This window comes from Cetorhinus maximus, chromosome 25, assembly GCF_964194155.1.
Source record: "Cetorhinus maximus chromosome 25, sCetMax3.hap1.1, whole genome shotgun sequence".
In the NCBI taxonomy this organism is placed as follows: Eukaryota; Metazoa; Chordata; class Chondrichthyes; order Lamniformes; family Cetorhinidae; genus Cetorhinus; species Cetorhinus maximus.
The window spans coordinates 13,143,788-13,215,876 of record NC_135903.1 but is presented as its reverse complement, the minus strand read 5'-3'; the positions used below and the strand labels follow the sequence as shown (position 1 = coordinate 13,215,876).

At 48.2% G+C, this 72,089-nt stretch overlaps 1 protein-coding gene across 1 annotated transcript; it reads right to left on the bottom strand.

Annotated features, from left to right (window-relative positions):
* Window positions 1–12,365: 12,365 nt before the first annotated feature.
* LOC144667912 (uncharacterized) lies at window positions 12,366–55,357 on the bottom strand. The gene is made up of 15 exons (XM_078529511.1): window positions 55,208–55,357; window positions 47,039–47,811; window positions 41,500–41,651; window positions 37,982–38,102; window positions 29,820–30,195; window positions 28,676–29,187; window positions 27,725–27,811; window positions 26,091–26,219; window positions 23,950–24,039; window positions 23,670–23,747; window positions 22,651–22,731; window positions 21,471–21,639; window positions 18,500–18,568; window positions 15,814–15,840; window positions 12,366–12,573 (listed from the first exon to the last, which is right to left on the bottom strand). Exons 2-15 carry the CDS (start codon window positions 47,673–47,675, stop codon window positions 12,432–12,434), a joined length of 2,670 nt encoding a protein of 889 aa, XP_078385637.1. The 5' UTR covers window positions 47,676–47,811; window positions 55,208–55,357; the 3' UTR covers window positions 12,366–12,431.
* Window positions 55,358–72,089: the final 16,732 nt, after the last annotated feature.

Below are 72,089 nucleotides of genomic sequence, written 5' to 3'. Positions count from 1 at the left end.
GTCAGGGTGTTTCGAACTGTACCCCGGTGAGAGCCTGTGTGTTTGTGGAACTGTACCCCAGTGAGGGTCACTGCATGCATGGAACAGTACCACAGTGAAAGTCAAAGTGTGTGGAACGGTACCACTGTTAGAGTCAGTGTGTGTGGAAATGCACACCAGCGAGAGTCAATGTGTGTGTACCTGTACCCCATTGACAGTCACTGCGTGTGGAATTGTACCCCAGTGAGAGTCAGTGTGTGTGGAACTGTACCCCAGTGAGAGTCAGTGTGTGTGTAACTGTACCCCAGTGAGAGTCAGTGTGTGTGGAACTGTACGCCGTTGAGAGTCAGTGTGTGTGGAACTGTACCCCAGTGAGAGTCCGTGTGTGTGTAACTGTACCACAGTTCGAGGCAGTGTGAGTGGGACCCGTACCCCAGTGAGAGTCAGTGTGTGTGAGAATGTACCCGAGTGAGGTTCAGTGTGTGTGGAACTGTACCCCAGTGAGAGTCAGTATGTGTGGAACTGTACCCCAGTGAGAGTCAGTGTGTGTGGAACTGTACCCCAGTGAGAGTCAGTGTGTGTGGAACTGTACCCCAGTGAGAGTCAGTGTGTGTGGAACTGTACCCCAGTGAGAGTCAGTGTGTGTGGAACTGTACCCCAATGTGAGTCAGTGTATTTGGAACTGTATCCCAGTGAGAGTCAGTGTGTGTGGAACTGTTCTCCAGTGAGAGTCTGTGTCTTTGTACGACTGTACCCCAGTGAGAGTCAGTGTGTGTGGAACTGTACCCCAGTGAGAGTCAGTGTGTGTGGAACTGTACCCCAGTGAGGGTGAGTGTGTGTGGAACTGTACCCCAGTGAGAGTCAGTGTGTGTGGAACTGTACCCCAGTGAGAGTCAGTGTGTGTGGAACTGTACCCCAGTGAGGGTCAGTGTGTGTGGAACTGTTCGCCAGTGAGAGTCAGTGTGTGTGGAACTGAACCCCAGTGAGAGTCAGTGTGTGTGGAACTGTACCCCAGTGAGAGTCAGTGTTTGTGGAACTGTTACCCAGTGAGAGTCAGTGAGTTTAGGGAACTATACGCCAATGAGAGTCAGTGTGTGTGGAAAAGTACCAAAGTGAGACTCATTGTGTGTGGAATTGTACCCCAGTGAGAGTCATTGTGCGTGGAATTGTCACCAGTGAGAGTCAGTGTGTGTGGAACTGTACCCCAGTGAGAGTCAATGCGTGTGGAACTGTACTCCAGTGAGAATCAGTGTGTGTGGGACCTGTACACCAATGAGAGCCAGTGTGTTTAGGCAACTGCACGCCATTGAGAGTCAGTGTGTGTGGAACTGTATCCCAGAGAGAGTCAGTTTTTGTGGAAATATACCCCAGTGGGAGTCAGTGTGTGTTGAACTGTTTCCCAGAGAGGGTCAGTGTGTGTGGAAATGTCCCCAAGTGGGAGTTAGTGTGTGTGGAAATATACCCCAGTGAGAGTCAGTGTGTGCGGACCTGTACCCCAGTGAGAATCAGCTTGATGGCCCCCAGTTCCCGAGATTTGAAGATTTTCAGTGAATTAGTCGACCTTGTTAAAGGATCATTTTCAACTCAAGCCCTCAGTCACTATGCAGAGGTTCAGGTTAAATTCACGGAATAGAGCCCCGGGAGAGACCATTGCTACCTACGCGGCGAAATTAAAACAACTAACGGAATATTGTGATTTCGGTGAGACTCGGAATGCCATGCTGATTTAGTGTGTGGTGTGCAGGAAGACACTATTCAGCGAAGACTGCTGGCTGAAGTGAATCTTGATTCTAAGAATGCGTTAGAAATAAGGCTGGCGATGGAAAGCGCTGTGAGGGATTCACAAGCGATTCAAGGCGCGCGAAATGGACCATTAATACAGACAAAGGGTTATAGCCAATATACACACCTGCCCTTCGGCGTTTCCTCAGCCTGTGCCATTTTTCAGAGGACGATGGGGAGCTTACTACAGGGACTGCCCCAGGTTGTGTTCTACCTGGACCATGTACCGATAACTGGATTCACAGAAAAGGAACACTTGGCTAACCTCGCGGAAGTCCTGAAATGATTTTTAGAAGCAGGACTGCGCCTGAAGAAGGAAAGATGCAATTTTCAAGCAAATGAAGTCATTTATTTGGGCCACCGGGTAGATGCCCAAGGGTTACACCCTGTTGAAGAGAAGGTTAAAGCAATCAGAGAGGTACCTGCGCTGAAGAACGTCTCTGAATTTAAAGCATTTTTAGGGATGACAGATAATTATGGGCACTTTCTACCAAATTTATCCACAGTTCTAGCCCCTCTACATTCACTGCTAAAGAAAAACCAGCGTTGGTTTTAATGAAGAAGTCTTCATGAAAGTAAAACAGCTCTTGCACTCTTCCAATTTGTTAGTGCACTATGACCAGAAGAAGTAATTGGTGCTAAACCTGCAATACGCCCCCTATGGAGTGGGAGTGGTACTTCCTCACAAAATGGACGACAGCACAGAGGGGCCAATAGGCTATGTAGCCAGGACACTTACCACAGCTGATAAAGGATATTCTCAGATCAAAGAGGTCTGTCGATTACTTTTGATGTAAAAAAATTTCACCAATACGCGCACGGGCGATATTTCACGATTGTATCGGCCCACAAACGGCTTTTGGGTCTGTTTAGTGAGGAAAAGGCTTTACCTCCCATAGACTCTGCACAAATTCAAAGATGGGTCCTAATTTTGGCAGCATATGAATACACCTTTGTAGATAGACCAGGAATTCAAATTGCAAATGCTGATGCCCTAAGTCACCAAGAGAATGATGAACGTGTCCTAATCCCACAGGAGTTTGTATCAGTGATGAATTTCCTGGATTCCTCCCCCGTCTGTTCCAGGCAGATAAGAAACTGGAAGATTTGTGATCCAGTCCCTGTCTCGAGTGAGAGACCAAGTGTTAAATGTTTGGCGCCAGAAACCAGTCTCTGATGAACTGAAGCCATTTTTCAGCCAAAGTCACAGGATGAGCAGACAAGATGGTCCATTATGGGGTGCACGGGTAGTAGTTCCTGCACAAGGAAGGGAACCACTTTTAGTAGAGCTACACAGAGCCCATCCAGGAATCTCCCAATGAAGACATTGGAACGAAGTTATCTTTGGTGGCCGGGGATGAAGGTGATATTGAAAATGTGGTAAAACACCATGTGATATGTCAACAGTTACAGGAGTTGCCGGCGGCAACCCCATTACACCCATGGGAGTGGCCTGGTAGACCCTGGGTGCGATTACACATTAATACGTTGGCCCTTTCCTTGGAACCATGTTTCTACTGATTGTAGATGCTCATTCCAAGTGGTTCAACATTCATGAGGTAAAGTGGTCAATATCAGGTGCTACTATAGAAAAACTACGCCAAAGCTTCACCATCCAGGGATTGCCAGAGGTAATCGTCTCAGATAATGGCCCTGCATTTATAAACACTGAGTTCCAACAGTTTACCAGTCTCAGCCGTATCCACCATGTGAAGACTGCACCTTACCATCCATCAAACAGACTGACTCAAAGGGCAGGACAAACTTTTAAGGCAGGAGTGAAAAAGTTAACAGATGAATTGCTGGAAACTAACTTGTTTGTTTCCTATTTCACTCAGAACGACCCCTGCCCCATCCTCACACTACCACAGGAGCAGCACCTGCAGAATTACTGATGAGGGACCATCTTCGAACAAGACTGAGCCTGATACTTCCCAAATTGGAGGGGAAGGTGGAGAAAAGTCAAGGGAACCAAACAGCGACTCATGATTTGCATAGTCCTGAGTGACAATTTACTGTTGGAGAAGCAGTATATGTAAGGAATTTCGGTGGAGGACCGACATGGGTTACCTGGTGAAGTGAGTTCTATGACCAGACCATCGTTGTACCACGTGGAGGTGGAGAGCCAGATCACCCGTAAACATGTGGATCATTTAAGAAAAAGGGAGGCACCCCAACAAAATGATGTTCCACCTGTAACCATTGCTGAACCTGTGGTTCCTGGTGAAGTTGCTCAACCAAGGACAGACATGCCCAATGTCTCTGTCGGAGTGGAAGACACTGAGCTGTCTGTGTCTAATGAAGTACCCGATGTTAATGCGGCTCCAGAGAATGTGTTTCCTACAAAAGAATCTGAAGTCATGGAGCTACAACATTCCACACGGATCAGGAAACCACCTGAGAGACTGAACTCGTAATTTCATGATCTGTGTAAATATTGTAATGTCATGAGATAAATACAAAATGTACAGAAAAGTTAAAGGGGGAGGAATGTAGTAATTATACTTTGGATAAAATGCAGGTCTATAGTTTTAAGAATAATCCTGTGTTGTAAGATCACATGATCTGTGTAAACCAATGAGTTAGCAGCGCGGGGAACCTCTGGTCGAGAGTTCTCCTTTAGTTATGGAATTTGATGCACACGTGTAGTCACTGCTGCTGTCTTATAAATAAAGTTCATTGTTTCCACCAAGAAAAGTTGCCTGGAAAATCTATAACACAAGCCAATGATAATAAATGAAATCCATTTCATTATTTCCCATGTTAAATTGCTTTGAGCTCTTTACACTATAACTGATGTGAACCAAGGTGTGGAGACTGTCTCCCTCCTGTGGCCACTGTGTGTCTAAGCAGCATGTTGCCTCTTGCACAGGAGGTCATTCAGCTGCTTTCGAATGTGTTCTGCTGTTCATTTCGATCCTGCCTGATTTTGGCATTGTGGAATTGTCGCTGGACTAATAATCCAGAAACCCAGGGTTTGAATTCCGCTACAGCAGATGGTGGAATTTGAATTCAATTAAAATATGGAATTAAAATAAAAGCAAAATACTGCAGATGCTGGAATAATGACAGAAAATGCAGCAACAGAATTGTACTCAAACACAACCTGTAACCTCATGGCCTAGCATATCCCCCACTCTACCATTACCATCAAACCAGGGGATCAACCCTGGTTCAATGAAGAGTGCAGGAGGGCATGCCAGGAGCAGCACCAGGCATACCTAAAAATGAGGTGTCAACCTGGTGAAGCAATAACACAGGACTACTCGTGTGCCAAACAGCATAAGCAGCAAGTGATAGACAGAGCTAAGCGATCCCACAACCAATGGATCAGATCTAAGCTCTGCAGTCCTGCCACATCCAGTTGTGAATGGTGGTGGACAATTAAACAACTCACTGGAGGAGAAGGCTTCACAAATACCCCCATCCTCAATGATGGAGGAGCCCAGCACATCAGTGCAAAAGATAAGGCTGAAGCATTCGCAACAATTTTCAGCTAGAAGTGCTGAGTGGATGATCCATCTCAGCCTCCTCCAGAGATCCCCAGCATCACAGATGCCAGTCTTCAGCTAATTCAATTCACTCCCCATGATATCAAGTAACGGCTGAAGGCACTGGATACTGCAAAGGCTATGGGCCCTGACAATATTCCAGCAATAGCACTGAAGACTTGTGCTCCAGAACTTGCCGCGCCCCTAGCCAAGCTGTTCCAGTGCAGCTACAACACTGGCATCTACCTGGCTATGTGGAAAATTGCCCAGGTATGTCCTGTACACAAAAAGCAGGACAAATCCAACTCGGCCAATTACCGCCCCATCAGTCTACTCTCGATCATCAGTAAAGTGATGGAAGGGGTCATCAACAGTGCTATCAAGCAGCACTTGCTTAGCAATAGCCTGCTAACTAATGCCCAGTTTGGGTTCCGCCAGGGCCACTCAGCTCCTGACCTCATTACAGCCTTGGTTCAAACATGGGTAAAGTAGCTGAACTCCAGTGGTGAGGTGAGAGTGACTGCCCTTGACATTGAGGCAGCATTTGACCGAGTGTGGCATCAAGGAGCCCTAGCAAAACTGGAGTCAATGGGAATCGGGGAAAACTCTCCACTGGTTGGAGTCATACCTAGCACAAAGGAAGATGGTTGTGGTTGTTGGAGGTCAGTCATCTCAGCTCCAGGACATCACTGCAGGAGTTCCTCAGGGTAGTGTCCTCAGCCCAACCATCTTCAGCTGCTTCATCAATGACCTCCCTTCCATCATAAGGTCAGAAGTGGGGATGTTCGCTGATGATTGCACAATGTTCAGCACCATTCATAACACCTCAGATACTGAAGCAGTCCATGTCCAAATGCAGCAAGACCTGGACAATATCCATGCTTGGGCTGACAAGGGGCAAGTGATATTTAATCCACACAAGTGCCAGGCAATGACCATCTCCAACAAGAGAGAATATAACCACTGCCTCTTGACATTCAATGGCATTACCATCACTGAATTTCCCACTATCAACATCCTGGGAGTTACTATTGACCAGAAACTGAACTGGACCAGCTATATAAATACTGTGGCTACATGAGCAGGTCAGAGGCTAGGAATCATGTGATGAGTAACTCACATCCTGACTCCCCAAAGCCTGTCCACCATCTACAAGGTACAAGTCAGCAGTGTGATGGAATACTCCCCACTTGCCTGGATGAGTGCAGCTCCGGCAACACTCAAGAAACTTGACACCATTCAGGACAAAGCAGCCCGCTTGATTGGCACCACATCCACAATCATTCACTCCCCCCAACACTGACGCACAGTAGCAGCAGTGTGTACCATCTACAAGATGCACTGCAGCAACTCAGCAAGGCTTCTTAGACAGCACCTTCCAAACACACGACTACTACCATCTAGAAGGACAAGGGCAGCAGACACATGGGAACATCACCACCTGGAAGTTCCCCTCCAAACCACTCACCGTCCTGATTTGGAAATATATCGGCCGTTCCTTCACTGTCACTGGGTCAAAATCCTGGAACTCCCTCCCTAACTGCACTGTGGGTGTACCTACACCACATGGACTGCAGCGGTTCAAGAAGGCAGCTCACCACCACCTTCTCAAGGGCAACTGGGGATGGGCAATAAATACTGGCCCAGCCAGCGAAGCCCACATCCTGTGAATGAATAAAAAAACCCTTTACCATCGATATCCCTCAATATATTTCGGTATCCTTTACCCAATAAAAATCTTTCAATCTCAGTTTTGAAATTTTCAATTGACCTCCAGCTTGAACTATTCTTTGGGGGAGAGAGTTCCAGATTTCCACTTCCCTTTGTGTGAAGATGTGCTTCCTGACATCTCCCCTGAACTTGAACTTTAAGCTCCTGCCCCCTTGTGCTGAACTCTCGCCCCCCACCAAAGGAAAGAGTTTCTCTCTATCGACCCTGTCGAGCCCTTTACTCACCTTAAACAGATCAATTCGGTCACCCTGTAATCCCTGTATTGAAGGGAATTCAAGCTCAGCCTACGCATCATGTGCAAATACTTTAACCTCCTTCACCTGCATGAACAGGCCCAGGATCAGGTTAAAGTGGGTATCGAAACACAGACTGTTCATGGTTCCTGGCAGCAAAAATCTTTCCTTCAAAATAACATGAAGATATTTTGTGGCGTTAATTATTTTTGAGATGAGACTAATGAGAGAGAGGAGGCGGCAAACAAGACCGGGTAATCGAGCCAGTCCCATTATTCCAATTATCCAAATTCCTTCATTTGCTGCATCTGATTTCAGCCCCACGTGTTAACCAATCCCCCCAATGACAGGCTGATCTATGTCTCAGTGAGCTGCTGTCGACATTATTCCAATATCCTTTCCTACATCTCCCAGGTGCTGATCTCACCATCGTAACCGAAACTGAATAACCACCAGCAATCCCTTGTGTAAAGACACAAGGTCCACCCCTGGATCCCTCCGTTGGCTGTTCTCACATCTCCCCCCCCAGATAACTAGAGAAATTAGAGAAGGAATCACTGGACTGGGATATGCGGGTGGGGCGAGAGTGATGTTCAGGGTAGGGCACAGTCACACGGTGTATTCGGGTTTTGGGGTCTTTGCTGATACAGATGGGGCCAATTCTCTGTGTTCAGTGCCTTGTATTCGGGCTGAGGTCAATGATGGGGTCACCTGGTGCCTGCGGCTCTGTTTCTTGCCTCTCAGTCTGAAAGTCATTTGTTCCAGTCCCTGTTCCAGAGACGGGGAGAATGGGATAAATCGGGATTATTAAAAGAGAGGTCGGAGCTACTGGGATGCAGGATTGAACCCGGGATGCAGGATAGAGCCCGGGATGCAGGATAGAGCCCGGGATGCGGGATAGATCCCGGGATGCAGGATTGAGCCTGGGATGCAGGATAGAGCCCGGGATGCGGGATTGAGCCCGGGATGCAGGATTGAGCCCGGGATGCGGGATAGAGCCCGGGATGCGGGATTGAGCCCGGGATGCGGGATTGAGCCCGGGATGCGGGATTGAGTCCGGGATGCGGGATAGATCCCGGGATGCGGGATTGAGCCTGGGATGCGGGATTGAGCCCGGGATGCGGGATAGAGCCCGGGATGCAGGATAGAGCCCGGGATGCAGGATTGAGCCCGGGATGCGGGATTGAGCCCGGAATGCAGGATAGAGCCCGGGATACAGGATAGAGCCCGGGATGCAGGATAGAGCCCGGGATGCAGGATTGAGCCCGGGATGCAGGATTGAGCCCGGGATGCGGGATTGAGCCCGGGATGCGGGATAGAGCCCGGGATGCGGGATAGAGCCCGGGATGCGGGATTGAGCCCGGGATGCGGGATTGAGCCGGGGATGCAGGATAGATCCCGGGATGCAGGATAGAGCCCGGGATGCAGGATAGATCCCGGGATGCAGGATAGAGCCCGAGATGCAGGATAGAGCCCGGGATGCAGGATTGATCCCGGGATGCAGGATAGAGCCCCGGATGCAGGATAGATCCCGGGATGCAGGATTGAGCCCGGGATGTGGGATTGAGCCCGGGATACGGGATTGAGCCCGGGATGCAGGTTTGAGCCCCAGATGCAGGATTGAGCCCGGGATGCAGGATAGATCCCGGGATGCGGGATTGAGCCCTGGATGCGGGATTGAGCCTGGGATGCGGGATTGAGCCCGGGATGCAGGATAGAGCCTGGGATGCAGGATAGATCCCGGGATGCAGGATAGAGCCCGGGATGCAGGATAGATCCCGGGATGCAGGATAGAGCCCGAGATGCAGGATTGAGCCCGGGATGCAGGATAGAGCCCCGGATGCAGGATAGAGCCCGAGATGCAGGATTGAGCCCGGGATGCAGGATAGAGCCTGGGATGCAGGATAGAGCCCCGGATGCGGGATTGATGCCGGGATACAGGATAGAGCCCGGGATGCGGGATTGATGCCGGGATGCGGGATAGAGCCCGGGTTGCAGGAAACTGCATCAACTGTGAGAGTGTGAATTTTAAAAAAAACTGCTTTCCAGTGTTTGATCTCAGACTGAACTCTTTATTAACAGTTAAACACAATATTTAAAATGATGAGGATGTAATATTAATTGCTGAGTTACATACTTTAAACAACATCGTACGCTCTTAGAAACAAGGAGTTATGCTGCTCAGAATGACCAAGACAAATGAGATAATCATCCCTCACACAATAAACTGTTTGCAATGAATTTTAGACGGTAACAATCATTTGTCAAACCGTGTTTAACTAACCTGAGGGAGTTTTTGATGAAGTAATAAAGGGTTTATGAGGGTAATGCAGATGATGATGTGCGTACGGATTTTCAGAAGGTGTTTGATGAAATGCTACAGAATATACCTGTCAGCAACATGAGAGCCCACAAGATGAAAGGCGGCAGCAGCAGCAACACAGACACAAAATGGACAAAGGGACAGAAAACAGAGATGGGTGGGGAGCGGCTATTTTTCAGACTATAGGGAGGGAGAGAGCGGCCTTGCCAAGGTTAGTATTAGGAACACCTGCTCTTTCTGATGTATATTAATAACCTGCACTTGGATACACTGGACATCATTTCAAAGTTTACAGGTGATTTGAAACTCTGGAACGTGGTCAACAATAGAAAGAATAGTAACAGATTTCAGGAGGACAAAAAGAGATCGGGGACATGGGCCAGACACATGGCAGACACAGTTTAATTAAAAGAAGTGTGTTGGGGGGGTGATACACGTTCGAAGGGAGAAGGAAGAGAGAATATAAATTAAATGGTATCATTTTAAAGGAAGGCGCCGGAACAGAGAGTTGGCAAAGTTAGACTAAATTTTCATAAAGGCGCTGGTTAGGCCTCAGCTGGAGGATTGTTCCGGGTCCTCACCCCAGGGCCGTGGAGAGGGTGCGGAGGAGATTGACTGGACTGGGTCCCAGGGGTGAGGGGCTTCAGTTCATGCGGAGAGACTGGGGAAGCTGGGGTTGTTCTCCTTAGAGCAGAGAAGGCTAAGGGGAAATGGGTGTTCGAAATGATAGAATGTCAGGAGGGCCGGTAACCAAAGCAACACAGGTTTAAGATGATTGACAGAAGAATTAGAAACGGTGTGAGGACTTTTTTTCCTCAGCCTGTGGTCGTGACCTGGAATGTGCTGAGTGGCCACATTCTATAGAGAACTGGATAAACACTGGAAGGAAAAGTATTTACCGGGCTATGAGGAAAGAGCAGGGAGTTCTTTCAAAGGGCCAGCACAGCTAGGATGGGCTGAATGGCCTCCTTCAGAGCTGTATTGTTCTGTGAATGCAATGATCCTATCATGACAAGACAACGCCAGACTAGAGATTGTAGCAACTGGTGATCACTGTGAGGCACAATCAGCACCGGACTCACTCAACAAGTTCACACTTAATAAATATTACTCTTTATTGTCATGTGCTGAGTAACTAGAGTGAAAGGACTGAGGGTCCCAGAGTGAAAGGACTGAGGGTCCCAGAGTGAAAGGACTGAGGGTCCCAGAGTGAAAGGACTGAGGGTCCCAGAGTGAAAGGACTGAGGGTCCCAGAGTGAAAGGACTGAGGGTCCCAGAGTGAAAGGACTGAGGGTCCCAGAGTGAAAGGACTGAGGGTCCCAGAGTGAAAGGACTGAGGGTCCCAGAGTGAAAGGCAGTATTGAGGTGGAATGGAGAGAAAGATGAAGGAAATCAAGGACAGCGATGGGATGAGATTAACATACCAGGGGACATCCTGCAGCAACTCCTATCAACATCCTGGGGGTTACCATTGACCAGAAACTGAACTGGACTTGCCATATAAATACTGTGGCTACAAGAGCAGGTCAGAGGCTAGGAATCCTGCAGTGAGTAACTCACCCCCTGACTCTCCAAATCCTGTCCACCATCTACAAGGCACAAGTCAGGAGTGTGATGGAATACTCCCCACTTGCCTGGATGAGTGCAACTCACACAACACTCAAGAAGCTTGACACCATCCAGGACAAAGCAGCCCCGCTTGATTGGCACCCCATCCACAAACATTCATTCCCTCCACCACCGACGCACAGTAGCAGCAGTGTGTACCATGTACAAGATGCACTGCAGGAATTCACCAAGGCTCATTAGACAGCACCTTCCAAACCCACGACCCCAACCATCTGGAAGGACAAGGGCAGCAGATCGATGGGAACACCACCACCTGGAAGTTCCCCTCCAAGTCACTCACCATCCTGACTTGGAAATATATCCTGTTCCTTCACTTTCGCTGGATCAAAATCCCTTCATAACCACACTGTGGGTGTACCTACACCACATGGACTGCAGTGGTTCAAGAAGGCAGCTCACCACACCTTCTCAAGGGCAACTAGGGATGGGCAATAAATGCTGGCCTAGCCAGTGAAGCCCACATTCCGTGAAAGAATAAATGTCGAGCTGAAGTTTTGATGTTTGTTGACTGTAGGAGGGAGGGATTGAAGAACGAGGAGAAATAATTTCACGGTTAAGACAAGTGAATGCCCTGAACCTTAATTTCATCACCGTCCTGGGTGAACTATAGAAGAGGGAATGTGAAGCTTTGGTGAACTGGGAGGGAAGGAACACAGCGGGTCAACAGAGCAAGGAAGGAATGGAGAAAGTGCCTTGTTAACATTGCTCATGTTATGTTGATGTGATAATGCCGTCGGATGTAGAACAGTTTTCATTTGGTACATGTTACATTGTTGATGCTGCAGCGTAGGAAACAGATGTTGTGGTTTGCTGTATAAAAGACCTAGTTAAAAAAAACTGCACTCGTTCCACTCACTGACACAGAGCAGCAATAGAGAAGCGTTTCAGCACAGCCTCTGGTACACAGAGGGTCTGAGGCCTGCGCTCAGTGAAAGGTCCCTCAGTGACTCCCTCAGCGTCTGGCTGTATTTGTTAAGCAAAAAGCAGCTGCTAGGATTCTGGAAGTCTTCAATGAATCTCCCACATGGTGTGATTAGACTGTGGACCTGAGACAGTTCAACTCCTGTGCATCAGCCTCCAGGACCGAGTGGCACAGATTGGCAACAATGGCCAAGGTACCAACATGGCCAGGGTACCAACATGGCCAGGGTACCAACATGGCCAGGGTACCAACATGGCCAGGGTACCAACATGGCCAGGGTACCAACACGGCCAGGGTACACATGAAGATTCTTTGAAATGATCCAGTGCCTCTCTGTTTGGTCACATTCTGTGTGGTTCCAGTAGAATCTTGGACACGAGGTTGATGATAAAGTGTGCGGACTGATCCTGCTCAAACTCCGCAAACAGGTGACAGACATTTTCCGAGGAACTGCCTTGTTTCTTTGCCACAAATGCAAAGATCCTAAAAATAAAATTTAAAAATGAATCCCAACGACATCCCACATTCAAAATGAAAAAAAAAAAACAAACTCAAAATCTTCTTCACAAATTAATAACCAGGGCTGATTGTCGATCTGAAAGGCCGGATTTTCACCCTCGATAGTGGGAGTCAGGAACAGGCCTGGCGCAGCCTCCAGCCCCCAGGAAAAAATACTGAGGGGGAGGGGGGGTGGTGGGGGAGGGGGGTGTGTGGTGGGGGAGGGGGGTGTGTGTGGTGGGGGAGGGGGGTGTGTGGTGGGGGAGGGGGGTGTGTGGTGGGGGAAGGGGGGGGTGTGTGGTGGGGGAAGGGTGTGTGTGGTGGGGGAGGGGGGTGTGTGGTGGAGGAGGGGGGGGTGTGTGGTGGGGGAGGGGTGTGTGTGGTGGGGGAGGGGGGTGTGTGGTGGAGGAGGGGGGGGTGTGTGGTGGGGGAGGGGTGTGTGTGGTGGGGGAGGGGGGTGTGTGGTGGTGGAAGGGGGGGTGTGTGGTGGGGGAGGGGTGTGTGTGGTGGGGGAGGGGGGTGTGTGGTGGAGGAGGGGGGGGTGTGTGGTGGGGGAGGGGTGTGTGTGGTGGGGGAGGGGGGTGTGTGGTGGAGGAGGGGGGGGTGTGTGGTGGGGGAGGGGTGTGTGTGGTGGGGGAGGGGGGTGTGTGGTGGTGGAAGGGGGGGTGTGTGGTGGGGGAGGGGGGTGTGTGGTGGGGGAAGGGTGTGTGTGGTGGGGGAGGGGGGTGTGTGGTGGTGGAAGGGGGGGTGTGTGGTGGGGGAGGGGGGTGTGTGGTGGGGGAAGGGTGTGTGTGGTGGGGGAGGGGGGTGTGTGGTGGTGGAAGGGGGGGTGTGTGGTGGGGGAGGAGGGTATGTGGTGGTGGAAGGGGGGTGTGTGGTGGGGGAGGAGGGTATGTGGTGGGGGAAGGGTGTGTGTGGTGGGGGAGGGGGGTGTGTGGTGGTGGAAGGGGGGGTGTGTGGTGGGGGAGGAGGGTATGTGGTGGGGGAAGGGGGGGGTGTGTGGTGGGGGAAGGGTGTGTGTGGTGGGGGAGGGGGGTGTGTGGTGGTGGAAGGGGGGGTGTGTGGTGGGGGAGGGGGGTGTGTGGTGGGGGAAGGGTGTGTGTGGTGGGGGAGGGGGGTGTGTGGTGGTGGAAGGGGGGGTGTGTGGTGGGGGAGGAGGGTATGTGGTGGTGGAAGGGGGGTGTGTGGTGGGGGAAGGGTGTGTGTGGTGGGGGAGGGGGGTGTGTGGTGGAGGAGGGGGGTGTGTGGTGGTGGAAGGGAGTGTGTGGTTGGGGCTGGGGGTGTGTGTGGTGGGGGAGGGGGCTGTGTGGTTGGGGCTGGGGGTGTGTGTGGTGGGGGAGGGGGGTGTGTGGTTGGGGCTGGGGGGGTGTGTGGTGGGGGAGGGGGATGTGTGGTTGGGGAGGGGGGTGTGTGGTTGGGGCTGGGGGGGTGTGTGGTGGGGGAGGGGGGTGTGTGGTGGGGGCTGGGGCGGTGTGTGGTGGGGGAGGGGGGTGTGTGGTGGGGGAAGGGGGGGGTGTGTGGTGGTGGAAGGGGGGGGTGTGGTGGGGGAAGAGGGGCTGTGGTGGGGGAGGGGGGTGTGTGGTGGGGGAGGGGGGTGTGTGGTGGGGGAAGGGTGTGTGTGGTGGGGGAGGGGGGTGTGTGGTGGGGGAAGGGGGGTGTGTGTGGTGTGTGAGGTGTGCCACTTCATGTCCCCCATCCCTATGGACCAACATGCCCCTCCATGCCACGCTCTGGAGCTTCCATGCCCATTCACCCACTATATACTGTATAGAACCAATGAACCAAACCAGACAGTGACAATGAGATTGTGTAAAAATAAAGCTTTAAAAGCAGTCTTTCATTAATAACTTTCGACTTCCTTAAAAAAGAGTCCTTTTTACTGCAGCCCAATAAAAGTGTCAATCATCCAGACCCTTTAAAGTATCAATACCCGAAACTGCAAGTTGAACCCTCTTAACCTTGTGTAAATGAATATTGTGAAATTGACAGCATAGATCAAAGAGCCAAAGCTATCAATCAAACACTATTTTCCCTGGGGCTCAAGTGTTTCAGTCCTCTAATAGATTTCTGGGCTCTCAGCCAAGCCCATATTGTATCCTTGGTCTGGATTGGTGGGGTATATTTAAAGGGGGAGCGAATTCCACAGGGACATTCCGTGATCAGTATTTGGTTTCACACAGTTGGCTTCCGAGCCACCATTCACTCCCCAGCAGAAAATACCCAAGTCTCTCATATTAATTTGAACCTTTTAACTTCCCACACTCAGTCAATCTGTTTTCACAGACCCTGATCCTAATTTCCACCAAGGTACAGGCACGGGAGCAAAGATGGGGTGGGCAGGCAAGGAAGAATTAAAGGGGAGGGCATTTCACCCTAATTGATTGGTTGGAGTTGTTTCCTGCCAACACCAGCCTCTGTTTGTGACCCTTTAAAGATGCTGCTCACAACTTTCTGGAAAGTTAGATGTTGGTGGGTTTTTGTTGGAGAAGGGAGTGAAAGGTTACAGAGCCAAGGAAGGTGGATGGACTTGAAATACACAACAGCCATGATTTAATTAAGCAGCAGAACAGGCTTGAGGGGCTGAATGGCCTCCCCCTGTTCCTATGGACCTGTTTCTGTCCAGGCCCGGGCATTGCAGTCACAATGCTGGTGCCCCCCATTCACTCACAGCAGGAGGTGTTGCCTGACTGGGAGACAGGTTTGCCGAAGGGGAGGCGTCAAAGGTAACCCGTGTGGCTGGTGGTCCAGGAGCTCCTCAGTTTGTCAGCACGGACACTCCCTGTCGCTCCGCACCGGTGGGACAGCAGCTTCTCACCAATTTGGGCAGCTGCCCTTTGACCTTCAGCACTCGGGGGGAGGATTCGCCCCCTCCCAATGGGTTCGCAATGAATGTGTGAGTGAATCCTCTGCCCTCATTGGCCAGTTTGATTGGCGAAATGAATTGTTGCTGTCTAATAAAGTGGGACACAATTTGCCAACGCCTTGTCTGAACAGGGACACTGAGCAACCCCCAACCCACCCAACCCAGCAGGAATGATGTTGGGGTGAAGATGGGGTTTGGGTCCGAGTTACTGGTCCGGCAATGTCGATTGAGTCTAAAACTGAACAAGGTGCAAAACTGACCCAAATCCCCCTCCAATCTTCCAGCCGGACAAACTTGCTGCAGGCTGGGGAATAAAACAGATCTCGCACTAATCTGAGATTGTTCTTTGAGCAGAATCTTACCTGGAAGGTTCATTGTCCTTGCGCCATCTGGAAAAAGCAGAAAGGGGACGAGATAAATATCTTTCAGAAACTCTCGATTAACACACGGGTCAGAGGGTTACGTCTCGTGGGTGGGGCACAGGCCGGACCCGGACAGGCGTGGGATCGCGCACTCGCTCGCTACTTCACTCAGCGGGCGAGAGTAAAACTCAGAAGAGCGCCAGCCAACAACTAAGTGGACAGTTAATCCCATTAACATCCCAATTGTCTGCGATTTTTCGTGGCCCGTGTAATCTCATGGTTGGTGGATGGGCCAATCGACCAGGTGAGCTTTACATTTCTGATGAAACCTCATCCAAGGGCGGGATGAAATCTCCGCTAGGATTTAAAATAAAAGGAATATCCGGGGACTGTTTTTTTTTATATATGAGGCCCGCTGTCAGGCGCTTGATTGTGCTGCATGGACATAGTTTGCAGCATTTTTGTGCTTTCTCTTATTATTTTCCGGTCTGCAGCTCCCTGAGGAGACTCACGGAGACCTCATCAGCACCCGCGGTGACATCGACCCCATCCCCCACCCTCTTCCTGCCCCCCCGCTGTCAGTGCTGAGCCTTTCTCTGGGCCCGTTTCACACTGGCCTGGCCATTAATTGTCTGGCCAGCGTAAGACCACAGTCGGGGGGGCCAATCATGCGTGTCCAACAAACTCAAAATTCAGGCCATAGATTCTGTTGCCGTTTTTAACAGGTTCACCTGTGCGCAATGAATTACTTCGGCTGTGGCTATGGAGGCAAATGCAACACAGCAAGATCCCACAAAGATCAATGCACTGAACGCTTAGTGAATTCTATGTTTGATAGGATTGGTTGAGGAATGTCGGTGCAGAAATTCCCGTTGACAATGTTGGTGAACAACACAGAGTTCACTTCACATCCCTCTCTCCAATACTGGGACACAGGAGAATTAACTTCTTAACACCTCGACTGTCAGAGCAAGTCAAAGAACGCTGGACAAAGCTGACTTTCCCTCAATTATGAAGGATTTCTAGGTTTACATTGACTGAAATGAGCTGATGTAGTTTCGCAGCCTAGCCCAAGGCTGGTTTGGTTTAACTGCGACAGTCACGTAGGTCGATCAGGCTCGGGTTCTGGGAGGGGTTTGAACTCAGTGTGAGTCAGCAATCAGGGCGCTGTTAACAGAGCCAAACTGAGGGAACCTGGATTCTGCAAATCGTCAACCACTTTAAACACTAAAACTAATCTGTGGAAATATTATTCTCAGTGAATGAGTGATCAATCGGGAAGGAAATAGTGGAAATGTACAGATTCATTCTGCAGATTTCTTTCGGAGATGAACACTTTGGGATGCAGCATGTCGATAATTTGGGATATGGTGTGCGGTGAGCGGACTGTGCTCAGGAGGAACGTGTGAGGAGGCAATCTCTGCTTCCCAAATCTCTCCATCACCGGGGGGCGGTTTCCCTCTCCTCCTGCCTGGGTCTGCGATGGAATCATCGATAGGGATTGATCGCTGTGAATGGCCAAGAACTCCATTATCGCAGGATCATGTGACTGCAAATGGTAGAGGTGAATTAAATGGTCTTTTCAAATCTGGAAATGTCGATGTTCCGTGGATTGTTAAATGCAGCAGACACCTCACTGCCAGGGAAATGGCAGAAAAAAATCCTCTGCTGTTTGACGACGATAAATTGGTTATTTCAGAATCAATTCTGGCCAAGTTACCAATCGATGGGATGTCAGTGACAAGCAGCAGCTTGTGTTGCTATGTTTGAAACCACCTCCCTGTGCAGCATTGCCAGAACCCTTAAACTGAGGCTCCCCTGCACCATCTGAAGAAGAGTTTGGGAGCGCTCCCCTCCCCAGATCCCCCAGGGACCAATATTTATCCCTCAGCCGGCAACCGGAACAGATTATCTGGGTCCTTATCACAGATAGAATCACAGATTCACACAGTGCAGAAGAGGCCCTTCGGCCCATCCAGTCTGCACCGGTACGTGAGAGACACTGACATCAGAGTGTTGTTTGTGGGATCTTACTGTGCGTAAACTGGCTGCTGTGTTTCTAACATTACAACAGTGACTACGCTTCGAAAATACTTTGTAAAGTGCTTTGGGACTTCCTGAAGTTGTGAAAGGTGCTATACAAATGCAACTCCTTCTTTCATCACTGAAAGGTGCCCAGGATTGGATGGTGTTATTTCAATGATGTAACACTCATCATCAAACGCTGATGAATCACTGCTGGTTTCCGTGTGATCTTGTCAGGCTACCTACACAGAAATCTGCTTCGGGCGCTTTCAAAAGGAATTAGTCATTTTCCCTGAAATGCTTTTGCTTTGAACACGCTTGATGTGTTTGACAGAGGAGGGGGTCTGGGCCTCCACAGAGGAACAGTCATTAAGCCAGGTGGAGCTCTTTGCAATGACCTCGGTTCTGAGTCCAAATTCACCTCCCTAGGTTTAATAATGCCTTTAATTATCTTCAGTCAGCAGCGCCTGAACTGCAGTTTCCTCTTCCCATATATGCTTCTTCCATCCATTCTGAGTGAGTGATTTAGATCCAATCTCAGCTCGTTCCCCAGGTGTTTAGCATTTAGCTGTGGTCGGGTGTGGTTTAAGGACTATCTATCGCACACTTAGCAGCTGCATTGCAGACTGCACCCACACAAAAATGCAGATTATTGACTTACTTCCTTTGCAGAGGGTCCAGGCCGCAGTGATTGACAGAACTGGCAGGATAGTGTCGCCTGAAGAAAAGTCTTTAAGGAAAAACAGAAGGAGTTAATGCAGCTCCACATCACCTCGAACACTATCCAACCATACTGACCACTAAAAGCGAAACAGTCAAAGTGACCAGTTCTCTGCTGATTAACGCCTTGGAAATACAACTGGAAAAATCTCAAGTTGAAGTTTAACGAGATTGAAGATCCAAAGACAGGGTTTGGATGAAGCAGGCCATTCAGCCCATTGGAGCTCATCACCCCCTCTCTTCCCCCCACCCCCCACCACTCCCACCACCCCCAGGCTCCCAGCCTCTCCTGCTGTTGCTAATCTCCCGGCTTTACCCACCTCCTGTGGTAACTCACTCCAGCTACTGATCGCATTCCATTACTCTCAGAGTCTTGGGCAGAGGGCCGAATTAATTAGCTGCCCGTTTCATGGTTAGATGGTTAGATTCTCTTTCGTTGATGGTCATTGCCTGGCACTTGTGTGGCACGAATGGTACTTGCCACTTGTCAGCCCAAGCCTGGATATTGTCCAGGCCTTGCTGCATTTGGACATGGACTGCTTCAGTATCTGAGGAGTCGCGAATGGTGCTGAACATTGTGCAAATCATCAGCGAACGTCCCCACTCCTGACCTTATGATGGGAGGAAGGTCATTGGTGAAGCAGCTGAAGATGGTTTGATCTTCATTGAGCTGAGGGCACATTGCAATAAGGAGGAAGATAGAATTTTGTTTAAAATAATCATCTTCAGCTGGTGAAGCATCAGATCTGGCCAGGGAGGTATGGGAGCAGAGTGGTTCTGAGACTGGGTTGGCAACACAGGAGTCCTGAGGTCAAATAACACCAGGGCAAGTTGTGCAATTGAATCAGGTAAATGTGGTGATTCAAGGGACCGTAGCATCATTATCAGATTGTCATAAAACCCAACCTGTGCACTAATGTCAAAGAACAAAGAACAAAGAACAAAGAAAAGTACAGCACAGGAACAGGCCCTTCGGCCCTCCAAGCCTGCGCCGATCATATTGCCTGTCAAACTAAAACATTTTGCACTTCCGGGGTCCGTATCCCTCTATTCCCATCCTATTCATGTATTTGTCAAGCTGCCTCTTAAACACCACTATCGTACCTGCTTCCACCACCTCCTCTGGCAGCAAATTCCAGACACTCACTACCCTCTGCGTAAAAAACTTGCCCCGCACATCTCCTCTAAAGTTTTCTCCTCTCATCTTAAATCTATGTCCCCTAGTAATTGACTCTTCCACCCTGGGAAAAAGCTTCTGACTATCTACTCTGTCCATGCCAGAGATGTCCTTCTGGGAAAAGAGCCTGCCATCCTCGGTCACCCTACACGTAACTCCTCTCCCAAAGCTACCTGGGTGACTCAATCAAGGTGATACTCACAGCTCAACAGCAAAAATCAATTCCTGGTCTGGGCTGAGTTAGTCAATCTTTACCAGAGTAGCCTTAAGGGCCTCCAGCTAGACTCAGTGCACTGGATTAGGAGAATGGGGCTGATAAGTGGCAAGTAACCTTCACACCACACAAGCTTCAGGCAATGACCATCTCCAACAAGAGAGAATTTAACCATCACCCCTTGACATTCAATGGCATTAGCGTTCCCCCACTATCAACATCCAGGGGGCTACCATTGACCAGAAACTGAAATGGATCAGCCATATAAATACTGTGGCTACAAGAGCAGGTCAGAGGCTAGGAATTCTGCAGTGAGTAGCTCACCTCCTGACTCCCCAAATCCTGTCCACCATCTACAAGGCACAAGTCAGGAGTGTGATGGAATACTCCCCACTTGCCTGGATGTGCGCAGCTCCAACAACACTCAAGAAGCTCGACACCATCCAGGACAAAGCAGCCCACTTGATTGGCACACCATCCACAAACATTCACTCCCTCCATCACCGATGCACAGAAACAGCAGTGTGTACCATCTACAAGATGCACTGCAGGAATTCACCAAGGCTCCTTAGACAGCACCTTCCAAACCCATGACCACTACCATCTAGAAGGACAAGGGCAGCAGATAGATGTGAACACCACCACCTGGAAGTTCCCTCCAAGCCACTCACCATCCTGACTTGGAAATATATCGCCGTTCCTTCACTGTCACTGGGTCAACATCCTGGAACTCCCTCCCTAACAGCACTGTGGGTGTACCTACACCACATGGACTGCAGCGGTTCAAGGAGGCAGCTCACCACCACCTTCTCAAGGGCAATTAGGGATGAGCAATAAATGCCGGCCTAGCCAGAGAAGCCCACATCCTGTAAATGAATAAACAAAACCTCCCAACTTTAAAGCCCTACAACTAGTGAGAATGGGGCTTGCGGACGATGGGAGGGGGTTTAAAATTGTGGCAGCGTCTTTAACTCCTCCCTCAGGCTACCTTCTCACTGGCTGCAGCTTCTATTCCTGAATTTCGGGAGGTGGGTCAAATTCTTTGGTAGGAATCCTCAGTAGTTGTGTTCAGTGTTGCTTGCACCTGGGCAATCTGATGCAAATTGGATTCGTGGTGATAAAGAGGCCCAGGTTAGTGCTGCTTCAGATCTTTCTGAGGATCCACCTGTGTGAGGCTGGGAGGTGCCCTGCAAGGAATCCTCAGGCCTCCACTTCCTGTACCCAGGGTTGTTTGGGAGAGGCCCTCCCTTGGCACTCCCTGCTAGGGACTGTTTCCACTGGAGCTGATATCCTGCTCCCATTCATCACCTTCAATTGGGATTCTGACTTGAGAAACTGAGACGTGGGAATTAAGAGGGACCAGGTCTCACTCCGCACCCAGCTGATCTTCTTGATCTCACCATCAACAACCCCCAACCCCCAAACTCAATTTGCAGGGTAAAATTCTGCGAGAAGGAGACAGTAATTCCCCCAAACAAGGTGGCCTTTATCCCACCCGGCAGTGTAAGCTGAGCTCCTTACTTCCTCTTGCTGTCTGTCAGGGTGATGCCTTGTTCCGACACCTTGAACTGGACGAGGGTGGCTTGAGGCAATGGTTCCTTTTCCAGAGTGGAGGATGTGGCTTTAAGGACAGCTTGTGGCCCAGTCAGAGACTCCATGGTTAAGGAGTTCAAATACAGGACAGAGCACACTGGAAAAGCAGGAAACATCTCATTAACATCCAGATTCAGAGGGACTCTCCAAATAAAAAACAAACTGCGTTTCTATAGCACCTTTCACATTCACAGGATATCCCGAACCACACTTCACAGCCAATGAGAAGTTTTTTTTCTCTGTAGCCCATGTTGCAATGTAGGTAACACTGCAACCAATTTGCACACAGCAAGCTCCCACAACAGCAATGTGATAAAGACCAGATAATCGGTTTTAGTGATCCTGGTTGAGGGATACATATTGGCTTCAGGACACAGGGCGGACTCCCCTGTTCTCCTTTGAACTAGTGGGGTCTGGGGCATTGTTTCAGTCACCTGAGAGGGCAGATGGGATCTCAGTTTAATGTCTCCTCCGGAAAGATGAGAAGGAACCATTTAGGGAGGTGGCAGATTTCCAGGGAGCTCCTCAACAGCGGTCCACGTGGAAACCTGTGCGTCCATTTGGACAAAATAGGTTGTCTGTTCATCAGGAATGGGGGCACCATAATCACCTGGGATCAGCCCAAACTGTTACCATGGTGATGGTGGAAAAGGGTGGGGGGTCACTGCAAAAATAACTATTCTCTTGTAGCATCTAAATCAAGAATCATTAGATTGAGAAATGCATCCCAGGACAAGCCACAACACTTTCACTAACTCTGTCACGTAGTTTTCAAACAGCTGTTAATGTCCTGCACAGAACTTTGAACTAAAGTTTGAGAAGGTCTGGATGTTGGGAATCTGCACCATTTTGACTTTAGACAATAAATTTAAGTGTGTTATCAGATCAAACAGCCATTACAGGTATAGGTACATCTCGCGCCACGATAATTTCTATCAATGTCTGACAAGGGGCCGATCCTTTATTCACCGTTAAACTCAAATTTAAAATGCCTCCTCTTTATTCCCAACAATGCCCCTCCCCTCAATGCTATTTATTCATTGATGCTGACACAGGTTGTGAGGGGAATTAACCTGTACCCCGCTTTCTCAGTGATTGTGACACTGACCTGTTCCCTGCTTTTTCAGAGGTGATGTGATGCTGTCTGTCGATTCAGGACTACTTTCTTCGTTCTTATCATTTAAACTTTCTGGAAAATAAACAAATGCTGGGTCAATGAATGAGCAGAGAGATCTCTCAGGGTCTGAAAGGTTCAGAGTTTTTCACTGGTGCTGTAAGTTTTATCTCTCTCTCCCCTCCTTCCTCCATCCCCCTCCCCTAAATCCTTCCACAAATATCCCTCTGACTCTGAATGTGAGACCAGGGCTGACAGCTCCTTGCAGGCTGGGGTCAGGGTGCAGTTAGGCCTCTATCTGGTTGGACACGAGTGACCAAGGGCCACACATGTCTTGTGCCTTTGGTTTTCTCTTCCTCTACTTGAGGACACACCTGAGCCCTGTGGTCTCAATGAAAGCGCACAGCTCAGTAACTGTGCACACAACCTTTTGGCCTGGAGCCCCAATTGTGCCTCAGTGAGAGATTTCTAATATCATCTTGCTGGTCAGGGCAGAGAGTAAACACATATCAAACCGTTAGTGTGAGGCAGGGTGGACAGTCCAGTTTAAGCAGTGTCCAGACAGTTTAATTATATAAAAGGCCGTGAATTATCCATGTTAGCCAAGCACATGTGGAATTTTTATTGCTATAAAGCAGCTCTTAGCAGGTGGGCCCTGACCCCATCCTTTGACTTGACCCCTGACCTTTCCCCATCACCAGCCCTGACCCCATCCTGACTTGACCCTGACCTGACCCTGTTACCAGCCTTGACCCCCCCCCCAATGCTAACTTGACTCCTGACTTGACCCTGTCACCAGCCCTGACCCCCCCCTCTATCCTGTCTTGACCCTGACCTGACCTTGGCCCTATCCCTGACCCCACCCTGATCCTGGCCAATACTCCAACCTGGGGCTGACCTTGTCCCCAGCCTTGACCCAATCCTGGCCCTATAACCTTGACCTTTTCCGACCCTGACCCCTTGACCCGGCCCAGCGATTCCATCGTGACAGTTTTGCTGATTTTGGTCCTCACCTTCCTTTGGTAAGTGTAGTTTGCACGGTAAACTCATGGCAGAGATGCAATGCTGATACACAAGGGCTGACAGGCTCCCTGTTAGACAAACAGAACAAAGACCACGGTTAACACGGCAAATCCACAGTCCGATTGTTCAGTTACCCTCAGCGCAACGTAAGGGATTGTTAGGGGTGTGGGGGATACAGACTGTAACCCCAGATTGACAGGGGGTGAGAACTGATGGCACCCTCACTGCTTGAGTGAATCCTGAAACTGGAGCCTGGGTAACATTCCTTACCAAAGTATGGCTCCTGGGGAGACCCTTTCAAACACACTCCTTTCGGGGAGAATTCAATCAGGAAATGGCGGACCAGATCAGAGGAAGAATCTGTTTGAAAGGAAAGAAGAGGGTTAGAAATAGAGAGGTTAGCTATCTTTTTACTCTGTTTACATTATAGATTTATCCAAACAGTTAATTATGCAGCTCATTCTAATGCCTGTCTATCTGTGTAACTATCAATGTGTCTCTTTCTGCCCATCGCTCTCTCTGTATCTCTACTCCTTTCTCTGTCTGTCAATCCTCTCCTTCAGATTAGCCCAGTGTTGAAATGGATAATCTGAATCAAAAACAGAAAATGCTGGAAAACTCTCAGCAGGTCCGGCAGCGTCTGTGGAGAGAGGAACAGAGTTAACGTTTCGAGTCCGTATGACCCTTTGTCAGAGCTGAAGAGAAGTGGAAATGTGATGAGATTTATACTGTTTAGGGGGGGTGGGGCAGGTGGAGCTGGATAGGAGGCTAGTGATAGGTGGGGGCAAAGGAGAGATTGATAAAGGTGTCATGAACAGAAGGACAAAGGGGGTGTTAATGGTAGCGGTGAGGGGCTAAAGGAGGTGCTGAGAGTGGCAAAGGTCAGAAAGCAGAATGTGTTAATAACAGAACAAGGGCCAGCCCTCTGAAAAAAAACCACATGAACGAGTAACAGATGGGCCTTTTGGGGATGGGATGGGGTGGGGAGAGGGGGTAGGGGGTAGTGGTGGGGATAAAAGGATAGACCCCACCACCATCCCCTCTCCCACTCCACCCCCACAAGAGCCCATCTGTTACTCATTCATGTTGTTTTTTTTCAGAGGGCTGGCCCTTGTTCTGTTATTATCACATTCTGCTTTCTGACCTTTGCCACTATCAGCACCTCCTTTAGCCCCTTTACCGCTACCATTAACACCCCCTTTGTCCTTCTGTTCATGACATCTTTGTCAATCTCTCCTTTGCCCCCACCTATCACTGACCTTCTATCCAGCTCCACTTGCCCCACCCCCGCTTAAACAGTATAAATCTCATCACATTTCCACTTCTCTCCAGCTCTGAAGGAGGGACCCACGGTCTCGAAATGTTATCTCTGTTTCTCTCTCCACAGATGCTGCCGGACCTGCTGAGTTTTTCCAGCATTTTCTGTTTTTGTTTCAGATTTCCAGCATCCAGAGTATTTCGCTTGTATTTATATTAAAACGGATGACGATGACCCTCTTGCAGCCTGGCCCTGCTTCTTGACCTCAGATCATAGATCCTTTCATTCCAGAGGCCAGGGAATTGACCTCCTGGCGACAGTAGCACAATAAGCAATCCCAGCGGTGTGGTGAGCTGAGGCCCTTAGCGCCCCAAAGCCCCAGGCAAGAAAATAAAGCAGCTAATTGGACCCTCGCTCATCATGGCTGAGAGACCCAGCACAGTGTGAGGCAGCACTCCCTCTCCCTCTCTCTATCTCCCTTCAGTGCGATGCTCTGACCACTGACCCCTGCTTTAATAGCCACATCAGACAGGAGGGTCTATTTTGTGGCTCCAAAGACAACCTCACCTTTTGGGATCAGAAATCGGAGTGTTTTTTAACGCGAGACAATCCTAGTTTTCCATCCATTCATCTCAATCGGATTTGTAAGCTCAGCTTTTCTGACACCTGCTCCCAGTAAGTCAGCCTACTTGCTGGGACTGCCCAGGCAGGAACTGGTCTGCCTGTTATTACCACAGGTAACCATGACACTCATTATGGAGAGAAACAAGACACCTAACTGTCCCTTTGAGTTATCGTCACCTGCCCAGCACTCTGTCATTTTAGAAACTCTCTTTTCAAGGCAGACCAAGTTTAAACAATAGCTGGGTTTTAAATACAAGCTCATCAGAGCTACTAACTACAACCCTGGTGCCCTGTGAAGAATCAGTGCTATTACAATGTACACATACATAACTAACATGTCTCATTGTAATATCACACACAAATCACACATATTACAATGTATAACACACGTCCTTACTGATAATATTTAATGCACGCCTCCCCTATTATAATAGATAATATAGATGTGCCCTATTATGATATGTGATGTATATTTTCTGTGTTACAATATGAAATGTACGTTTGTACTATTATCATTTCGAGCACACACCTGGGTTTTCCTCGGGACTCCTGAGGCTCGGTGGAGGTACTTTCATCGCCAACCCGAATGAGCCAACATATGTGGAGCTTTCCCGTATAATGAATGAACCTGGCTCCTTATCTTTCAGCATCTTGATAACTGCAACAGATTGAAGCACGGCTTAGTTCTATACAATAAGCAGACAAAGTCCTGCATTTATATAGCGCCTTTCACCGCTTCAGGGCATCCCAAAGGGTCTTAGCCAATGAAGTACTTTTGAAGTGTAGTCACTGTTTACAATGTGGAGATTTCTTTCCTGCCAACCTTTGTGTTTTTTAACCAGTTGTCTCTTTTATACTCCTGATTGGGCAGATGCTGGGGTACCAAGATAAAAGGTATTGGAAGGCAACTCAGCTATGTGTGGCATCACCCCATACATGTGCATTATCCAGCAGAAGGCACTGGATAGAGATCAGGACCAGGAATCTGGTTCATTGTTCACTCACTAGCTAACACTCGTAGCACTCCTGCCACTGAAACTTAATTCAGTGAACAACCTCAGACTGGGCATGAAATCTGGAGCTGTCCTGAATGATCTGATGATACAGTTTTTTAAATTCTTTCATGGGTTGTGGGTGTTGCTGGCTAGGCCAGCATGTGTTGCCCATCCCTAACTACCCTTGAGAAGGTGGTGGTGAGCTGCCTTCTTGAACCGCTGCAGTCCATGTGGTGTAGGTACACCCACAGTGCTGTTAGGGAGGGAGTTCCAGGTTTTTGACCCAGCGACAGTGAAGGAACGGCGATATATTTCCAAGTCAGGATGGTGAGTGACTTGGAGGGGAACTTCCAGGTGGTGGTGTTCCCATCTATCTGCTGCCCTTGTCCTTCTAGAGGATAGAGGTCACGGATTTGGAAGGTGCTGTCAAAGGAGAATTGCTGAGTTGCTGCAGTGCATCTTATAGATGGTACACGCTGCTGCTACTGTGCATAGGTGGTGGAGGGAGTGAATGTTTGTGGATGGGGTGCCAATCAAGTGGGCTGCTTTGTCCTGGATGGTGTTGAGCTTCTTGAGTGTTGTGGGAGCTGCACTCATCCAGGCAAGTGGGGAGTATTCCATCACGCTCCTGACTTGTGCCTTGTAGATGGTGGACAGGCTTTGGGGGTGGGTTACTCGCTGCAGGATTCCTAGCCTCTGACCTGCTCTTTAGCCACAGTATTTATATGGCTAGTCCAGTTCAGTTTCTGATCAATGGCAACCCCCAGGATGTTGATAATGGGGGATTCAGCACTGGTAATGCCATTGAACATCAAGGGGAGATGGATTGGATTCTCTCTTGTTGTAGATGGTCATTGCTTGACAATTGTGTGAATGTTATTTGTCACTTATCAAGCCTGAATATTGTCCAAGTGTTGCTGCATATGGATATGGACCTGCTTCAATATCTGAGGAGTCATGAATGGAACTGGCAGCTCACTTACTCAGTGAGCTACTGGCGGAGTTGGCAGTCTCAATAATAAACACACAGAGTTGCTCAAGCTCAAAAAGGCAATCCTGGGTTATGTTAAACTGTTTGGAGAATTTAAACAGTTGTATCGGATGTGGTGCAGAATCAGATAGAGTCTGGATAGTTTGTCACATTAATTGCATGAAGTGTTAACCTTACCTTGATCCCTGTTGAGATTTGGTTTGTACCAATATTTGGATGTATCTTGTACAAATTTAGCTGTAGGCTGCATGTCACATGGCAGATCTGTAAGAGAGGATGAACAAGGGTGTTGGAGAGGATTTTGGTTAATAACAAATTGAAGAAATTGCACAAGCGTGTGTATCAGCCTCATGAACAGCTTTAACACCAGAAACAACGACCACATCATCAACTTCAACATTGACATAAACATTTGTTTTTATTCATTCACGGGATGTGGGCTTCACTGGCTGGGCCAGAATTTATCCCTAGTTGCCCTTGAGAAGGTGGTGGTGAGCTGCCTTCTTGAACCGCTGCAGTCCATGTGGTGTAGGTACACCCACAGTGCTGTTAGGGAGGGAGTTCCAGGATTTTGACCCAGCGACAGTGAAGGAACGGTGATATATTTCTAAGTCTGGATGTTGAGTGACTTGGAGGAGGACTTCCAGGTGGTGGTGTTCCGATTTATCTGCTGCCCTTGTCCTTCTAGATGGTAGTGGTTTTGGAAGGTGCTGTCTAAGGAGCCTTGGGCCATCAACATTGCCATCAACATCTTCAATGTTATCAATAGCACTGATGTCAACAGCATCAAGATCTTGTTACTCAGATTTTCATACAACATCCCAGGTTGCTTCTCAAAGGAATAAATTAAAATTAAATCATAAAGAGGGGCAAGCTGAGGGAGCTGATAGAAGGGGTGGTCAAAGAAATAGGTTTTGAAGAGATATTTTAAGATAAGTAGAGATGTAGCAAGGTGAAGATTGGGAAGGAGTTACCCAGTAGCTCAGAGACGGAAGAGCTGAGGGTGGGAATGGGAGATAGGGCAGGAGGAGATTCAGACTCTGGGATGTTTAAAATTATTAATTAAAGGATGATTGGCTACTGGAGGGTAAAAGTGGCAATAAATGAGTGGGACTTTGATTGGTTTACCTTCAAGGGAGGTGGAGCTTGAAGCCTTTGAGAGTCCAACGCTGGCAGATGTATTGAGCGGGAGGCTGAGTGCACTTGAAGAGCTGGACTGAAGTCTTCGATTCTTCAAGTTGTTTGAGTCTTGGTCTGAGTAGTGAGCGCTTCCATTCACCAAGAGGATCGGGATATCGGAATAGGAACTAGCAGCAGAGGCTGGGCAGCTGCTGGGGTGTTCTTTAAGCTTGTGTGTTGTGTTACCATGGTGAGCCGGAGGCCGGTGCCCCATGGTGCCATATGCAGCTGGCTGGGTGGTGCTGCCCACTGCCCTCTGGGAGAGTGGTATAGTCTGGCAGCCTGAAGGATGGCCAGAAAGCTGATGAAGTTGTTGGTCACTGAATGAGCTCTTGTATGAGCTGGGGGAGACAGAATAAGGGCTCTGCAGGTTAACAAACGATCCCGATGATCCATACGTGCTACCAGCTGATCGACAAATTCTCCCCGTGTCTCCTTCATCGCCCAATAATGAATGGGAACTGAGGAAAAGAAAGAATTTGCATTTGTATGGCGCCTTCACATCTTCAGGAGTTCCCAAAGCGCTTTACACCCAATTAAGCAGTTAAATAGTCACTGTCGTAATGTAAGAGAACACCAGCTATTTAGTACACAGCAAGATCCCACAAACAGCAATTTGGTGATGGCCAGGTAATCTGGGGGTGGGTATGGGGGTGTGTGGGAAGGGTTCTTTAAGTGTTGGCTGACAGAGAAAAGTTGCCCAGGACTCTGGAAGGAACTTTACTGTTTTTCTTCGAAATAGTGCCAAGGGATATCTCACAACCAGCTGAAGGGGCAGACCGGGCTTTAGTTTAAGATCGACTCCGAAAGATGACACCTCTGACAGTGCAGCACTCCCTCAGTACAGCATCGGGAGCGTCAGCCTGGGTTAGGTGCTCAAGTCTCTGGAGCGGGACTTAAACCCAGGATCAATGGAATCAATAGTGAGAGAGTTAGGCATTGAGTCCCAGCTAACATATAACAAAGGGATAAGAGCTGAGAGAGAGGATATAAACCCATTCCATTTCATGGTGCTGATGGCTATCCCAATTTCCATTAGAATTTTACACCCTTTGGAGTTGCTTTGGTCAAAGGGAAACGCGAGGTACTGTACCTGCCCAACGTGTCCCAGACAGGTGAGGTGGAGAGCGCAGAAATGGAACCGTCAGTGTGGCTGCTGCAGCCAGTCTTGGGTAGATAATCAGAACCTGCCGACGTGGACAGGTAGGAAGCGGCTGCTTCTCTCTGGGTGCCTGTGTATATGGGCGACACACTGTATTGCGCAGGTACAGTCGGCAGGAAGTTGGTATCGGAAGCGCTGTAGCTGTTTGAAACTGGCACTGCCAAGGGTCGGGAGCCGTACTGCGGAGAGTTGGAGCTGACGGAGACTGGAGCTGAGCACAAGTATTCCGGACACTGGGACGAAATCATTGCCGGCCCTCGTGAAGACTGTGTGGGTCGCCTGGTGAATGTGTTCATACCTTGGGCACCTGGAGAGAAAAAGAAGCAAAAGCTTTTAAACGATTTTTGCTTTGCTTGCTGTCCGTTTTGAGCCTTTTAATATTTTTGTCAGAAGCTAAAATAATATTTTAAACACCAGGAAAATCCCTTTGCTGAAGCAGCCACATCTCTGCCCATCTCCACATTCCTCCCAATCCCTCTGCCCCATATCTCACTGACAGCTGGAGAGACTTGTCGACTCCACCAGCACTGTAAATACAGACGCTGAGAGCAAATCTGTGCCTACACACTGCTGCATCTCAAACCCAACGCTGTGCGGTGTTTTACATCCACCCCCCCCCGCCCCCATCTACAATAACCCAGTGCCCTGTGACATCAAACTCCCAGTGGACAGGGAGCATTGAGAATCAGGAGGATTCGGGATCAGGAGGATTTGGGATCAGGAGATTTTTGAGATCAGGAGGATTTGGGACCAGCTCCATACTGGGTGGACGTTACAAAATGGGTCATTTCACCTCAACCTTCCGTTAAACAACTTTCCGATCTTGGCTAACGGAATGTAAATTGGGACAGATCATTGAAGGGGGGTGGCTGAGTTGCTGAGTGTCGAAGTCTGAATTTCCCCAGTCTGTGAAGACATCCCATAATAACCATAGATATTCCTCTCCCTCCCCCGACATTCCAGACCCATTAGCCCCAAATCCAGCTCATTATTGCTTCATTAATACCATTCACTGAGCATCTCTGGGAACTGATTTGACTGTGGAATTTCCCGCAATCTTTCTGCAGGATTTGGAAGGAATTTCTGCAGGAAGTTTGGGAGAATCCAGCTCCATTCCGCTTAAAACTTCCCAATAGTTGACTTCTCTTTTCCCGCAGGCACCTGTCCCATGTTAATGCCGAAAGCAACTGTCATAACCTGAGGGTGGGGAGTTCAAAGCTGCTCTCAGGCCCTCTAACCATTCTCAGTCTGGGAAGAGTGCCTTGCAGTCAGAATTGCGGTGAAGCAGTCTGGGGAGAGTGTCCTGCAGTCAGAATCGCGGTGAAGCAGTCTGGGAAGAGTGTCCTGCAGTCAGCATTGCAGTGAAGCAGTCTGGGAAGAGTGTCCTGCAATCAGCATTGCGGTGAAGCAGTCTGGGAAGAGTGTCCTGCAGTCAGCATTGCGGTGAAGCAGTCTGGGAAGAGTGTCCTGCAATCAGCATTGCGGTGAAGCAGTCTGGGAAGAGTGTCCTGCAGTCAGAATCGCGGTGAAGCAGCCTGGGAAGAGTGTCCTGCAGTCAGAATCATGGTGAAGAGCCTGGGAAGAGTGTCCTGCAGTCAGCATCACGGTGAAGAGCCTGGGAAGAGTGTCCTGCAGTCAGCATCGTGGTGAAGCAGTCTGGGGAGAGTGTCCTGCAGTCATCATCACGGTGAAGCAGTCTGGGGAGAGTGTCCTGCAGTCAGCATTGTGGTGAAGCAGTCTGTGGAGAGTGTCCTGCAGTCAGAATTGCAGTGAAGCAGTCTGGGGAGAGTGTCCTGCAGTCAGAATCGTAGTGAAGCAGTCTGGGGAGAGTGTCCTGCAGTCAGCATCATGGTGAAGCAGTCTGGGGAGAGTGTCCTGCAGCCAGCATTGCGGTGAAGCAGCCTGGGAAGAGTGTCCTGCAGTCAGCATCACGGTGAAGCAGTCTGGGAAGAGTGTCCTGCTGTCAGCATCATGGTGAAGCAGTCTGGGAAGAGTGTCCTGCAGTCAGAATTGTGGTGAAGCAGTCTGGGAAGAGTGTCCTGCAGTCAGCATCATGGTGAAGCAGTCTGGGAAGAGTGTCCTGCAGTCAGTATCATGGTGAAGCAGTCTGGGAAGAGTGTCCTGCAGTCAGCATCATGGTGAAGCAGTCTGGGAAGAGTGTCCTGCAGTCAGCATCATGGTGAAGCAGTCTGGGAAGAGTGTCCTGCAGTCAGCATCATGGTGAAGCAGTCTGGGAAGAATGTCCTGCAGTCAGCATCATGGTGAAGCAGCCTGGGAAGGTTGTCCTGTAGTCAGTTCTTGTTGAAAATAACAAGAGTGACATCACAAGTGGAGAGATCAGAACTAGCACGAGTGCAGGGAAGCTTCAAAAAGTGACATCAGTACAAAGGTGAGAGCTGATTGGTGAGTTGTGGGTAAGTGTTTTTCTCCAGCTTAAAATAGATTAAGCGAAGGAAAGGTAAGAGTTCTAGTTTTTATTTAAAGTACATAAATAATTGAAAGTTTTTTTACTGTATTTAACTTAAATTAAGGGTTTTTTTTCCAACCAGAGGCATGGCAGGGCAGCTCAGTCCCGTGTTATGTACCGCCTGCAACATGTGGGAAGTCCTAGATGCTCCTTGCGCTCTGACTGACCACGTGTGCAGGAAGTGCCACCAGCTGCAGCTACTTGGGATCCGTGTTTCGGAGCTTGAGCAGCAGCTGGAGACACTGAGGTACATCTGTGAGGCTGAGAGTTTCGTGGATAACACGTTTTTAGACGTGGTGACCCAACAGCTTACGGAAGTGCAGACAGAGAGGGAATGGGTGGCCATCAGTCAGAAGAAAGGTGTCAGGCAGGTAGTCAGGGAACCCCCAGGGTGTTTCTCGCTCGAGAACCGTTTTTCTGTTTTGGAAAGCGGTGAGTGTGATGGTTCCTCTGGGGATTGCAGCCACGCTCATGGCACTGTGAGTGGCTCAGCTGCACAGGGGGGGAGGAAAAAAAGGGGAAGAGCAATAGTGGTAAGAGACTCAATAGTAAGGGGAACAGACTTGTGTTTCTGCAGCCGTAGATGTGACTCCAGGATGGTATGTTGCTTCCCAGGTGCCAGGGTCAAGGATGTCACTGAATGGCTGCAGGGACATTCTAAAGGGAGAGGGCAAACAGACAGAGACCGTGGTACATATTGGTGCCAAAGGCATAGGTAGAAAGAGGGATGAGGTCCTGCAAGCAGGATTTAGGGAGCTAGGAAGCAGATTAAAAAACAGGACTTCAAAGGTAGTAATCTCTGGATTACTTCCGGTGCCACGCGCTAGTGAGTAAAGAAATAGGAGGTTAGTCCAGATGAATGTGTGGCTGGAGAGATGGTGCAGGAGGGAGGGCTTTAGATTTCTGGGACATTGTGACCGTTTCTGGGGGCAGTGGGACCTATACAAGGTGGATGAGTTGCACCCGAACCGGATTGGGACCAGCATCCTTGCAGGGAGGTTTGCTAGTGCTGTTGGGGAGGGTTTAAACTAACTTGGCAGGGGGATGGGATCCTGAGAGGAGGTTCAGCAGGGGGAGATGCACAGCCAAAATTAGAAGAGAGAGCAAGTGAGTCTGGGAGGCATAGAAATTATAGGCCAGTTAAGGCACAAGGGAGTTTGGCAAGGTTGGATGGTATTTATTTTAATGCAAGGAGTCTGACGAATAAGCGGGATGAGTTGAGGGCACAAATTAACACATGGAAGTATGATGTCGTTGCTGTCACAGAGACATGGTTGAGAGAGAGGCAGGATTGGCAGCTCAATATTCCAGGATATAGGGTCTTCAGGCTAGACAGGGAAGGAGGTAAAAGAGGAGGGGGTATTGCAATATTGATCAATGAATCAATTACAGCAGTAAGGAGGGATGACATCTTAGAAGGCTCCTCAAATGAAGCCATATGAGTAGAACTTAAATACAAAAAAGGAGCAATCACATTGCTGGGAGTGTACTATAGGCCCCCAAACAGTCAGAGAGAAATAGAAGAGCAGATATGTAGGCAAATTTCAGAGAAGTGTAAAAATAATAGGGTAGTAATAGTGGGGGATTTCAACTTCCCCAACATTAACTGGGTTAGTCATAGTGTGATAGGTTTAGAGGGAGCGGAATTCTTAAAATGTACCCAGGAGAGCTTTTTAAGCCAGTGCGTAGAAGGTCCGACAAGAGAGGGGGAGGTCCTGGGCTTAATTTTAGGGAATGAAGCCGGGCAAGTGGTAGAGGTATCAGTGGGGGAGCATTTTGCAGATAGTGATCACAACTCCATTAGATTCAACGTTGTTATGGACAAGGACAAGGATGGGTCAGAAATCAGAGTTCTAAATTGGGGGAAGGCCAATTTTAATAAGATCAGATATGATTTGGCCAGAGTGGACTGGGAGCAGCTACTTTTGGGTAAATCTGCATCAGAGCAGTGGGACTCATTCAAGAAGGATTAGGGGAGAGTACAAGGCCAACATATTCCAGTAAAGACAAAGGGTGGGACCAACAAATCCAGGGAACCCTGGATGTCGAGGGATATACAGGATTGGATAAAGAGAAAAAGGGAGGCTTATGGCAGATACTGAGGGCTCTAAACAGCAGAAGCCCGAGAGGAGTATAGAATGTGTATGGGGGAACTTAAAAAGGAAATTAGGAGAGCAAAAAGGGGTCAGGAAAAACCATTGGCAGGTAAAATAAAGGAAAATCCAAAGTTATTTTACAAGTACATTAAGTGTAAGAGGATAACTAGGGAAAGAGTAGGGCCCATTAAGGACCATAGTGGTAATTTGTGTGTGGAGCCGGAAGATGTAGGTAGGGTTCTAAATGAATACTTTGTGTCAGTGTTCACAAGTGAGAGGGACGACGTGGGTATGGAAATCAGGCAGAAGGACTGTGATATAATTAAAGAAATTAGCATCGAAAGGGAGGAGGTTCTAAGTGGTCTGGCTTAAAAGTAGATAAATCTCCAGGCCCGGATGTAATGTATCCCAGGCTGTTGAGTGAGGTAAGGGAGGAGATGGCAGGGGCACTGGCAATAATTTTCAATACCTCTCTGGCCACAGGAGAGGTGCCAGAGGACTGGAGGACAGCCAATGTGGTACCGTCAAGAAGGGAGGAAGGGATAGACCAGGGAACTACAGGCCAGTCAGTTTAACCTCAGTGGTGGGGAACCTATTGGAAGCCATTTTGAGGGACAGAATTAATCTACACTTGCAGAGGCAGGGATTAATCAAGGACAGTCAGCATGGTTTTGTTAAGGGGAGGTCAACATCTGACCAATTTGATTGAATTTTTTGAAGAGGTGACCAGGTGTGCAGATCAGGGCAATGCATTTGACATAGTCTACTTGGACTTCAGCAAGGCTTTTGATAGGGTCCCGCATGGGAGACTGATAATGAAAGAAGAGCCCATGGGATCAAAGGCAATTTGGCAACTGGATCCAGAATTGGCTGAGTGGCAGGAAGCAGAGGCTGATGGTCGAGGGGTGTTTTTGTGACTGGATGCCGGTGTCCAGTGTTGGATCCCTTGCTGTTTGTGGTTTATATAAACAATTTTGACTTGAATGTAGGAGGGTTGATCAGTAAGTTCATGGATGACATGAAAATTGGTGGGGTGGTAAATAGTGAGGAGGATAGCCTTAGATTATAGGGGGATATAGACGGGCTGGTCAGATGGGCTGATAAGTGGCAAATGGAATTTAATCCAGATAAGTGTGAGGTGATGCACTTGGGCAGGACAAACAAGGCATGGGAATGCATGATGAATGATAAGACTCTGGGAAGTACCGAGGATCAGGGGGACCTTGGTGTGCATGTCCACCGGTCCCTTAAAGTAGCGGGACAGGTAGATAAGGTGGTTAAGAAGGCATATGGGATACATTCCTTTATTAGCTGAGGCATAGAATATAAGAGCAGGGAGGTTATGCTGGAACTGTATAAAAGGCTGGTTAGGCCACAGCTAGAGTATTGTGTGCAGTTCTGGAATCCGCATTATAGGAAGGATGTGATTGCACTAGAGAGAGTGCAGAGGAGATTTACCAGGATGTTGCCTGGGCTGGAGAGTTTTAGTTATGAGGAGAGATTGGATAGACTGAGGTTATTTTCCCTGGAGCAGAGGAGATTGAGGGGGGCACATGATTGAGGTGTATAAAATTATGAGGGGCATAGATAGGGTAGACAGGAAGGAATGTTTCCCCTTGGTGGAGGGATCAATAACCAGGGGGCATAGTTTTAAGGTAAGGGGCAGTAGGTTTAGAGGGGATGTGAGGAAGAATTTTTTCACCCAGAGGATGGTGGGAATCTGGAACTCACTGCCTGAAAGGGTGCTAGAGGCAGAAACCCTCATAACATTTAAGAAGTATTTGGATGTGCACTTGCGATGCCATGGCATACAAGGCTATGGGCCTAGTGCTGGAAAATGGGATTAGAATAGTTAGGTACTTGTTTGACCGGCACAGACTCGATGGGCCGAAGAGCCTTTTTCCGTGCTGTAGAACTCGATGACTATGACTCTCGGATCCCAGGAATCCTCAGGCAGGAATCTACAGGTTCTCAGAATAAGGGAATGTTTGGAATGAGGTTTGTGATCCAAATGGGTGAGGCAGATTTTAAAGCTGTTCAAACACACAGGGCTGGCGTTACTAATAAGTGTCTTTAACAGTTGTTATAGTAACATAAGTGAGGTCAATAATGCTGCTGTTGAAGGCATTGATCCCCTGGGTTTGTTATCAGTTTTTGGTTGCTGGGGTGCAGCAGATTTTCTGGGCACCTCCATCATGAACAATGGGAAAACTGGGCCCAGTTAGTTTGATGAGAGCTGTCACTGTTAGTAACACCTGGACAGAGACACACCCCCCCACTGATTCATACACGGATAGATTTCCATCTGCTGAGCTTAGCAGGCAGCAGGTGAATAGACATTGCCCTACAACCTGCCACATCCTGCTGGGGCAGCGTTGGGGAAATGAGGTCAGTCTGTAAAACTCACACAACACAAGAACGATATTACTGATTCAACAAGGAGCGTTTGAGACAAGAGTTAAGTGTGATTAGAAGCAGCTCTGTTTCCAAAACAAATTCCTGACATAATCGAGCAGGGTGACTGCCCGTGTTGTACCTTGCTACAGGTATTTACAGCGAATATTTAAAAGGCCCAATCATTTTGTAATTATTCCAAGCCAGTTATTAATTCTTTTCTGAATGTGTTTTGCTCTAATCACCAGTACAGTGTGAATCAGGAAGCTGGGCCTCTCTGGGAGATCTCATTCAATGTGCTCCAAAACCCACAACCTTTCGCTTGGTTCCCAGATTAAGCTCCCTGCAGCACAGTGACACAGGTTGGACATGAGTTGGCTATTTCCCATTTTTTAATGAAATTGACAGCAGAGTATATCATTCCTTCCAGCACCTATCCCCATCCTCAGTTATCTTCCCAACACCTTCACAAATTCACTTTGGACCACAGTGCGTCACAATGACTCAGTGGATAGCAATCCCACAAGTAATTCAGAACATCATGGATTTACTCCGCATTCCATGATCCATAACCTTACGGAGGGTCAGTACTGAGGGAATGTTGCACTGTCGGAGGGTCAGTACTGAGGGAATGTTGCACTGTTGGAGGGTCAGTACTGAGGGAGCGCTGCACTGTCGGAGAGTCAGCACTGAGGGAGTGCCGCACTGTCGGAGGGTCAGTACTGAGGGAGTGCCGCACTTTCGGAGGGTCAGTACTGAGGGAGCGCTGCACTGTTGGAAGAAACATTAAACCAACTTCCTGTTTGTCCCCTTGGGTGGAGACAGCAGATCCCATGGTACTATTCAGACTCAATATGCCACCTTGGAGAATGATTGTAAGTAAAGGAAAGCAATAGTCTAACACTAGCCCAGTATAGCAGAGCAGGCTGCCTCTCACAACCAGACAAGGTTGCTGAATTCCTTGTTACTTACGGATTAGATCTGAGGAAATACTGTGGGCTCCTGTCCCTGAGATTTCAGTTAGTGACTTCCAGCCAATGCTGGTACATTCCAGTTGAATGTTGTTGGTTGAAGAGAGATCTCGTTGGAGAGCCCTGACCCCAGACACATAGAACCTGCATGATCTCATATCTTACCAGGAAACACGCCGTAGAATTGGGAAGTGGAGGAGGTGGATAAACTTGGGGATGGAGGCAGGAAGGTAGGAGTAGAGTGCGCCTGTCCAGCATCAAGCATGTTGCATCCAGGAATGTTGGGCTGCAGAGAGAACACATTAGTTACAGGTAATTATAAGAATAACTGGGAGCGTGTGTACGTTTGAACAGGAGAAAATCATGAACTGGTGAGATCCCTAGAGTTAGTGTCTACAGAGCTGTTGCTGGTAAGGTTGAGCTATACTGTGGAGAACACAGAGCGGATGTAGGGAATGGAGCATATGCCAAGTCCTCTTTTTTTATTCATTCACAGGATGTGGGTGTCGCTGGTGAGGCCAGCATTTATTGCCCATCCCTAGGTGCCCTTGAGAAGGTGGTGGTGAGCTGCCTTCTTGAACCGCTGCAGACCATATGGTGCAGGTACACCCACAGCGCTGTTAGGGAGCGAGTTCCAGGATTTTGACCCAGCGACAGTGAAGGAACGGCGATAAATTTCCAAGTCAGGAGGGTGAGTGGCTTGGAGGAGAACTTCCAGGTGCTGGTGTTTCTATCTATCTGCTGCCCTTGTCCTTCTAGATGGAAGTGGTTGTGGGTTTGGAAGGTGATGCCTAAGGAGACTGACCTCCAATGAGCACAACCATCTTCCTTTGTGCTAGGTATGACTCCAACCAGCGGTGAGTTTTCCCCCCGATTTCCATTGACTCCAATTTTGCTAGGGCTCCTTGATGCCACACTTGGTCAAATGCTGCCTTGATGTCAAGGGCAGTCACTCTCACCTCACCTCAGGAGTTCAGCTCTTTAGTCCATGTTTGAACCAAGGCTGTAATGAGGTCAGGTGCTGAGTGGCCCTGGCGGAACCCAAACTGGGCGTCAGTGAGCAGGTTATTGCTAAGCAAGCGCCACTTGATAGCACTGTTGATGACCCCTACCATTACTTTGCTGATGATCGAGAGTAGACTGATAGGGTAGTAATTGGCCGGGTTGGATTTGTCCTGCTTTTTGTGTACAGGACATACCTGGGCAATTTTCCACATTGCCGGGTAGATGCCAGTGTTGTAGCTGTACTGGAACAGCTTGGCTAGAGGCGTGGCAAGTTCTGGAGCACACGTCTTCAGTTCTATTGCTGGAATATTGCCAGGGCCCATAGCCTTTGCAGTATCCAGTGCCTTCAGCCGTTTCTTGATATCACGTGGAGTGAATCGAATTGGCTGAAGACTGGCATCTGTGATGCTGGGGACCTCCGGAGGAGGCCGAGATGGATCATCCACTTTCACTTCTGGAAGATTGTCACGAATGCTTTAAATCTTTTGCACTGCTGTGCTGGTCTCCTCCATCTTTGAGGATGGGGATATTTGTGGAGACTCCTCCCTTAGTGAGTTGTTTAATTGTCCACCACCATTCACGACTGAATGTGGCAGGACTGCAGAGCTTGGATCTGATCTGTTGGTTGTAGGATCATTTAGTTATGTCTATCACTTGCTGCTTATGCTGTTTGGCACGCAAGTAGTCCTGTGTTATAGTTTCACCAGGTTGATGCCTCATTTTTAGGTATGCCTGGTGTTGCTCCTGGCATGCCCTCCTGCACTCTTCATTGAACCAGGGTTGATCCCCTGGCTTGATGGTAATGGTAGAGTGGGGGATATGCCGGGCTATGAGGTTACAGATTGTGTTCCAGTACAATTCTGCTGCTGCTGATGGCCCACAGTGCCTCATGGATGCCCTGCCTTGTGTCGCTAGATCTTTTCAAAATCTATCCCATTTAGCATGGTGGTAGTGCCACACAACACGATGGAGGGTGTCCTCAATGTGAAGGCAGGACTTTGTCTCCACAATGACTGTGCGGTGGTCACTCCTACCGATACTGTCATGGACAGATGCATCTGCAGCAGGCAGGTTGGTGAGGATGAGGCCAAGTATGTTTTTCCCTCTTGTTGGTTCCCTCACCACCTGCTGCAGACCCAGTCTAGCAGCTATGTCCTTTAGGACTCGCCAGCTCGGTCAGTAGTGGTGCTACCGAGCCACTCTTGGTGATGGACATTGAAGTCCCCATCCAGAGTACATTCTGCACCCTTGCCACCCTCAGTGCTTCCTCCAAGTGGTGGTCAACATGGAGGAGCACTGATTCATCAGCTGAGGGAGGGCGGTACGCGGTAATCAGCAGGAGGTTTCCTTGACCATATTTGACCTGATGCCATGGAGACTTCATGGGGCCCAGAGTCGATGTTGAGGACTCCCAGGGCAACTCCCTCCCGACTGTATACCACTGTGCCACCACCTCTGCTGGGTCTGTCCTGCTGGTGGGACAGGACATATCCAAGATGGCGATGTTGGTGTCTGGGACATGATCTGTAAGATATCATCCGTGAGGATGACTATGTCAAGCTGTTGCTTGACTAGTCTGTGAGACAGTTCTCCCAATTTTGGCACTAGCCCCCAGATGTTAGTAAGGAGGACGTTGCAGGGTTGACAGGGCTGGGTTTGCTGTTGTCGTTTCCAGTGCCTAGGCTGATGCCGGGTGATTCCTTTTTTGTGACTTTGTCGCGGTTTGATACAAGTGAGTGGTTTGCACGGCCATTTCAGAGGGCAGTTGAGTCAACCACATTGCTGTGGGTCTGGAGTCACATGTAGGCCAGACCAGGTAAGGATGGCAGATTTCCTTCCCTAAAGGGCATTGGTGAAGCAGATGGGTTTTTACAACAATCGACAATGGCTCCACGGGTATCATCACACTTTTAATTCCAGATTTTTAGCTGCCGTGGTGGGATTCGAACCTGGGTCCCCAGAACTTTACCCTGGGTCTCTAGATTATCAGTCCAGCAACAATCCCACGACACCATCACCTAAGTGGAGCCCAGGACATTAGTCACCCAGGCACATGCCCACAGTTAGACCAGGGCACCTCAGTGTAGCTAACTAACGTTAAGCCTTCTATTGGCTGGCTGCAAGCATTGTGGGTTTGGATCGATCTGCTGTGCTTCTCTCATTGGAGAGAAGCGGAGATCAAGGTGAGAAACAGAGAATTTGTTCATCTTTCAGATGAAACTGAGGCCCATCTGGTCTCCCAGGTGAATGTATAAGGCCACACGATGATTTTGGAAGAAGGGGAGGGGGAGTTCTCTCCAGTGTTCTGTCCGAATATTTATCACTCAACCAATGTGGCTAAAATAGGTGATCTGGTCATTATCACCTGGATGTTCGTGGGGTCTTGCTGTGCAAAAATTAGCCACTGTGTTTGCCACATTACAACAGAGACTACACTTCAAAAACACTTCATTGATGGTGAAGCATTTTGGGATTAGCCTGGCATGAAAGGCACTAGAGAAACGTAAGTCTTTATTTTAAATAGTTACTTCAACCCCAGAACTAAAAGAGAAATTGTTTGCAAGAGGAAACTCTGTGAGTACAAGTCCATCAGACAGTGATGTGATTCAGCAGCGATGGGGAAGGTCATTTTGTGCTTGAGGATGAACAGACAGACAGTGTATTAAAGCATTTCCTACCGTTCGGCCATAAGGAGTGCTGTTTGAACTGGCAGTGGGTTGGATGCCCAGTGCCGCCAAATCTGATTGGCGCTCTTCATCGATTGACGTGCTCTTGTCGTGCTGGCTGCTTCCCATTCTTCCCGAATCCCATTCGTCATAGATCAGAATCCCTGGAGCAGAGGAGCAGAAAAGTCAAATACTCAGACTCTCTGGAGTCCAGCTCAGTGCAGGCTGCGTGCTGGAGCGGGATCTCAGGGATAGGGAAGGTCCTTGAGATGGGACTGGGATGGCGCTGGGGCTAGTACTGGGATGGGGATTGGGCGCTGTGTGTGATTTGGGTGAAACAGGTTCTAAAGTGCAGCCGAATCAAGGAAAGGGTCAAATGATATTCAAACGCACAACAGCATATAACACCCTTCATGCAATAAAACTTCCAGGCACCTCACAGGAGCCTTATCAACGAGAAATTGACACAGCCGACATCAGCCTTGTTATTGGCCCCTCATTTCTGCAGAATACTTGTGTACACAGTCAGAGCGGATGTGTATTTATCACACTGTGTACACAGTCAGAGCGGATGTGTATTTATCACACTGTGTACACAGTCAGAGCGGATGTGTATTTATCACACTGTGTACACAGTATGACCTGGTGTGATAAAGGCAAAATACTGCGGATGCTGGAAATCTGAAACAAAAACAAAAAATGCTGGAAAAACTCAGCAGGTCTGACAGCAACTGTGACGAGAAAGACAGAGTTAACGTTTTGAGTTCGTAGGACTCTTCTTCAGGTCTAGGAGTGGTGTGTATTTGAGCTGGTCTGAGTTGGTGTGTATTTATCACACTGTGTACACGGTCTGAATTGGTGTGTATTTATCACACTGTGTACACAGTCTGAGTTGGTGTGTATTTATCACACAGTGTACACAGTCTGAGCTGGTGTGTATTTATCACACTGTGTACACAGTCTGAGCTGGTGTGCATTTGTCACACTGTGTACACAGTCTGAGCTGGTGTGTATTTATCACACTGTGTACTCAGTCTGAGCTGGTGTGCATTTGTCACACTGTGTACTCAGTCTGAGCTGGTGTGCGTTTATCACACTGTGTACTCAGTCTGAGCTGGTGTGTGTTTATCACACCGTGTACTCAGTCTGAGTTGGTGTGTATTTATCACACTGTGTACACAGTCTGAGCTGGTGTGTATTTATCACACTGTGTACACAGTCTGAGCTGGTGTGTGTTTATCACACTGTGTACACAGTCTGAGCTGGTGTGTATTTATCACACTGTGTACACAGTCTGAGCTGGTGTGTATTTATCACACTGTGTACACAGTCTGAGCTGGTGTGTATTTATCACACTGTGTACACAGTCTGAGCTGGTGTGTGTTTATCACACTGTGTACACAGTCTGAGCTGGTGTGTATTTATCACACTGTGTACACAGTCTGAGCTGGTGTGTATTTATCACAGTGTGTACACAGTCTGAGCTGGTGTGTATTTATCACACTGTGTATGCAGTCTGAGCTGGTGTGTGTTGATCACACTGTGTACGCAGTCTGAGCTGGTGTGTTTTTATCACACTGTGTACACAGTCTGAGCTGGTGTGTGTTGATCACACTGTGTACGCAGTCTGAGCTGGTGTGTGTTGATCACACTGTGTACGCAGTCTGAGCTGGTGTGTGTTGATCACACTGTGTACGCAGACTGAGCTGGTGTGTTTTTATCACACTATGTACGCAGTCTGAGCTGGTGTGTGTTGATCACACTGTGTACGCAGTCTGAGCTGATGTGTGTTGATCACACTGTGTACGCAGTCTGAGCTGGTGTGTGTTGATCACACTGTGTACGCAGTCTGAGCTGGTGTGTGTTGATCACACTGTGTACGCAGTCTGAGCTGGTGTGTATTGATCACACTGTGTACGCAGTCTGAGCTGGTGTGTGTTGATCACACTGTGTACGCAGTCTGAGCTGGTGTGTATTGATCACTTTGTGTACACTTGGGGCGGGTGTGTGTTCATCACACTGTGTACACTCTGGGCTGGTGTGTGTTGATCACACTGTGTACACCCTGGGCTGGTGTGTGTTCATCACACTGTGTATACTTAGAGCTGGTGTGTGTTGATCACAATGTGTACGCAGCCTGAGCTGGTGTGTGTTGATCACAGTGTGTACACTCTGGGCTGGTGTGTGTTGATCACACTGTGTACACCCTGGGCTGGTGTGTGTTGATTACACTGTGTACACTCTGGGCTGGTGTGTGTCGATCACACTGTGTACACTCTGGGCTGGTGTGTGTTGATCACAATGTGTACACTCTGGGCTGGTGTGTGTCAATCACACTGTGTACACTCTGGGCTGGTGTGTGTTGATCACACTGTGTACACCCTGGGCTGGTGTGTGTTGATCACACTGTGTACACTCTGGGCTGGTGTGTGTCAATCACACTGTGTACACTCTGAGCTGGTATGTGTTGATCACACTGAGTACTCAGTCTGAGCTGGTGTGTGTTGATCACACTGTGTTCACTCTGGGCTGGTGTGTGTCGATCACACTGTGTTCACTCTGGGCTGGTGTGTGCTGATCACACTGTGTACACCCTGGGCTGGTGTGTGCTGATCACACTGTGTACACCCTGGGCTGGTGTGTGTTGATCACACTGTGTTCACTCTGGGCTGGTGTGTGTTGATCACACTGAGTACGCAGTCTGAGCTGGTGTGTGCTGATCACACTGTGTACACTCTGAGCTGGTGTGTGTTGATCACACTGTGTACACTCTGGGCTGGTGTGTGTTGATCACACTGTGTACACTCTGGGCTGGTGTGTGTTGATCACACTGTGTACACTCTGAGCTGGTGTGTGTTGATCACACTGTGTACACTCTGGGCTGGTGTGTGTTGATCACCCTGTGTACACTCTGGGCTGGTGTGTGTTGATCACACTGTGTACACTCTGGGCTGGTGTGTGTTGATCACACTGTGTACACTCTGGGCTGGTGTGTGTTGATCACACTGTGTACACTCTGGGCTGGTGTGTGTTGATCACACTGTGTACACTCTGGGCTGGTGTGTGTTGATCACACTGTGTACACTCTGGGCTGGTGTGTGTTGATCACACTGTGTACACTCTGAGCTGGTGTGTGTTGATCACACTGTGTACACTCTGGGCTGGTGTGTGTTGATCACACTGTGTTCACTCTGAGCTGGTGTGTGTTGATCACACTGTGTACACTCTGGGCTGGTGTGTGTTGATCACACTGTGTACACTCTGGGCTGGTGTGTGTTGATCACAATGTGTACACTCTGGGCTGGTGTGTGTCGATCACACTGTGTTCACTATGGGCTGGTGTGTCTTGATCACACTGTGTACACCCTGGGCTGGTGTGTGTTGATCACACTGTGTACACCCTGGGCTGGTGTGTGTTGATCACACTGTGTACACTCTGGGCTGGTGTGTGTTGATCACACTGTGTACACTCTGGGCTGGTGTGTGTTGATCACACTGTGTACACTCTGAGCTAGTGTGTGTTGATCACACTGTGTACACTCTGGGCTGGTGTGTGTTGATCACACTGTGTACACTCTGGGCTGGTGTGTGTTGATCACCCTGTGTACACTCTGGGCTGGTGTGTGTTGATCACACTGTGTACACTCTGGGCTGGTGTGTGTTGATCACACTGTGTACACTCTGGGCTGGTGTGTGTTGATCACACTGTGTACACTCTGGGCTGGTGTGTGTTGATCACACTGTGTACACTCTGGGCTGGTGTGTGTTGATCACACTGTGTACAGTCTGGGCTGGTGTGTGTCGATCACACTGTGTACACTCTGGGCTGGTGTGTGTTGATCGGACTGTGTACACCCTGGGCTGGTGTGTGTTGATCACACTGTGTACACTCTGGGCTGGTGTGTGTCGATCACACTGTGTACACTCTGGGCTGGTGTGTGTTGATCGGACTGTGTACACCCTGGGCTGGTGTGTGTTGATCACACTGTGTACACTCTGGGGGGGGATGTTACCTTCCCACTGAAGTCAATGTGGTTTAGAATGTCTCACCGCATTTTACGACCCCCGGCCCATCCCCGCCGAAAGGGGGCCTAAAATTCTGCCCTCTGAGCTGGTACATATTTAGTAGTTGTTTTGTGAAGTGCTGAAAGCAGGAATGCAGGTTGTCATAGCAAACATTGCTGTCCATGACCAGCACCCTGACAATATTTGCCCTGCAAAGGGAGGGACAGGAAATGATTGCGCTGAGCAAAGTAACGTTTAAAGTTACAAGTGAGTGACTCAGTCCTAAGGCTACTTAAAATAGATAAGCTCACACTTGCTTAGACCCAGATTGTATAAAGTGAGCCTCGTCCAATCTCCCCACCCTGCTCCCTCTCAGGTGCTGACTGTGCAGCCCCCGCCTTACCCTGTGGCCACGTTTAGTTTGTTCAATCCAGGTAGCAAGCGTCAGAGTATTCCACCTGGGGAATCCTCGGAGCCAAGAAAATGCTTCCCCTCTTCCAATGACTGCCTAGGAGCGTTAGCACTCAGCAATTTCCTGATTCTTGCCTGTTTTTACCTGCCCCGTCCCTGGATTTAAGACTGAGTATAGCCTCAAAATACTGGCCCAACAAATGAGATCAGGTTATTGTGCAGAAACAGAGTGGAGCCTCAGACTTTCAAACTCTGTGTGACTGACACAGCAAATCTGGAATAAACACAAAATGTGGCTGGAAACCTGGTCACAGGGACTGGAAATGTCAACTCTGTTTCTCTCTCTACAGGCGCTACCAAACCTGCCGAGTTATTCCAGCATTTCCTGCTTTTATTGCAGCAATTCTGGAACTGGACATTGATTTATTCCGACAATATTCCAACTCACTTTCACTGAATGAATCTATTGGAATTACACAATAGCACAGCACAGAAGTTGGCCATTCAGCCCATTAAGTCTGTGCTGGCTCTCTCGAAGGGTATTCCAGTTCCTCTGCCCCTCCCCCCTTAACTCTACAAAATTTTTCCATCGCTCAATCTGTTTTCTGGGGTCACCCAAACCAAATCAATCGCTCTCTGGGGTATAGCCCCGGGATTCAACGCCCAAAGAGCCAGGGACTGAGCTTGACCTTGAACCTGAGCACGACCCCTAACCCGAGCATGACCCCTAACCTGAGCATGATCCCTAACCTGAGTATGACCTCGAACCTGAGCACGACCCCTAACCCAAGCATGACCCCTAACCTGAGCACGGCCTCTAACCTGAGCTCAAGCCCTAACCCAAGCAAGTTCTCTACCCCAGGAGGGAACTCTAACCTGAGAGCAACCCCCAGTCCTGACCCTAGCATGAGCTCCAGCCTGAGACTAAACTCTAGTCTCAGTCTCAGGCAGGGAAGGACTTTGAAAAAAGATTAAGGAGCTCCAAAGCCCCAGCCAACCCTGCTTCACAACAATGCCCTGCCCAGTGCATCATGAGCCAGTCCTCGGGGCCTAGCAAGGCTTTCATTCTATATCTCAGCAAGAAATGTGTTCCCACTGCCCAGTACACCTCAGGTTGGAATGTTTAGATATCTACCTGGGTTGTGTCCATCCAGTGGGGATTCCTCGCTGGTCCTATTCAGGTGTCTGTTGTTGTTGCTCCGGAGATAGCTTTTCTTCTCAAAGGCACTGAAAGGCTGGAAGGTGGGGTCCAGTTCTAAAATTAAGTTGTTGAGGTTTTCAATTGTAGCGTCTAAGCTCGGAGATAAGGGATCGTTTTCGGCGCAGGTTGGTTTCGAGGTTTCCATCATTCTCCAGTATTGCTCTGAGGTTCCCGCTGTCTCATGGGGATCATGGTGCGGTTTTACCTGAGCGGTAACTGTCCGCCGCACTCCGTCATGGATTGGAGGCTTCTGATTGGTGACAGACTTCGCTGAGAAGGTTTGGGATCTTCCTAGCCCAGGCTGAGGCCTGTCCTGCGATTGGCAGCTGGGGTATGGGGGTGACATCCTGATTTCCCGGCAGACCCATCTCTCGGGAGGGCAGTGGCTGAAGGACTCGGCCGTGGGAACAGGGGCTGGCTCTGGGCAGGCGATTCTCGCTGGGCTGCGATTGGCAGAGAAGCCATTCAGGACAATGGTCTCCCTCCGAGGGGGTAGACACTGACTCTGGCTTCTGTCCACGTGAATGGTGTGATTCGACATGATAACAGAGATGAAACCTCCGTCCTTCATCAGTGACTGACGCTCCTACAGGGACTGAGAATGGAAGGGTGTCTTCACAAACCCTGCCAGCAGCTTCTCCGGTTTGTCCTCTTGGTCTTTGGGAAACGCTGACAAGAGTTCACCAATAAGGGATGTGTCCACAAACCTAGAAAAATCATCAAAACACCTTTAATAATTTGCAATCAACATTAAATATAACCATTCTACACAAGTTAAACACAGGCTGTTGAAGGAGCTTTGGTAGGAAAAACATAGAAACAGGAGGCCATTCGGCCCCTCAAACCTATTCTGCTATTCAATTAAATCACGGTTGATCTGTATCTTCATCCCATCCACCCTACTTTGCTTCTGGAACCCCTAATTTTCTTGTCCAACCAAAACCTATCAATAAAAAGGTAAAATACTGCAGATGCTGCAAATCTGAGGCACACACAGAGAATCCAAGTGGTGCCCACATCAAATAAAGCATTGAGGTGTCAGCGGACTGTGGGCTAGAGACAGGGAGAGGAGAGGCCGTGGGGGGATTTGAAAACAATGATGAGAATTTTAAATGTGTGGTGCTTCTGGGCCCGCTGGCCAAGGTAGGTCAGGGAGCATGGGGTGATAGGTGAATGGGATTTGGTGCGGGTTAGGATGCAGACAGCAGAGTTTTGCATGACCCCAAGTTTACAAAGATGATGGGACAGCTCCAGAGCTTGGGATCTTTCACATTCATCTGAGGAGGCAATAGACAGCATTCATGACAATGCAGCACTCTGGCAGAACTACACCAGCTCCTGGAACCCACAACCTTCTGGCTTGAGGACAAAGGATACAGTTGAGCCACAACTGAGACACAGTCATCATCGTATTGAAATTCTCCAGCGAGCCAGCCCAAAACCTAGACTAAGTGATCCAAATGCCCAGTCAAACCTCTGCAAGGACACAGGGCAGGTGAGCCATACCAAATTGGATAGCAGAATAGCGAAGGGCTGAATGGCCTCCCCCGTTTCTAAATCTGGCTGTAGGCGAAGATTTTCTAAACAGGTGGTGCAGCTCTGAGTGTGAATTTGTCATTCGTGAAACGCAGTGCATTATCCTGCATGCTCAGGTGGCAAGGTGCCAGTTAGGAGTCTCAACTGCCTGATGAATCCCCACATCATGGCTCCCTGAGCTGTTAGTGTGGAGCCTGACTGCAGGCTATGCCCAGACGATGGGCAGAGAAGGGGTTTCAATGAAGCTGATGGAATCTCCAGCCACTGGCTACGCAGTGAACGATGTTAACTGTGAAAAAAACCTGAAACTAAAGATTATTCACAGCAGCAAGTAACATCCAGCTCAGGACTGTGCACAATCCATTAATTAACTCTCTCTCTCTCTCTCTCTCTGTACAAGAGCACAGGCAGGACTGGTGAGTCTAAGATTGGGCAGGAGCAGGGAAGGGAATGAGATCATTGCTGGAGTAGTCATTCTGCTGAGGGCCAAGAGCCTCAGGGGGTGGTTTTGTGGTGTTAACAGTAATCTGGAATTACTGGACTATTGGGGATATTCTTAGCACAGGATGATCTTGTTTACAAAATCCACTGACTCAGTCTTGCAAATATAATTGACCAATTCCCTGGGTAAATGAATCTTGTTGTCTTATGAGGAAAGGTTGAGCAGACTGGGACAGTACTCATTGGAGTTTAGAAGAACGAGAGGTGATCTTGTTGAGAGATCTAAGATTCTGAGGGGGCTTGACAGGGTAGATGCTGAGAGAATGTTTCCCTCTTGTGGGGGAATCTAGAACTAGGGGGCACAGGTTCAGAATAAGGGGTCTCCAATTTAAGATAGAAATTTAAGAGGAGGAATTTCTTCTCTCAGAGGGTTGTTAATCTTTGGAATTGTCTCCCCCTGAGAGCAGTGAGGGCTGGGTCAGTGAATATATTCAAGGCTGAGGTAGACAGATTTCTACAAGAGAGTCAAGGGTTATGGGTGGGGGAGGGGGTGCAGACAGTAATGTGGAGTTAAAGCCACAATCAGATCAGCCATCATCTTATTGACTGGCAGAGAAAGCTCGATGGGCTGAATGGCTCCTGCTCCTGTTTCGTATTATCTTATGCTTTGGTGTGAAACTGAAGCCTGTTGATCAGAACATAGGAGCAAGATTAGCTCATTGAGTCCCTTCAGTCTGGCCCTTCAATTAGATGATGGATCATTCTCTGTCTTAATGTCATCTGCCCACCTTCGTTCTATCACTCTTCAAATGCTTAACTGCCTAAAATCTATCAATCTCAGTCTACAACATTTCAGTTGATCCCCAGTCTCAACAGCTCCCTGACATCACCCCTGAATGGCCTGGCTCGAATTTGAAGATTCTGGGCCCCCTTGTTTGGCACTCCACCCACCCCTACCTGAGGAAATAGTTTTCTATCAACCCCTTCAATCATCTTAAACACTTCAAATACATTACCTCTTAATCTCCTATTTTTAAAATCATAACCTGGTCTACAGTGAGTGAAATGACCCCAGTTAAACTGGTCATCATTGGGCTCAGTGTCCCAGTGGTATGGAGGGATATAGACACAAAATACTGCTCCAGACCCTTTGCCCTTTGCCCTTTGCCCCCTGCCAAAAAGTGCATTTACCAACCCATGGATGAGGACAGGGTGGAGCTGTGATGGCCCCAGAGTCAAACAGCTTTGTAACAACTGAGGTTTACACAGGAAGATTGGTGACGTGAACAACAACTCAGGGGGTTGGGCAGCACCACACCCAACACCCACAGAGACACACCCAGCACCCAGTGGGCAGGGGGTGGGGTGGGGAGGGGAGGGGGGGGAGAGAGGAAGGGGGCAACACCCTCAGTCCCAGATGCCTTCCTCTTCCTCCACAGAGAGGCAGCTTTCTCCTGCCACTGAGCTCCAGAAATGCTGCTCGCTTGGCTCCTCGCTCTGATCTCACGTTTCAGTTTTACCGTTTGAACTTCCTAAATCTAGATCAAGGTTCATTGTTGAACTCGCTCCCTCGATTATCTTCATTTTCCAGTGCCTCCTGAGCAGAATGGATAAGGGGGCTCCCCTCTCAGTTCCAAGCCATCCTGCTTGTTTCTGTAGAAATTATGATTCATTTCTCCTGTGAGCAAGGCTGTTATTTAGTTTCTTGACTGGAGAGACATTCTGATACTCTGCCTGTAAGTTTGATCTCACTGCCTGACCTCGCAGCCTCTGCCATTATCTAAAAATCTGCAGATTTCATTCCAGCTCAACCCAAGCACATTGTTGTCAACAGTCAGTTAGCAGCACCTGTTCACAATGGCAGGAAATAACTGTCCAACACTGGCTTCCTCAAAGCTGCTCAATGCAAAATCCTATTCAACAGCTGCGGGAATCACAGCACCCATGTCCTTTTATTCAACTTCATGTTTTTAATGTATTCCCTGCTCATCAACGTGAACATAGAGGGTTGTACTATTATAGATACAGAGTAAACTGCCTCTCCCCTGCATCCATGAAACACTCCCTGGGCAGGTACAGCACGGGGTTAGATACAGAGTAAAGCTCCCTCTACACGGCCCCCATCAAACACTCTCAGGACAGGTACAGCACGGGGTTAGATACAGAGTAAAGCTCCTTCTACACCGTCCCCATCAAACACTCCCAGGACAGATACAGCACGGGGTTAGATACAGAGTAAAGCTCCCTCTACACTGTCCCCATCAAACACTCCCAGGACAGGTACAGCATGGGGTTAGATACAGAGTAAAGCTCCCTCTACACCGTCCCCATCAAACACTCCCAGGACAGGGACAGCACGGGGTTAGATACAGAGTAAAGCGGGAGGGGACGGATGGATTTGGGGGTGGGGAGCGGTGGTGAAATTCTCTCCCCCAGTTTGGGGTGGGTTGCTGGCCACACTTTCCAGCCCGCAGAGTGTGAATGGTGCGAGGCTCAAGTCCCCAAATGATCCCCTCCCTGTCTGCCCCATGAAAAGAAGAATTAATTTGCATTGATATAGAGCCGCTCACAACCTCAGCGCATCGCGTAGTGAATGAAGTACTTTTTTACCCTAGCGAGCTCAGCAACCAGCTTGCACATAGCAAGGTCCCACCAGCAGTTTGTTCTAAGTTTATTTTATTCTGTCATGGGATGTGGGCCTTGCTGGAAAGACCAGCAATTGTTGCCCATCTCTAATTACCCTTGAGATGGTGTTTAGTGATGTTGGTTGAGGGATAAATATTGGCCAAGACACCAGTGAGAACTCTCCTGTTCTTCTTCGAATAGTGTCATGGGAATCCTTTACTGGCCACTTAAGAGGCATGTTTAACCCTATTTGATTAAGATGGCCGTGGGCCTTAGGATAAAGTAACAATGGTCTTGACGTCCTTCTCAATGGACAGAAAGAGCCAGCTTAGCAGCTTCTCTTCATTCACCCACAACACATGCTTGCTAAAGGCTCTTAGCCGGGGGCCATCAATATAAGATAATCGCGAATAAATCCAATCGGAAATTCAGGAAAAGTTTCTTTATCCAGGGAATCGGAGAGCGGGAATGTGGAACTTGCTACCACAGGGGGTGGTTGGGGTGAATAGCGTTGGTAGTCTAAGGGGTAAACTGGATTAACACGTAGCAGAGAAAGGAATAGAAGGATATGTTGAAGGGGGAAGATGAGGAGCGGTGGGAGGAGGCTCATGTGGAGCATAAACACCAGCATGGACCAGCTGGGCCGAATGGCCTGTTTCTTTGCTGTAAGTACTGTGTAATGCCTTCATGGGGATAGCTCACAGCCTTCAAGGTCCTACTGCCCCTGTGCAGGATCTGAGTTCTTCCATCTGGTTTTAAGGCAGTGTCCTTGCTGGGTTTATCTCTACGCTTGCATTTATAGGCTCCCTCTCACAACTCAAATCTCACTGGGATCCTGCTGTGTGTATGGAATGACCGCCAATCCTGGGAAATGGAGTATAGGGGAAATCTCACCCCATTGGAGCTCCTAGCCCCAAGCAGAGATATTGTAATATGGCAATCAGGCATTTAGGCTGCTTTAATTGATCTAACTCCATCAGGGGCTCACTGACACCAGTGCTGTTGCTGAGAGACTGTGATACATTTAATGGTTCAGTGGGTCATAACATTATTTCTAATCTGCAGTCTCTGTGGAGATTTATTAATTTGAACCCAGTGCCCTTTACTTCACAGCTTGATATCCCAGTTTACATTTAAGGAACCATTTCAGCTTCTCTAACTAGAAATATTGCTATGTTGTGGTGGTTACACAGAACTCACATATCGCAGTGGCTGTGTGCTGCTTGTCAGTGACTCTCTGATCAGCCTGTCTTACTCTGTGAGCCTCCCGCTGTCTTAAAAACTTGACTTGGGAACAGATATAACTTCCCGCCCGTGTATTCATTAAGCTGAAATTCTGACTGATGCTGTGTGGAATTATGGATTCCAATGTTTGATCTTAGACTAAATGATCTTGACCCCTGTTTAATTTCACTATTGCTTGTTTGGGTTCCTATTTGGTGGAGCAGATGAGTCTCACCTACTCAAATGCGCAGACAGGGAGCAAAGGCGGACTGTAAAGACATAGACACAAGGCCGTCTCACCTGGAACTTGCTAAGCTAATAGACATGATGCCACATTTTGTATTACAGTTTATTTTATCCTTTGGCTCAATCACTGTGAAATGGGTGGTGCAGAAACCAAGAGACAGCAGATGCAGAGGAAGTGGGCACATTCATCAACTTTCATTAGTCAGTCTGACTGCAGATGACGCGTTGACACCAGAGTGAGAATCTGCTCATGTTTCTCAAGCCTCCTGCAAGATTCCTCAGGCTGAACACGCTGCACGAAAACCTGTATGAAACTCACACTTAGTATCTCTGGCCTGCCCTGACTGTGGTTACCTGCCAACTCCCTGCAGTTACTGCATTCAGTAAAATGCCACAGAACACACCCGTGGCAAGGAGAGAAGTTTATTGGTTTGCAGGGCGGTCCAAGGAATAATTCAGAGCAGAGTTTCATCATGTGTGAAGGTTTAAAGAGGACGACGCTGTGAATTTTAAATATTAGAATCAGAGAGATCTTGAATAATTAAAAAGGGAAGGCCACTCAGCCCATCATGTTTGTGCTGGCTCTTTGGAAGAGTGATCCAACTAATCCCACTGCCTACGTTCATGCTTCATAGCCCTGCAAAATTTTCCCATAGGATTGTTTACCCAATTCCCTTTTGAAAGTGACTATTCAATCCGCTTCCACTGCCCTTTCAGGCAGCACGTTCCAGATCACAACAACTCACTGAGTGGAAGAAAATCTCATCTCTCCCTTTGGTGTTTTTGATGATGATTTTAAATCTGTACGTTCTGGTGACTGAGCCTCCTGTTAGATATTATTTCAGAGACCTTTTCTCCACAGTGTCAGCTATGGCAAGAGTAAAAGAAAACTAGAATCCTACTTTAGATTAACCTTACACTGGCTGAATCATTCATAATCGGTGCCAAGTGAACTGATTTTTTTTTAGTTGCTCATGGGACGTGGGTGTCACTGGCTAGACCAGCATTTACTGCCCATCCCTAATTGCCCTTGATCAGGGGGCATTTAAGAGTCAACCACATTGCTGTGGGTCTGGAGTCACATGTAGGCCAGACCAGGTAAGGATGGCAGATTTCCTTCCCTAAAGGGCATTAGTGAACCAGATGGGTTTTTACAACAGTGGTTTCATGGTCATCATTAGACTTTTAACTCCATATTTTTATTGATGCAAGTTTCACCATCTGCCGTGGTGGGATTTGACCCTGGGTCCCCAGAGCATTACCCTGGGTTTGCTAGAGTCCAATATCACTACGCCACCAACCACACCTGAACCCTGCTGAGTGCTCATGTCTCATGAAGCTCTGTGCAAAGTAAAGTATTTCACAAGCTGCGGCCCACAGTTAGCTCAGGGATCTTTCTCCTTTGTTCTGCTTTTCCATCCTTTTCCCTTCGTATTTCAATTGTTGGTCCCATTCTGGCAACCCAGGCCCATCGCTGAACCCCTCCTTTGCTGGGCAACTCCCTGGTCATCTCTGTTTCGTGGATAGAGTGAGCTGGCAGATGATTCAGTTACTCCCCGTGCCTGGAACCTGCTGTTGGGTCTCTGCAACGACCCTGAGGTGCCCCTCACCTCCCTGTTCTCCTTCACCTCATTATGTGGCACTGCCCAGCCAACATTAACTGATTCTTGCCCTCCCTGGCTGAGACCAGCATTGTATACACCAGTCAGCATCTCCATCCCTCCCCAGAGCGTCGCACTGGCATTGTAACACTGCCAACTCCTTCCAGCTCCAGAACCAGGAACCTGACTCAAATTCAGCTCCCTGAAACATTTCACAGTAATCACCAATCAATCAATCTGATTGTCAGAAAGCTGACAAGCTCCTGAATTCATATCTGGTACAATAAATAAACTAAACACTCTCCAGATCATCGGGTAGATGTTCATCATCCATTTCAATTCACCCCACATGCCATTTACTGAGTTTTCTTTTCAAATCATTTCTGACAGTCTCATCTTACCCAAAACAAACAAATCTCCTAACACTCACCTTTGAAGTTGGGCTTGCTGAGTTGCTGTGTAGCTGTAATGAGGGGTTGTTGCTGGTGTCAGTGTTTCAGATTGATTCGGTTATAAGCTCCAGTCCGACTGCCCCTGCAGATCTTTTAAAGGACTTTTTCCCTCCCACAGGAATGAGTGTAGTTGCTGTGGGAGGGTGGGGCAGTTTTAAATGAGAACACTCCAGCCCGGAGAGCTGAGATCAGCCAAGGAACCACTCCCTCAGCGATTTACAGTGTAGAACAGACATACACATTGCAACACACGTTGCCTAGCCGTCTGCATTATAACAACCATCTCACAGCCAGTAACCTACCATAGCAACCAACGCATTTCAAATTCAAACCTTCATTAAGTTATTTGAGATTAGCGTTTGTGTGAGGCTGTTTTCAGCAATTCTAGTTCAGCTGTTAACAAGAGGAGAACTGACTTTGAGGGATTTACTGTATATGCCCTGGGAGTGTTTGATGGGGACAGTGTAGAGGGAGCTTTACCCTGTATCTAACCCTGTGCTGTACCTGCCCTGGGAGTGTTTGATGGGGACAGTGTAGAGGGAGCTTTACTCTGTATCTAACCCTGTGCTGTACCTGTCCTGGGAGTGTTTGATGGGGACAGTGTAGAGGGAGCTTTACTCTGTATCTAATCCCGTGCTGTACCTGTCCTAGGAGTGTTTGATGGGGACAGTGTAGAGGGAGCTTTACTCTGTATCTAACCCTGTGCTATACCTGCCCTGCGAGTGTTTGATGGGGACAGTGTAGAGGGAGATTTAGTCTGTATCTAACCCCCATGCTGTACCTAACCTGGGAGTGCTAGATGGGACAGTGTAGAGGGAGCTTTACTCTGTAACTAACCCCATGCCGTACATGTCCTGGGGATATCTGATGGGGAGAGTGCAGAGGGAGCTTTACTCTGTAGCTAAATCCGTGCTGTACCTGTCCTAGGAGTGTTTGATGGGGACAGTGTAGAGGGAGCTTTACTCTGTATCTAACCCTGTGCTGTACCTGTCCTGGGAGTGTTTGGTGGGGACAGTGTAGAGGGAGCTTTACTCTGTATCTAACCCCGTGCTCTACCTGTCCTGGGAGTGTTTGGTGGGGACAGTGTAAAGGGAACTTTAATCTGTATCTAAACCTGTGCTGTACTTGACCGAATAGAAAAACTCAGATTTGGAATGAACACAGAAAGGAGAGAGTTCTAGAAATCTATTTCTTTTGAACATTTACCCTCAGTTGTGAACATTTCTCTCTCTGCCTTAACTACATTCAATTTCAAACCCAGAAGTGAAGCCTCAGTCTCTAACCTTTATCGTTAACAGGTTCCCACTATTAGGAGCTTTATCACATTCCACCCTACAATTAGCACTACACTGAAAACACCAACTATTTGAAATTGTTGGATAGAATTCAACGGAAACCACGCTGTCAAAGTGATAATTATCTCTTTCACATCCACTGTTGGTGTATAATTTGTGAATTGATGGGGAAATTATTGAAATACGTTTCTGGGTTTTGTTGAGGTGGGTTGTGGTCAGAAGGAGACAGAGGCTGGGGATTTGTTTGTGAAAGCTGAGGGCTGTGCCCCTCACACACTCACCCATCAAACAGCTCGTCAAACACATCCCAGTGATTCCATCGCCTTTGTAGCTCACAGCTCTGCAGACTAGGAATATCCAAAGCTCCATTGAGTTAGCTGGCCACCAGTACACCTCACCTTAGCTCAGGAAGCAAGTGCAGGCCCCAGCTCGGGAGTGGGCCTGTGTCGGTGTCGATGAGGGCCAGCTGGTGTGACGACCCCCCTTGTGGAAGAGCCTGCCTTGGTTTACTGTCATGGTTCAGACATTACCCAGCCTCACCCTCTGGCTCCCACGTTAGCTAATGTTGATAATGGCTCTGTCCCTCCTCTCCTCGAGAAACCAACCTTTCATCCCTCCACCGTTGTAAACTCCGATCCCAACTCCAACCTCCCTTTGCTCTCCAAAGTCCTTGAACTTGCTGTCTCCGCCCCGCCCCCCAAACCTGGTCCCAACTTTCCGCAATTCCACGGGTTGGATTTTTGTGGGGAGGGGGAGGGGGGGACTGCCCGCACTCCCCTCCCTCCAGAAGGAAAATAGGCCATCAGCCAATGCACCCCACAGCCATAACGCATCACCGGCAGCTAAAGCAGGCGATGGTGGGACCCCCGGGGCTCAGTGGGAGAAGGCCCTGCCCTCGAGAGCTGTCAGCCAATCCGATTGGCTGACAGCCCTGGCAGTCAGTAGCGGGCGCTGTCAGCCCTGCAAACAGGACAGGAAGAAGACTGATGGCTGCCAGAGAGAGTTAAATCCCTGGATTTTACAGCAGTGGGGGGGATCCAAGAGCTCAGGGATGGGGAGGCAGAGGGGGTTCTGGTCGCCACATTATAGGAAGGATGTGATTGCACTGGAGGGGGTGCAGAGGAGATTCACCAGGATGTTGCCTGGGATGAAACATTTAAGTTATGAAGAGAGGTTGGATAGACTTGGGTTGTTTTCGTTGGAGCAGAGAAGACTGAGGGGCAACCTGATCGAGGTGTACAAGATTATGAGGGGCATGGACAGGGTGGATAGGGAGCAGCTGTTCCCCTTAGTTGAAGGGTCAGTCACGAGGGGACACAAGTTCAAGGTGAGGGGCTGGAGGTTTAGGGGGGGATGTGAGGAAAAACTTTTTTACCCAGAGGGTGGTGACGGTCTGGAATGCACTGCCTGGGAGGGTGGTGGAGGCGGGTTAGCCTCACATCCTTTAAAAAGTACCTGGATGAGCACTTGGCACGTCATAACATTCAAGGCTATGGGCCAAGTGCTGGTAAATGGGATTAGGTAGGTAGGTCAGGTGTTACTCACGTGTCGGTGCAGATTCGATGGGCTGAAGGGCCTCTTCTGCACTGTGATTCTGTGATTCTGTGATTCTGTGAAAGGGACCAAGTTTTGGGGGGCAAGTGGTAAGGAATGAAAGAGGGGCGACATCTTGGGTGGGGTGCCCCCATTGTGCACGGGGTACCCCAAAAATTGTACCCCCCCCACTTCCTTCCCACCCTTTTTCAACCTGGTCTCACAAAACATACCGCCCACTCCTGCCCATTCCTGCCCACCTGCCTAGGCCAATCGTATTATGTTGTGGGCAGCGTAATATCCCAGCCAACAGGCTTGCAAATAAGATCAATTGATCCATGATGGCTGAAAAAAGAGACATGATGTTGAAGCTTTTTGTCTTGGACTCATCAGGACAGATTTACAAGAATACCAAATCTCAAGGGAAACAACAATTTATACTGCACGAGAAGAGGGTGCTGATTGATGGGCAAGTGGACTCTGATTAGTAGAGGCATTGCCATGGAGAATGCACCAGGGAACAGTTAGCTGCCAAGCTTTTATTTAAATTCAAACCAAGCAGGTCAAGGAATTGCCACGAGGATTGAACTTGGGAATGGTTGCCCCCAAGCTTTTGTTTAGTGGAAAAATGTACAATGTGTGGAAATGTTCTTTCTGTTTGCGAAGGACAGGGCCCAGCGTGTGAATATATGTGACTTCTAGCATGTGCAAGTGAGCCACACCACAAGGCCAACTGATAAACTTAAACTGGTTGTTCATTTAATTCTCAGCACAATCAGGATTGTTTATCAAGTGCTGTCCAATCATGAAATCACATGTAATGTTGGACACCAGGTTTTGAGTTTCGCAAGCACAGGCTGGTTGGGTACGGACAGTCTGTATTTTGCCTGTTGTGACCAGCGGAAGGGATGTGCTGTTTGGTACAATCCGCCAGTCATTAGGACATACAGCCTACCTGTATATTGCTTACCTGACAGCCAGTAAAGAATGGGCAGAAAGTCCCTCCAATTAAATATTGCATAAAACTAAGATTGGCACCATGCCACATAAGGAGATATTAAGACAGGTGACACGTGACTCCACTCTCACCTCACCTTGGGAGTCCAGCTCTTTTGTCCATGTTTGAGCCAAGGCTGGAATGAGGTCAGGAGCTGAGTGGCCCTGACGGAACCCAAACTGGGCATCAGTGAGCAAGTTATTGCTAAGCAAGTGCCACTTGATAGCACTGTTGATGATCCCTCTCATTACTTTACTGATGTTCGAGGGTAGACTGATGGGGCAGTAATTGGCCGGGTTGGATTTGTCCTGCTTTTTGTGTACAGGACATACCTGGGCAATTTTCCACATAGCCGGGTGGATGACAGTGTTGTAGCTGTACTGGAACAGCTTGGCTAGGGGCACGGCAAATTCTGGAACACAAGTCTTCAGTATTATCGCCGGAATATTGTCAGGGCCCTCAACCTTTGCAGTATCCAGTGCCTTCAGCCATTACTTGATATCACGTGGAGTGAATCGAATTGGCTGAAGACTGGCATCTGTGATGCTGGGGACCTCCAGAGGAGGCCAAGATGGATCATCCACTCAGCACTTCTGGCTTTTGTACTGACGTGCTGGTCTCCTTCATCATTGAGGATGGGGATATTTGTGGAGCCTCCTCCTCCAGTGAGTTGTTTAATTGTCCACCACCATTCACGACTGGATGAGGCAGGACTGCAGAACTTAGACCCGATCCGTTGGTTGTGGAATCGCTTAGCTCTGTCTATCACTTGCTGCTTATGCTGTTTGGCACGCAAGTAGTCCTGTGTTATAGCTTCACCAGGTTAACACCTCATTTTTAGGTATGCCTGGTGCTGCTCCTGGCATGCCCCCCTGCTTTCTTCATTTACTCTGTATCTAACCCCGTGCTGTACCTGTCCTGGGAGTGTTTGATGCTCACTTTAATAAGCTTGGAAAATCCTACTGCTGTAAGATCTGATCTCTGAGACCATGTTGTATGTTGGTTGTGAGTGGCTAAGGAATAATTGGTAAGGCATTGATAGGTCTGAAGAATATACACAACTATTAGTTATTCAGCCTAAGCCATGAGCATTCTGCCCCTCGACTCTTGGTCATGTGTTTCTAACATCATCATGTGGGCGGTACTGTTTCTCCAGTCCCACACATTAACCTTTTCAACCCTGAACATCCTAATACTACGTCTCCCCCAAGTCTTTGCCCAAATATATTTTACATTTCTATTTACCTACTACCCCATCTCCCCCTAAGCCTCTGAGCTTATTGGGTTAATCAGTCTGGAGGTTTCACGACTCCCCCTGATCATGTTCTTGTCAGACTAGAGGTTCGGTAGTTTCTCCTTGAGATTCTTTGCTTTAACTCAGCAAGAGTCGCAGCATCTGGGACATTGTCAGTTTGACTCTCCCAATGTATCCTGGAAGGAATGAAGATAACTTTTCTCCTGTTCCTCCTGATTGTGCCTTCTGGGGTGTGAATCAATGGGTAAGACCATCGTTAATCATCATCCCTTTGGACAATGATGCCTTATACAAACCTTGCCTCCTTTGTTCAGCCTGGGCAGGTTTCTGGTATGATACCTCCTATTGTAAGTGGAGCCTTGTTGTTTTCCGTAGGACTGTTCTCAGTCTTGAACCTTCGGATAGCCCCAGACTGCTAACCCTGGGATTAGTTTCTTGGGTAGAATGGGAAGCTGAGTATGAAGCTTTCTGCCCATCAGTAGTTCAGATGTTGCAGCGAAGTAGACCTGTATGTTAAAAGTGGCCATTGAAAAACCCTCGTTCTTCTTTAAGAGGGTTTGAAAATGCAGACTCTCCTTTCTGCCTCGCGGGTGAATTGGGGATACCTCAGGGAACTGGTGAGGCGTAGGAATCCTTCGTTCCCCGCAAAATGGGCGAAGTAGATGTTGGCGAATTGTGGGTCATTGTTGGACACCATCTGGTCCGGAACACCATGTGTTGCAGACCTTTACCAATGACTAATGACCAACACAGTGATCATTGTGTGTAAACGTTTCACCTCGATCCACCTCGAGAAGTAGTCAATGATTTTAAGGAAGGATTTCCTGTTGTTAAATAGATCCATTCCCAGACATTCCCATGGTCTAGTAGGGAATTGGGGATAAGGGCTTCCCTTTGGTCTGGTTTGTGTATCACACACCTGGCACTGAGAAATCATTTCTTCTATAGACCTCGATATTCCCGATTACCACACAGCAGACTGGCCTCGGACTCTGCATTTTGTGGTGTCCATGTGGTCCTGGTGAATCTTTTCTCGAATCTCTGGTGGGAGTGAGATGGGAAATACCAACGGCTCATTGTACACCAGCAGATCATCAATTACGGTGAAGTGTTTCCGTTGTTTGAAGTATATTTTCATGACTGTTCCACTGGGATGCTGCTGTGTAATCCTACAGGCAGTATTGACAGATGCGGGTGCAGTCCTCACCCTGCAACTGCTCTTGGTGTATCTGTTGTAGCTTTTTTGATCTCGCTGACAGTTGTGCTGCCATGAACTGAGAATAGGACTTCATCCCATTGACTACGTTGATAACCTGTGATACAGGGTGGTTGTCTGTGGCCCTGGATAATGTCTCTGCAATCATTTGCAGTTCACCCTGGACATACACTGTCTCATAGGCAAAACGAATTAGTCACAAGCAGAATCCCTGGATTCTCAGGGCATTCTGGTGAGTCCCTTTTCACCTAGTAATGAGACGAATGGTTTGTGGTCTGTCGCGATGTCTATTTTGAGCCCGATGAGTCGGAGAGTTTTTCACAAGCTCACGTGACTTAGGCAGCCTCCTCCTCTATAGCTGCAAACCTCGTTTCTGTGTCAGACAGTAACTGAGACAGTAACAGGCCGGCCAGCCACACCATCCAGTTGCTCCTGAACCAGGGCTGCCCCTAGTCCTGTAGATGAGGCGTCAGCTGTGATTGTGGCCGGTAGGAAGCAGTTGTAGTGATAGCTGGCGAGAGCAGCATGTCTTTAATCTAGTGGAAGGCCTGCTCTTGGTGTGCATCCCAACACCACACCCGAGCCAACAATAGGGTGTCTGAAGGGCTCCATGACTTGAACTAGGTTCGGCAGGAATTTTGCCGGCTGATCTCCCATTCCCAGGAACGGTTGAAGATCTGGAATGATTGACAGGGTCAGAAATTTGCTGATGGCCCTTATTTCTTGTGGGTCTGCCACGATGCCTTAGTGCTCACAATCTGGCCTCAAAATTGAATGGACATTTTTGGCGAATTCACATTTATCGTTCAGTGTCTAACCTTCTACCTGCAAACAGGTGAAGACTGCTTTAACCTCAGGTCGTGTTCCTCGGCAGTTGCAGTTTACACCTTTGAGGGCCTGAAAAATGGCAGACATTGGCTGCTGAAAATTTTGGGGCGCTTAGGTTATGCCAAACGGCAAACGATTAAAGCAAAATCTGCCAAATGGAGTAATAAAGGTTGTCAATAATTTAGATTTTTCACCTAATGGTACCTGCCAAAAGCTGCTGTTGGCACCGAGATTCGAGAAGATTGTACTCTCGCAGAGTTTGGCCAAGCTGTCATCCACGGAGGACTTCGGATGGATTTCCCTTGCCACAGCTTTATTGAATTGAGTGTGATCCACACAGACACGAAGAGACCCATTTGGTTTGGGAACCGGAACCATCCCAGAGCACCATTCTGTCAGCTTAGTGATGGGACAGATGACTCCATCTTGCTCATCATGTCAAGTTGAATTTGGGCCTGTTTTATGAGTGGACGCGATATCTTCCTCAGTGTGAAAAGACAACAGGTTTGACATTGTTTCTCAGCATTATGCTGAATTCAGTCTTCAGTCACCCTAGCCCAGTGAACAGTTTTGGAAAGTCCTTTTTGAATTCAGACCTAGACCCTTGCTGATTGATTTCCTCAATCTTTTGGATGAGGTGGAGGTCGACACAGGCTTTCCGACTCAGAAGAGTGAATCCCTGGCTGTGAAGGGTGTATAATGTTTCCCGTATCTATTTGTTCTTGTATTGGAGTGTTACTTTCAATGTATCTTTGACCTGTAGCTTGATCCCTCCTGGGCCATTAACTGGGTTGTAGTTGGCTTCAGGCATTGTTTTACTCTCCATGGTTCTGTGTCAGACTGTTACACTTGCTCCTGTATCCAATTTGAAATTGGTGATGTGTCCATTGACAGAAATATTCACATTCCAGACTGTGTATCTGGGGTCTTTGCTGTCACCTAGGAATCATGGTTGTTCCTTATCTTGTTGAGGTTCCTCAGTGTCATTGTTGGTCTTATGTGCGAAGGTACTCTCGTTATCCTCTGTGTGTATAGAGGTTTTGCACATCTTTCCAAAGTGTTTAAACCTTTTACAGTGAAAACATTCTGCAGTACTCGCAGGACACTGCTCATGCCATAAGTCCAAGGTGAGGGGCAAGAGGTTTAGGGGGGATGTGAGGAAAAACCTTTTTACCCAGAGGGTGGTGACGGTCTGGAATGCACTGCCTGGGAGGGTGGTGGAGGCGGGTTGCCTCACATCCTTTAAAAAGTACCTGGATGAGCACTTGGCACGTCATAACATTCAAGGCTATGGGCCAAGTGCTGGTAAATGGGATTAGGTAGGTAGGTCAGGCATTTCTCACATGTCAGTGCAGACTCGATGGGCCAAAGGGCCTCTTCTGCATTGTGTGATTCTGTGATTCTATGGGGCTTTTTAGTACCACTGGGCAGAGCTGGCATGGTTTACTGGCATCTTGAGTTTTTGTTCTATAAGGTGTCTTCTTCCCTGCAGGGTCTTTGACATTCTTTTGGTTGACAAGTTATACCGTCATTGGGGGTTTTCTGAACCACCTTTTGTCTTCTCCTCTGAGTATAGCTCAATTTTGTTTGTGGGCCTCTGTTGTCTCACTAATTGTGTCACCTTCTCCAAAATTAAGTCTTCTTTGGATTACAGTAGGTCAGAAAGGGCATCATCAGTAACACCAACTATGATGCGGCCTCACATCAGCTCAGTTTTTAATTCACCATATTCCCAACCTTCACAGCCGATACAGATCATTGATAAAGTTACCTACTGATTCACCTGGCTTCAGAACCCTTTTGTTAAACTTGGCTCTTTCTAATATCTTGTTACCCCATAAATTAAAATAATTATCAAAGGCTTTTAAAACTTCTTAAATGTGCCTGATGTTTCATTAATGCCTTGCCTTGCTATAACATCATCAGCAATTGCTCCAATAGAGTACAATAATGTATTGACCTGTTCAGCCGCTGACTTATTGTCCAATCTGGAAACAATTTTGAATCTTAAAAAATCTCTTCCTCCGTATCACCCAATTGTGTGTCTGATCTGTTCCTTCCATGATTTTACCGCAGCTTCAGTTTTGGTGCTGGTTTTCAGGTCAGGCTTGCAAACTTTTTTTAAAGCTGATTTTGGAGATTTCAGGGTCCTTCACAGCTGCCACATACACTATCCCTGAGACTAGGTTGTATGTTGGTTGTGAGTGGCTAAGGAATGATTGCAGAGACATAGGTAGATCTGAACAATAACTGGTTTATTGGATGAACATAATCATGTACAGATTTACAAGACGAGGTGTAACTCAGTCTAAGCCATAAGCATTCTCTTTCTCAACTTTTGGTCATGTGCCTCTTACATCATCATGTGGGTGGTATTGTTTCTCCAGCCCCACACATTAACTCTTTCAACCCTGAACAACCTAACACTGCACTGACATCCATCAGATTGTTGAGTGCCAAAACTATGAAATAAAAACTAAGCACGACAAAGAATAAAAATTTCAGGGCAATGTTCCTGAAATGTCAGATTTACAGATTAGCAGTCACAGGGTATGAGTTATGCTGAGAGGGAATGCTAACAGATTCAACTGGAAACCAGACAACCAGCTCCGAATCTCTGATGCATCATGTAATCTCTCAAATCTATGGGGGTCCATCTATTGGAGCAAGAGGAGGCCATTCAGCGAGTGATTAATATCTGGAATGCACTGCCTGAGAGTGTGGTGGAGGCAGATTCAATCGAGGCTTTCAAGAGGGAATTGGATTATTACCTGAAAAGGAAGAATGTACCGGGTTGTGGGGAGAAAGTGGAGGAGTGGCACTGGGTGAATTGCTCATTTGAGGAGCTAGTGCAGACATGATGGGCCAAATAGCCTCCTTCTGTGCTGTAACCATTCTATGATGCCTGTTCTGCTGTTCAGTTAAATCATTGGATAATTTGAATCTTAACTCCATCTACCCACCTTGGTTCCATAAGCATTCCTATCCTTTCCAAATAAAAATCTGTCAAGTTCAGTTTCGAAATTTTCAATTGATCCCCAGCCTCAACACTTTTATTTGGGGGAGAGAGCTCCAGATTTCCACTCCCCTTGTTAGCTGAAGAATTGCACACGCTCCAAGACCTGACCACCAGTCTTGAGTGTAGCAGAGCCAAGGTTGGTCTACGCATCAGCTGCAAGAATTCCAAGACAATGACAGCAACAAGACCTTCCCACCACCATCGGGTAACAGAACACCAAGGATGTCGACCACTTCCCCTATTTAGGAAGCAATGTCTCCAGGCAGGGCAAGATATTGCGTCCACACAAGAATCGCAGAGCTGCATAGGTCATCCAGCAGCTCCACACGGCTTATCATCCAACACCATCAACACGACCATGAAGCTGCAACTCTACACGTCCACAGTACCAACCACAATCTATGCCAGCGAGACATGGAAGAGAAAACAAAGGTTCACATAAGTTGGACGTCTTTCACCAGCGGTGCTTCCGTAAGATCCCGGGCATCACACGGAGAGACAACATCACCAACTAAGAAGTTCTACAGAGAAATGATCAGAGGCACCTGTGGGACATTGTGATGGAGAGGCAACTGAGACTGGCGGGACACATATTTCACCTCTCAGATGTACATCACACCAGAATGGAATTAGAATGGACACCACCAGATGGAAGAAGACAGGGATGGCCAATGAAGACTTAGTGAAGTACATTTAAGGAGGAGCTTCACGGGCAGGACACTGCCTGGGTTTGAGTGAGAGATTGCGATGGGCTGGGGTCAATGGCGGAGACTTGCTGCCCATTGTCTCACATGGGACTGGAGAAACTAAGTCCAGGTCTAAATAGGTTTGTGTGAAGAGTGCTTCCTGACATCGTCCTTGAATGGCCTGGCTCTAATTTTAAGGCTCACACAGGATTCAGCATTTAGTCATCAGGGTGCTTGTGAACAGAAGCTGCCGACCTGTGTCTACATCATTCCTGAGCCAGGATCCATGGGACTGTTCTCTACCTCACAGTGGGCACCAAGCTGTGGGTGACCCCCAGACTGGGAGGGCTCTGGCCAGCAATGAACAGGTCACTGAGTCATAGAATGATACAGCAGGCCATTAAGCTCATCGTACCTGTGACAGCCCTTTGGTGGGGTTATCCAATTCATTTCAGGCCCTTATTTTCTCACCATAGTTGTGCAATTCTTTTCCTTCAAGGTTTTAACCAATTCCCTTTGAAATGTTATTATTGAAACAGCTTCCACCACCCTGTCAGAATTCCAGGTCTCCATAATTCGTTGCATCAAGAAATGTTTCCTAATGGCACCTCTGTTTTTCTGCAATGACCTTCAATCTGTATCCTCTGGTACCAGCCCTTCTGCCACTAGAAACAGTTTCTCCTTATCTACTCTATCAAAGCTGTTCATGATTTTGAACACCCATTAAGTCTCTTCTCAACCTTCTTTGCTCTAAGGAGAACAATCCCAGCTTCTCCAGTCTCTCGGCATTAACTGAAGTCCCTCATTTCTGGAACTATTCTAGTAAATCTCCTCCGCACCCTCTCCAAGGCCTTGACGTCCTTCCTAAAGTGAGGGATCTAGAATTGGACACAATCCTCCAGCTGGGGCCTAACCAGTGATTTATAAAGATTTGTCATGGCTTCCTAGCTTTCGGACTCTAAGCCTCTATTTATAAAACGAAAGACCCTTGTTGCTTTTTTGAACAACCTCCTCAACCTGTCCTGCCACCTACAAATATTTGTGCATGTGCACCCCCAGCTCTCTCTGTTCCAGCACCAACTTTAAAATTGTACCGTTTAGTTTATATTGCCTCTCCTCATTCTCCCTGCCAAAATGGATCACTTCACATTTCTCTGCTGTCATCTGATGTTTCTGCCCATTTCGCCAGTCTGTCTATCTCTTCCTGAAGTCTGTTACTATCCTCCTCTCGTTTGCTACACTTCCGGTTTTGTGTGATCTGCAATCTTTGGAATTATGCTCTGTACACCCAACAGAGGCCATTCATTTATATCAGAAACAGCAGTGGTCCCAGCACTGACACCTGGGGGAACACCACTCGAAACCTCTCTCCAGTCTGAACACAACCGTTCACCACCTCACTCCGCTTCCTGCCCCTTAGGCAAATTTGCATCCGTTCTCCCGCAGTCCCTTGAATTCCATGGAGATTAGTTTTGCTAACTAGTCTAACATGTGGGACTGTGTAACTGCAGTGCGAGGGCTGCGACGGGCACTATGCAAAAATGTAATGCACAGCTAGCAGTTGGTGGAATCATTGTGTTGCATAAACCCCCTTCCTCCCAACACTGCGGCCTGGAACCCTGAACCGTGCTGGTTTCATTTTCCCGTCGTCTACAGCTGGAGTCATTGCACAGAGGAGGAATGGTCACTGAGCAATAACAGCTGATGAGCTGGTGCAAAACAGGAGCTGGAGGGTTAGGAGGCAAAGGTATTCTTGGGGTGTATGCCAATTAGAGAGGGTCCTAATTCCACTGGTGAGTATGCATTCCACTCACTCTCATACATTTACAGTTGTACACACTCACACTCATACACACATACACTTGCGCACACACACACCCACGCACATGCACACACACTCACGCATACACACACATACACTCATGCACGCACACACAATCACACTCGTACACACACACACACACACACACACACACACACACGCTTTGTTATGATGTTTTGACCCTCGACCAGACCCCCAAGTTTTTGGTAAGATCTGGCTAGGGACCAATAATGTTTTGTTTAAAGTTTGGCCTTCAAGACACTAGCCCGGTGAATAAAGCCACAGGATTCCATGGGTTTTGAACAAACCAAAATAAACTTTATGATACGAGTTCAGAAAGATAAAACAATTTACAATATCTATCTTATACTCTATCATTCATGGTTGATATGAGGTACGTGTGAATTAACAAGCAAACTGTGGTCAAAAACATCACACTACACAATAAATGATATATGTGACCAAGACAGAGTCCATGGATTTCTCAAAAAGCCATCAAAACATCAGTAAACAGTGTGAGTCAACCAATATCACTGAAACTCTGTCTCTTTCACGAGGATTTCCAGTCTTCACCTTCAAAGATTTGACTTGGGAATTCCCTACAAGTGACTCGAGCTCAGGTGGTATCAGTGAAGGCACACCTCACAGGGTTTCAATTTTGTCTCCCGAGATTCCATTCCCCTGGATTCCTGAGTCTGTACTCCGGCACTGACTCACAAGCACAAGTTCAGATCTTCGGCTGTGCCGAGCAGAACGCTACTGCTCCAAACGTGTATCTTTGCACCAACAGCCCGCAGAATGGAGCCATAAACATTTGGCTGCCTTTTTCACTTAAAGTCTGCTCCCCGCAGACTCTTTTGGGACCATTCCCTGTCTCCTCTCACTTTTGGACCTCTCCCTGTCCCCTTTTCCCTTTGAGACCACTCCCTGTTCCCTCTCCCACTTCCCTGCTTGAGACACTTGTCTTCTATGGTGCTCCGCTCCTGGTTACCTGATCTAGGTTTTTGTGTTGTTTTTCTTTTTGCACAGGCATGCTGGGTGCAAAGGACGAGGAACAATTGCAAAACTGAGCATCTGCAATACACCCCCAGTCTGCGCAAAAGCCCTGAGGTCCATCGGGGGTTGAAGGTCCTGACCTCCCTTCTCAATGAGATAAGTACAGCTTTCAAAAAACCTTGGAGAAATAAAGCTACCTTGGAAGAAAAAAAGCTTCACCACAGTGAAGGTTTCTTTGGAGTGGCTTTACAATTTCTGCACACAGAATACTTAACATCACAAACTTCTAACAAATAGCTTATTACAAATTATACAGGTAACCTTTTCATTTTGTTCCACAATTACACATATCATGTTATGAAGTTACAAAGGTTTAACCAAAACAAAAGCTGGTAAATGTAACAAGTCGGATTAACAGGATCTAAACATCATAGAATTATCATAACTCAGGTTCTGCCTTTTCTCCCACACCCTTTTAAACTCTGAATAGAACGCCGACTATGACATGGTTTTTGGCCATGATCTTTTCATGGTTAACCAAAGGCAGTGAAAATACATTAAAGTCTTCTTTGGAAACATCTTGACCAGCTTGTCTCTCTATTTTGTGCCATGGGTTTTCAACCGTGCTGGTGTGACAGCAAACGAACACTCTGGTGGTCTTCCCCTCTTCACATATGGTTGTATATCAGTCCCACTATGTGATACAAATCACTTTTTGTGTAGGTTTCTCAACTTCAATACAGAAGAACATGGGGGTTTTCTTACACTTCTCCCCTGTTTACGGTAACATGCCTTCAATAGGCCCTTTAAGTTTGCTACAGAAACCATGTGAGTATGTTTGTCAACCAGTTTCAAAACGTTCTTTCTCACTCACTTCTTCCATAATGGATAGTCTCTTCACTGTTTTGATCAACACCAGATGAATAAATTTGCACTGAGGGAGTTTTGTCCCTTTACTCAAGTCATTTTCTGTTTTATTCAAGAGCCTCAATCTCCTGCACATTTTCATATTCATCTTGTTGATGTTTCAAAAATTGAACCTTCAGTTCCACTTCTTTTACAATTTCACCCAAAACGTTTGCTTACTCTCTTATTTTCCAATTCTTTTCCAAGCCTAGTCATCTTTTCATTCGGTCCAGCAATTGCTCTGCTCAGTTCCGCTGCCTTGGTTTTGAAATCATTTGCAGAACCTTTATACAAGGTTAACAACTTCAGATGGCATTTAGTTCATTTTGAAATCTTTCTTCTGCGATTGATGATTGCTCCGTGGACTCTTATCAATTTACTCGCTAGACCCTCGATCTGTTTCTTAAAATTTTCCTTAGCCATTTTTAAACTCTGGATTTGCCCTTCCATAACTGCATAGTTCATCTTTCACATTCTCCAGATTGCATCAAAGTTCAAGAATCTCTTTGCTCTTTTCACGATGAAGTTCCAACAGTTTTGATTTTTAATTCAGCATTCAACTAACTGTGCTGATTCATCAGCAATTGCTTTCCCTGTGACTGACACCCAAGTATTTTCATTCGCAGACTCATCTTTCGTGCACAAATTCATCAGATTTTCCTTCAATTGCTTGTTATCAACAATAAGCTTCTTGCCTTTGGCCACAGTAATTTTTTAGGAGTTTGGTAAGATCAGCATGATTAAGCATCTACTGCAACACAGCCATCACCATTTTACTGTCTACACTGGCCAAATCATTACCCAGTATCAAATCTACCCCTTCAATAGATTAAGAACAATTGCCACAGTAACAGTTCTGTTTACTCAGTCACTTCATAAATTGACTTTACACAATGAAGCAGGTTCATAAATCCCATTATTCTCCCCATTAATACTTTTTCCTTCATAAAACAGCCTGGAACAGAAATTATATCATCAGCCACCATCAATGACTGATCTGACCCATTGGGTGGAATCGTCCCCAATTTGCACCAAGTGCAGTAGCGGGCGGGGAAAATTACGTTTTACCCACTGGCCGCAATGGCGGCTTTTCACGCTGTTTCGTCCCAAACCCGCCCCATCAATTATGCATTCCTGGGAAACAGGCCGTTTCCATGGTGGGCGGACTCTCATTCACCCGCCACACCATCACCTCACCCCCTTCATCACACCGGGCACCACATTGAAAGTACAGTCGCTCGCGCACCTCCCAGTGCTTCCCGCCCAGGACTGCTGCAGGGTAGACAGGATGGCTCCAAAAGGCAAAAAGACTGCAGCCCCCCCCGGATTAGTGACATGTCCCTCGAGCAGTGCAGGCCTGCACGATGTCCTCTACCCCCGCTCTGGCCGTTGGATATGCAGTAACATCGCCAGTCCAGCATGGTGGCAGCGGTGGTCAGCGCCAATGCCCTGCAATCGGAGCCTCGTGTAAGCACTCTCCCACGCACATGGATCCTTCCCGTATCACACTCACCTCAATGCCCTGAGCATTTTCAATGCTGTCTGCTGGGGTTCACTTTCAGTTGTCCATCTGAGCTGACCTGCATCTCCGCCCACCCACTGATCACACTCCCACGCAGCCCCTGATCTCACCCACCACGGCTCTAGTTTCACTGTCGATTTCGACATCATGGTCTTGATTCGGTTTTTTGTGCTCTCCCCTGTCCTTTCCCCCACCCCAGTGGCCCATTTCCTTTCCCCCGTCACTGTTGAACCCCCGGCACCACCTTCCGCCTCTATGGCCCACCAGCCACAACCCTTTTCCTTCGGGGATGTCCAGGTGAACATGCATGTTCCCTTCCTTCCTGAAAATCCCACCCCCATCCCCATTCCCCTCTCCGACCTCCTCCTTCCCACCCCCAGGGTCCGTGTCTGTCTCCGAATCCTCACCGACCACCCTCACCACCCATTCTACTGCTACCATCCAACACTCACCCTCCCACCCTTACTCTGCCCTCGGTCATTCTCACTATTCTCTCGTCCCACGCCCACCTCAGTTTGCTCCCCTGGGGGCAGCCATGTTCACATCAGAGCCCTCCCTTGCACGTTTATCTGGACATTCCCCCATCTGGACCTCTTCCCCCCTTGGAACCCTTTCCCCCCTTGGAACTCCTTCCTCCCTTGGCATCCCTCAACTCTCTGCGATCCTTCCCCCCCTCCAAAATCATTCCTTTACACCTTCCAGCCCCTTACACCTACCCCACCAATTGCCATCTTCTCCCCATTACCCCCCTCCTACCCCCTCCCAACCTCCCCCCACAAAACCTT

Excerpts from the sequence above, each read along its gene's own strand:
- LOC144667912 (XM_078529511.1), bottom strand. The coding sequence starts at position 47,675 with ATGAAGGACGGAGGTTTCATCTCTGTTATCATGTCGAATCACACCATT. Across the intron at positions 23,748-23,949 it reads TCCCCAGGAGCCATACTTTG|GGAGCCTGTCAGCCCTTGTG; the intron begins GTAAGGAATGTT and ends TTTGTCTAACAG. Across the intron at positions 21,640-22,650 it reads TCTGAAAAAGCAGGGAACAG|TGTGCTCTGTCCTGTATTTG; the intron begins GTCAGTGTCACA and ends CTGCTTTTCCAG.